Source organism: Ochotona princeps, chromosome 2 (genome assembly GCF_030435755.1).
Source record: "Ochotona princeps isolate mOchPri1 chromosome 2, mOchPri1.hap1, whole genome shotgun sequence".
Classification (NCBI taxonomy): Eukaryota; Metazoa; Chordata; class Mammalia; order Lagomorpha; family Ochotonidae; genus Ochotona; species Ochotona princeps.
The window spans coordinates 99,809,493-99,869,375 of NC_080833.1; the positions used below are offsets into that span (position 1 = coordinate 99,809,493).

General features: G+C 45.1%; 1 protein-coding gene across 3 annotated transcripts; it reads left to right on the forward strand.

Annotated features, from left to right (window-relative positions):
- The first annotated feature begins 12,235 nt into the window (after window positions 1-12,235).
- Window positions 12,236-59,187, forward strand: TTF2 (transcription termination factor 2). 3 transcript variants are annotated; one of them, XR_009244904.1, is made up of 23 exons: window positions 12,236-12,313; window positions 12,396-12,498; window positions 14,963-15,049; window positions 24,221-24,287; window positions 25,467-26,432; window positions 27,740-27,854; window positions 28,205-28,387; window positions 30,743-30,870; window positions 32,116-32,197; window positions 34,048-34,167; window positions 35,270-35,420; window positions 44,472-44,577; window positions 46,591-46,772; window positions 47,473-47,626; window positions 47,936-48,027; window positions 48,677-48,759; window positions 49,053-49,186; window positions 49,910-50,080; window positions 52,183-52,241; window positions 52,966-53,116; window positions 54,120-54,380; window positions 55,434-55,512; window positions 58,064-59,187. XR_009244904.1 is itself a non-coding variant. In XM_058660109.1 (23 exons), exons 1-23 carry the CDS (start codon window positions 12,286-12,288, stop codon window positions 58,073-58,075), a joined length of 3,336 nt encoding a protein of 1,111 aa, XP_058516092.1. In that variant the 5' UTR covers window positions 12,236-12,285; the 3' UTR covers window positions 58,076-59,187. The 3 variants fall into 3 exon arrangements, 2 of the variants coding, with proteins under 2 accessions (XP_058516092.1, XP_058516093.1); XM_058660109.1 differs by having other exon boundaries at window positions 54,120-54,202; XM_058660110.1 differs by having other exon boundaries at window positions 54,120-54,202; window positions 55,434-55,508.
- The last annotated feature ends 696 nt before the right edge of the window (window positions 59,188-59,883 follow it).

Consider the following 59,883-nt stretch of genomic DNA (forward strand, 5'->3'; position numbering starts at 1 on the left):
GTGGCTGAAACCGCAGCTGGGACAGCTGGAAGTCCCAGATCAACAGCCAGACGATGCGGTTTCCGGGAAGGGCACCTTCCGGTTGTGTCCTCTCACAGCAGAGGGGCCACTCTCTGATGTATCCTCCCGTGAGGGCGCAAACAGTGCTGTGAAGGCACTCACCTAAATGCAGCCATCTCCCACAGGCCCTGCCTCTACGTAACATCTCATGGCAGGCTATGACTCCCACATACAAATCGTGGCGGACACATTTCAAACCACAGTACCACTGACCTATTTGAGGGATTGGACTTGAATTTGTCCTGTACCAACATGAGCTGTTCATGTCCATTAACATGGATCAGATGGACCAGGCCATTTGAATGCTACATGTTGGGCATATTGTATTGTACGTGTGCAACGTTAGGGAGTATGTACAACTTAAAAGCAAAACCAGTCAAGTGAACTGAGCAAAACTCGCCGCCCCCTCCAAGCCACCCCCTGCCCCTTAGTCATGCTCCAGCTCTCCCATCAGAAAAGCAAGTGATTACTGAAGTGGCAAGACGGGTGTCATTACGAAAAAGTTTAAGGGTGAAATGGGATTGCTTACACGTGCATGCAGAGCGCTGGCTGGGAATAAGAAGAACCCAGGAAATTCCCTCTCCGCAGCTCATCTTTCATGCTGTTTGTATCCACCATGCACCGCAGGAAAAATATTGAAGGTGAGAGGGAGGAGGTGGCGGGGACGGCAAGAGAAAAAGAGGTATGGGAGAGAAGAAGCAGAGACCTTGAGCCCATACATGTGAGAAAGCAGAAATAAAGGCTGACAACTCAGAGAAAGCAGAACTGCCTGTCCCCTGCCCCACTCAGCCGCCGCTCTGGGCCATGGGGGCTGTGTCTGAACCCACCTGGCAGTGCCTGCAAGAAGGAAGCGAAGAATGTGCTGGCAGAAAGTCTTGAGATGCGGGAGAGGCGGCAAACCCCTTCCTTGCTGGCTGTCTGGCACAGCAGACAGAAGAGTCTGTTCTGTCGACTCTGTCGAAATAGGTCTGCAGCTTGTGCGTAGAGTAACAGGGAAGTTCCAGGAAGGTGAGAAAGTACTGAGAGGGAACAGACGAGCAGGCAGAACATCTCTGTCTTTTGAAAGGCAAGTCCTGGGCTCCTGGCCCCATCTCCCCAGGCAGCTGCCTTGGATCTCTATCCAGCAAGCTGACTCTGTCTCTGCTCATTGTGTGCTCACAGCAAATCCCGTCCTTGGCCTGCATCCAAAGGCATGTAAGTAAACCTTGAGAGAGGACCCAGACCGAGATGAAGGAGGTGGTAGGACTGATCAAAAGTGAAAAGTGACAGATGTGAAGCAAATGTGTAACATGAAAGTTGGTGTGACTCAATGAATTGCTAACCTAGTTGAGGCATGAGCCTTGGTCCCCACAAGCCACATCCCCCTGTGACCACAAGGCTGCTGCCAGTACTACTTACCAAGACAAAACCCCTACCAGGCTAAGCTCATTTCTTTCCCTGCTGTGCTTTTCAGACTAGCAAATCAAGGGATGACCGTAGGTCTACACATGAGCTGCAGCAAGGACTTTGAAAAAGAGAACTGGTATGGGATGATGTGACTCCATGCCTGACCAAGCAACCACACAAAGCACGGTGGCCAAAGTGCCACACAGCCCAGGGAGACAGCTCTCCTGGGAACAGTCAGGCGTTCTGCTTGCCCAGCATTTTTCCTGGAAACTTGGGTGAAGCTAAAGAGAGCAGCCTTGCCAAGTGCTCACTTGACACTGAGTCAGTAGACGGCACTAATAAGTCAGCTGACAGGAACAAGATTCAAAGAGAGCTAGACAGGCTAGAGTGACGGATCAAAACCAGCAAGATGAAATACAAGAATTCATGGTTAGATTCAAGCAATTAGATGCTGCAGGTAGGGGAGACAAGTTCATGTGCAAAAGATGAAAGCCACAGTTTTGGATGATTGCACACTGCATTTACATTATTAGCATGCAGATTTGTTAAAAATACAGAAAAGCTTTTTTTTTTTTCTGCAGCTTTACATTGCTTTTGCAAAGTGGTCACCCGTGAGATGGCGATTACTGTCCTGTCGTCTTCCCCATACGTAATTCCTTTCATTGAGATGCTTCGATTAAGTAAATGCTCATTAAACAAAGTTGGTAAGGGGATTTGGAGGGAAGTGATGTAATTGCAGCCACTGCAACAGTTTTTGGTGAAGTTTGGAAAAAGATGAACTAGTTCTATTCAAATAAAGAAATTGAGAGGCAGAGAGAGAACTCTGATTCTCTAATTCACCCCCCGAATGCCTACAACGGCTGCCATGCAACGTGCAGCTGGGAACTCAAGCCAGGTCTCCCACACAGACTGATGACAGGGCCCCAAACACCTGAGTCATCACCACTGCCTCCCAGGAGCCAAGTTAACAAGAAGCTAGAGTCAGAAGGTGGAGCCAGGCCTTGAACCCAGGTACTCCCATGTGGGACACAGGCTTTGTAACTGGCCTCTTGATGACTAGGCTAGCTGCCCAGCTCCCTAGAAAAATATTTTAAAGTGAAGCTAAAAAGGATTGAGTGTATTATGTGTGACTCCAGACAAGAAAATGGGAATTTCAAACAGGACGATTCCTACTCAATATGCAATAGGTTGGCCTGACATTTTGAGACATTAAAAGAGATCTTGCTGTGACCAGAAGTTTCTAGGCTGAATCCATTAGGGATGCTGTGGAAGAGATAGGGAGAGCGCACTGGGTGGCTTCCGGGCTTCTTCCACACCATCATTCCATTCATTCCAAATGAAGATATGCATTGAATTTCCCTAGGCTGGGTATATAGTGAGTGACAAGCAAAAACAGAAAAAGTTCTTGCTCTTTGGCCCTTACACATATAGTCCGCGAAGGAGACAGACAACAAACACAGAGCTAGACAAAGTGCAAGATAAGTGGTATGTAGAAAGCAAGCGGGGTTGAGAGAGCGAGAATGACAAGAAAGAACCCTGTATAGAGCAGGCGGGGCAAGTCCAACACGGCCTGTAGGATGAGGGGTCAGGTTTCTAAAGAACTAAGTGGAAGAGCATCACAGGTGGAAAGCACAACCCAAACAAAGTCCTTAGGTTAGAACTAAGCCTGGCAGTCGCAGAGTGGAGGTCAGGTGGGGGTGGTTGGACAGCGGCACGGTGAGTGAGGCGGTAACAACTGAGAGGCAGGCAGGCAGGCAAGGTCAGCTCCTCCAGGGTCCCAGGGGCCAGAGGGAAGCTGCCGGCCTTTGCTCCAAGCTGAAGAGAAAGCCACTGAAGGGTTTTCAGCAGAGGAGTAACAGTGTGACTCAGGTTTTTCAGAGTGTGATCAGTGGTTGATCAGTTCTTTAAGGCCATTTTTGAACTGAAAAGTAGCAGCATAAAACAGGTTGCTCTATTCCAGGGCCCAGATTAACTGAGAAAGAAAACAGAGGGAGAAGCAGCCACAGTTCTGCCAGAGTTGTCTTAGTCCTCACATCCATCCCAGCGTCTAAGGATGCTCCCAAACCTCACACACAAGTCTCCATGCTGCTGGATGGCAAAGGCATTCTCTACTGTACAACCTGCAGTCTACCTTGGTGTTATTTGCTGCCTTCCAAAAGAACAGCCTGGGCTGACTGCTGGGAAGCCAGCCCATAGCACACAGTCATGGGGAAATTCAGGCTGCAGGTGGCGAAGGCTTTAGGGAACACACCAGCAGTGCCCTCGCCCACTAATCACACCTGGACATGAGGGTCAGGCTTGAATTAAGCAGAGGAACTCTTGTGGGGTCAAGGGAAAAGGATAGTAAAAAGTTTGGGATAACATCTGAGGTTAGAGATTCTCTGGGTATTCCTCTGTTCTCACATCAGAACATCCAGCACAGATCCTGTCTGTAACCTTGTCATCAACAGGGATGTGTCTCCAGCAGCCAGCAAGCCCTCATTTCTCCAGCTGTGGCCAGCTGTTGCATGCCCTCTAACTGCTGTCCCCACTCTGCAGCTCCCACAGCCTAAGGGTTCAGTTCCCAAGATGTACCCCCGCCACACCTAGGAGATGCCAAGCACATGTGAATGGGTATTAGAGCAACTCATAGCACTCTGGGAAACTCATCCTTCTGTATCTGCTTATTCTGAAAGGTACAGACCAAGAAATGCCCAGGGTGAGGAAGGAGGGTGCAGCGTCTGCGTCTTTCCCAACTGCACCATCCTCCAGGATCCTGCAGGTGCTCAACGATCCCCAACTTCCTGGAACTTTATCCACTGGGGATTTTATAGAGGTTTCCTGGGAGACAGGAGATGATGATAGAATACAAACTGCACAGTATCACAGATACCAACACAGAGGTGGGAGTGGAAGGACATTTAGAATCTTTGCTATTGTGGGAGACAGAGCCACTTGAATCTCCTCTGGAAGGCCCAGGAGCAGCTGATATGGAGATGAATGGACAGGAAACTTCCTGATCCATGGGTTTAGATTAAGGACCTGCTAGAGGAACAAGTTGTGTGTGTGTGTGGCGGGGAGACTGTCTCTTGCTGTTGAAACGTAAATGGTTGAAGCCCCACTCCCTGGAAGCCTACATGACAACCCTGTTTTAAAACTCTGATGCTGCTGATAAGCTTTGGCTATTGTCAGTAGTCAATGCGTGTTATTGTAGGCTCCATGCACTGAGTCTGTCACTGCAGGACAGCGAACAGGTGTGAGGCAGTGAACCAAATATGGGAAAGAAAGGATTAATCTTTCCAGTAATATTATGTGCCATGCTTTTAAAAAATGAGAGGGGAAGCTGGCCAACAATCCTTCTATTTAAACAGGCACTTTTTTTGGTACATTCCCTTTGTTATTATTTTTTTCAATGTGCTTGCTTTTAAATATCTTTATTGAATTTTCTAAATCATACGGAAGTTACATGTTAATTGTAGAAAAATTTTTTAAAAGCTGTACCAATTTCCCTTCCATTAATAGTTTGCAGGCTGTGGTGACTAAAAAGAGTTTAACATGGGGCCCGGCATAATAGCTTAGTGGCTAAAGTCCTTGCTTTGCACGCACCAGGATCCTATATGGTCACCGGTTGTAATCATGGCAGACCCCATCTTCCATCCAGCTCCCTGCTTGTGGCATGGGAAGGCAGTTGAGGATGACCCAAAGCCTTGGGACCCTGTACCCACGTGGGAGACCCGGAAGAGCTCCTGGCTCCTAGCTTCGGATCGACTCGGCTCCAGCCATTGCGCTCACTTGGGGAGTGAACCATAGGACAGAAGATCTGCTTCTCTCTCTCTCCTCCTCTCTGTATATCTGCCTTTCCAATAAAAATAAATAGATCTTTTTCTTAAAAAAAAAAAAAAAAGAGTTTAACATGACCACAGCCAGAATACACAAACAAATTTACCCAAACCATTGCTATTTCTTTTATCTCCTTGGATTAATAGTGATCTCATTTTCATCTTAGTTCCAAGCAAACTGAAAGGAAAAAGACCTTTACAGCCATCTAAAAAGAGGAGCAGAATGGTGAAAAAGCCCGTGAAAAGGAGCATTTGGCAGTTAGTCACTGACCAAATGCCAACGGAAACAAAAATGAGATTCCAGTTCACATCTATGCTAGAATGACTAATGATAACAGTAAAAGACAACAGCAACATTGGTGAGCAGGAGGAAAGCCAGGAGGCCTCACTAGTGGCACGTGAGGACAAAATATGGTACAACAACTTTGGATGAAGGTTTGGAATTTTCTTAAAAGTCTGAACATGATCCAAAAATTCCCCTCCATTTCCAAGAAGAATGAAAATGTATGCCCACAAAAGGACGACCTGTTGCTAACAACATAATCGCTAGTAACCGCAACAGGCAAAATATTCAAACACGCATCAATGGTGGCTGATTACAATGAAATACTATTCAGCAACAAATAGCACTGGGCTACTGACACGTGCTGCACGGTGGAAGAATCTCTGAGGTGTTACGCTGAGTGAAGGAAGGCAGAGGCAGCAGACCACATATTCTTTTACATATTCATTCACTTTGCATAAGCAACATCTGCTACAGGAGAGTTCATGAAGTCAGACAGCAGACCAGTGGTTGCCTTGGCATTGGGGGTGGCAGTGGGATGGACCCCACACAGGTTGGGGTGACAGGAATGTTCTGAAAATGTACTTTGGTGGCAGTGGAGCAGTTCTAGAAATTTGCTTTAAAAATCCGTTGAAGAGGGCCCGGCGGCATGGCCTAGCAGCTAAAGTCCTCACCTGGAACGCGCCGGGATCCCATATGGGCGCCGGTTCTAATCCCGGCAGCTCCACTTCCCATCCAGCTCCCTGCTGTGGCCTGGGAAAGCAGTCGAGGACGGCCCAAAGCTTTGGGACCCTGCACCCGCGTGGGACACCTGGAAGGGGTTCCTGGTTCCCGGATTTGGATCAGCGCAGCACCGGCCATTGCGGCTCACTTGGGGAGTGAAATATCGGACGGAAGATCTTCCTCTCTATCTCTCCTCCTCTCTGTATATCTGACTTTGTAATAAAAATAAATAAATCTTTAAAAAAAAATCCATTGAAGGGGCCCGGCGGCGTGGTCTAGTGGCTAAAGTCCTCGCCTTGAACGCCCCAGGATCCCATATGGGCGCCAGTTCTAATCCCGGCAGCTCCACTTCCCATCCAGCTCCCTGCTTGTGGCCTGGGAAAGCAGTTGAGGACGGCCCAAAGCTTCGGGATTCTGCACCCGTGTGGGAGACCCGGAATAAGTTCCTGGTTCCCAGCTTCAGATCGGCACAGCACCGGCCATTGCGCTCACTTGGGGAGTGAATCATCAGACAGAAGATCTTCCTCTCTGTCTCTCCTCCTCTCTGTATATCTGACTTTGTAATAAAAATAATAAATAAAATCTTTTTAAAAAATCCATTGAAGGCAATGCATTGTGACACAGCAGGTTAACATTGTTAACCTGCAATGCCAATATGGCGCATAGAGGCAGGTGTGAGTCCCAGATTTCCCACTTCCAATCCTGCTCCCTGCTAATGCGCCTGGGAAAGCAGCAGAAGATGCCCCAAGTGCTTGCTTGGGTCACCACACAGAAGGTACAGATTAAATGCTGACTCCTGGTGTTGCCCTGGTCTTGCTCTGGCTGGTGTGGCTATTTGAGGAGTGAGTTAGCAAATGCAAGAACTCTGTTTTTCTCTCTCTTGCTCTAATTCTGCCTTTCAAAATAAATAAATAAAAATCTTCTTTAAAAAAACTCAGTGAAGCGTACACTTAGAGTAAAGCAGATGAGAAAGGGTTTGCTTCTGAGCCATTTTTGGTTTAACAATGAATCTAGTACAGCAAAAATATCAATACAACAAAAGAATTTGTAAAGCCTCTTTTTAAATGATCACGATTCATCGCTCTACCATATCATCCTGACTGTGCCTGTCAAAGGGCATGCTAAAAATGTTGTGTGTTTGAAAGAAGGAACAAATTTTTAATTGCCATTATCTAGCTTCAAGATGATTTTGATGTGAATCTGCTGCCACCTAGTGATTTATTTTAAAATTGCAAGTGTATGTGTTTACACATATTTCCATATTTTGAACCCTGTCTGTAGATTACTGCAAACACTCAAACGTTTCGTAAAATGTAGGTTAAATGGCCTGGCTCAATGGCTCAATTGGTTAGCCCTCCCACTCCAAGTGCTGGGATCCCATATGGACACCAGTTTGTGTCTCAGCAGCTCCACTTCCCATCCAGCTCCCTGCATGTGACCTGGGAAAGCAGTAGAGGATGGCCTGAAGTCTAGGGACCCTGCACCCAAATGGGAGAGCAAGAAGAAGCTGCTAGCCCCTGTCTTCGGATCAGCTCAGCTCTGGCTGTTGTTGCCATTTGAGTAGCAAATCAGCGGACGGAACATCTTTCTGTCTCCTCTCTGTAAATCTGCCTTTCCAATAATAAATAAATAAACCTTTCTTTAAAAAGTAGGTTAAGCATCCAAATAATTTATGCTTAAAAAACAGCTATAGTCACAAGAACTGGATTGTGAATCTCCCCAAATGGCTTTCAGTTCCTGGTCTGCTATGTCAGTTTCATGGTTTTTTTTTTAATTTATTTTTATTACAAAGTCAGATATACAGAGAGGAGCAGAGGCAGAGAGGAAGATCTTCCATCCGATGCCTCACTCCCCAAGTGAGCCGCAACGGGCCAGTGCGCGCCGATCCGATGCCGGGAACCAGGAACCTCTTCCAGGTCTCCCACGCGGGTGCAGTGTCCCAATGCATTGGGCCGTCCTCGACTGCTTTCCCAGGCCACAAGCAGGGAGCTGGATGGGAAGTGGAGCTGCCGGGATTAGAACTGGCGCCCATATGGGATCCCGGGGCTTTCAAGGCGAGGACTTTAGCCGCTAGGCCACGCCGCCGGGCCCAGTTTCATGGTCTTTTAATCACAAAAATTAATCTATGAACCTTTCTGATTCCAAAGTAGTAGGAGTGGTTCCGTGAAGGAGCTGCTAGGACATGACTGTAGGGAAGCTCCTTCACTCTTCTGAACTTCTGTATCCTAGTCACTAAAGTGAGGAAAAGAGTGTTGTTGGAGCGGGCATGGCATCCGTAGAAAGGCGCGAAGCTCAGAACAGACCTTGGAGAAAGCTGCAACAGAGAACTTTCACTCTCACGACTCACATCTTGGACCAAAATGATTTATTTACCAGTTAAAATTACTTACCCCCTGATTCCTCCAACAAAACATGTTTCTTGAGATTATTAGCTAAGCAAAACAACATATTTGAATAATCTAATTTTTAAAATACGAAAACCAAAAAAACCTTTTATTTTTAATAAACTATGGAAACAAAAAAATAACAATAATGAACAAAGACAAAGTTTCCATAAGCTGGAATTTTACAAGTCACTTGAGTCTTGGAACTGCTTATGCTTTTAAAACTATTTTTTATTTATTTGAAAGGCAGAGAAAGCAAGCGCGCGCGAGAGAGGTCTTTCAGCTTCTGGTTCACTCCCCAGATGCATACAACAGCTGGGGCTGGAGCAGGCCAGGAGCCTAGAACACAATCTGGTTTTCTCCTGTGGTGACAGGGATCCAAGGACTTGAAGCATCAGCGGCAGCCTCTCAGGGTACACATGAGCAGGAGATTGGAACTGAAAGAGGAACCTGGGTTTGAACCCAGACACTCCAAAATGAGATATGGATTGCTTAGTAACTGTGCCAAACACCTACCCCTACTTTGTTGTAGAACACTAGCTGCTGACAGGGGTGACTGCTCTACCTGGTCCACTCACCTCCGGTAGCCCATGGATATCTGATATGCTTCATTATGTCAGCTAGCATGATACCAACCAGAGAAAATACCATGCTTTCATTTTCCCAAGAATTAAAATGCAAGCTGGCACCAGCTTGGGTTTGATTGCACAGATCAGAGAGCAAGCATGCTTGGCCACTGTGCCAGGTCAACACCGTCTGAAACTAGAGGGCTTTGACCACTGCTTTACCTCTTCACCTGTGAGGATGTTTGCTTAGGATGCTGGTGCATCTCGGTGAATTGTTTTCGTTTTTTCTTTCCACACACACATTTGGGTAGTGCTTACACATATTTTAAAAAGTTTTACTGAGGTATAATTTGGAGTCAGAATACAGCTATTTAAAGTGTACAGCTCTATGAGTCTTAGTAAATTCACACAATTGCACAGCCATTTTCACAAACCAGTTTTTAGAATAATTCTCATATATACTTTGTATTTGGTTCCACTGCCCCCTTACTGAAAGAATTGGATCTTTGACTTGCTGCATTTAAACTATGTAGATCTGGACCAACGTGTTCACTTTCAATAAAACAAGCTTTTAGCAAAAAGCACACTTAAATGCTCAATATTATTCAAAACAGAGACGCAAAGCTCAACTCCAAAGAACTTCTGGGTTCTTTAACTAATGAATAATATCAATTTAAAATGAAAATATAACCCAAAAATGAAAATATAGGCACTTGTATACACGTATGTGGTTATTTTAAAATCATAATGTTGCATAGTTCATTAGAGTTCAAATCAAAGGGCCGATGAACTGATTTAAAACATGTTTCCAGTGAGGATCTTTGATTCAATGTAACACTGTCATTTTTCCACTTTGGTAAATATAATTCCACAGGAACAGCCGCCCAGGGACCACACATTCTGATCTGGCAGATTCCAGGTTTGCAGGAGCATTTCTGTCTTTGTAATTTAGCCAGGCACATTCGTGTGGAGTTGGCTCTGGCTTGGAGGAGGACTTGGAGAGGCAGGGCTTTTTCCTTAATATATTTCAGGGCCCTAATTTCTTCTTATAAAAGTCATATTATTCAAGAAAGAATTGTCATGCCCACATGTTTGTCAGACCAGTATTTAGGACTCATTCTCACTTTAGTACCTATTAAACATAAGCAACATAAACCCTTTCCGTTTAGGGCCACTGCTGTGGCTAAGTGAGTAAAGCAATCATCTGCCGTGCCAGTATCATAACAGTGCCGTATTGAGTCCTGGCTGCTCCAGTTCTGATCCAGCTTCCTGCTAATGCACCCGGTAAAGCAGCAGAACACGGCCCAAGGGCTTGGGCCCCTGCACCCAAATGGAGACCCAGAAGCTCCTAGCTCCTGGTTTTGGACTGGCCCAGGACTCACTATTGCAGCCATTTGGGGAGTGAACCAGTGGATGGAAGAGCCCTCTGTCTCTCCGCTTCTGCCCCTCCCTCTCTGTAACTCTGCCTTGCAATTCTAAGAATTACAACCTTGGAAGAATGAAAATGTCCACCTGTTTGTTTCTTTGCATATGCCTTATCTAAGAGTTCATCCATGGGTGTTTCAATGGGACAATTTTCAGCATAAATTAACACCACTTTGGAACGTTTAGACCTATCTTTTTATTCCCCTTCCTTCCTTTTATTATTTTTAAAGATATTTATTTGAAAAGCAGAGTTATATATAGAGAGATTTTCCATCCACTGTTTCACTCCCCAAACCTCCACAAAAGCCAAAAAACTAGGAGCCAAGAGTTTCATCCTGGTCTCCTACAATGGATGTGGGAGTCCAAGCACTTGGGTCAGGTTCCACTGCTTTCCCAGGAGGGGAGCAACCCAACCACAGGTGGCAGCTTACCCCACTTCGTAGCAGCACCGGGCAGCCAGATAATATCTTTTTCCACCTCTCCGAGATTTTAGCAGTAACTATTCCCTTCTGACATCTAAACACTATTTGATATTATTTAAGTGGTCAGTATATGTTGGTTCAGTCTCCCCCAAGTACCGGGTCAAGTGTTTCTGCAATTAAAATAGTTGTGTTGAGCTTCATGCAACCACGAACAGATTTTATTATTTTCCAAGCACAAGCTCCGCACGGGCATGCAGAAAGCTACCGGCTAAGTCCTGTTTCACTCCTACACGTTGCAGCAGGTTTGTCGTCCACCTACCCATACAATGATCATGTCGCCCACATTCCCTATGCCGCTAGTCTCTTCCACGAGTCATTCTATACATGCGCAAACATCTGTCACGTGAAGCCACGTCGGTGGCAGTAAGTTTCTCTGGTATCCACTTCTTTCTGTGAAGGGAGATTTGATTACAATCTTAAGTTGCCCTCTCTGACGTTCATTCTTGACTTTTAAAATGACAAAAGCAACTCACAGTCAATATGACAAGACAATGGCATCGATCTTGTACGCCTGTCCAAAGAGCACCCACTTCTTAACCCTCTGACCTTGAGGGGCTGAGGGATCTCCCACGCCAGGCTGTCCCAGCACCGCCCGCTGGCTGAGGGGAGAGAGAAGCGCACACCTCAGCAGTCTGCTCGGTGACAGACTGAGCAACCGGCTCCGCGAATTCCGCGAATTCCGTGGTTCCGCCTGCCCCAGCTGCTGCCCCAGGCCTCCCGCTCCAGAGACTACCCGGCAGCGCCAGGCCGGGTGCGGACCCGACTGCAGGGTCCCAGCAACTCTGGACCACGATGCCTGCAGCTTCTGGGTCCTCCAGGTGGATGGCCGTCGCCGCCCCGGAAACGTCCGGCTCCCCGGAGGCCCCGCCCCGGCCGGCAGCTTAGCTCACCAACCCGGTCCGCCACACCCCTCGCTTTATATTTGATTTCTGCGCGGGCCAAGCTAGACGGAGTCTGTGATTGGTTGGAGCTGGGGAAATCCCCTATGTGATTGGCTGATCAAAGAAAGGGCGGGGACTAAGGCCAAGGGCCGTGAGTCAAGGAGACTGAGTTCGCAGGAGCTGAATGATGACTGGTTCCTGAGTGGGGAGGGGCGGGGCAAAAGGCGGAAGTAGGTCGTGGGGGTGCGGTGTGGTGGAAGGGGAGACGAGGGGCGTGATGGAAGGAGTGAGGTGCCCGGAGCACGGTAAGGCCCCGGGGTCTGGTGTGCGTCGGGGCTTGTCGACCTGGTTTGGCTGAAATCGTTATTGACCTTCTCGTCTCCTCAGGGACTCTGTGCTTTCTGAAGACCGGCGTCCGCGACGGCCCTAATAAAGGAAGGAGCTTCTACGTGTGCCGGACGGACACGTGCGGTTTCGTGCAGCCCACAGAGTAGGTGTCGAGCTGGACACCGCAGCCCGTGACCCCCGGAGGCTCCCCCGGGGCCCCTGAAGCAGGCCGGAGGTGCTGGACATCCCGGCCCCGGGACCGAGCTGCCTCCCCTTCCTGCCCGGGTCGCGGGGTCCCCACCTGTGAGACGGGGTCCCCGCTCTGGCTGGATTCCTTGCTCCCTGCACACCGGGCAGGCCTTCGCCACTCCCACTTGCTGCGGGACGACCCCCTACATCCTCCTCCTGTCCAAGGGAGCACCCGCAGCGGGCATGGTGGGCCAGCAGGTGCCCTGTTTTCCGATGCTTTAGATCCGGCTGTTTTGTTTTGATTGTTTAATGTTTCAGGTTATAGCGCTGCAATTTAGATAGTTAGACATTTGGGGTTTTTTTTGTTTGTTTGTTTTAAGATTTATTTATTTTTATTGCCAAGTCAGATATACAGAGAGGAGGAGAGACGGACAGGAAGATCTACTGTCCGATGATTCACTCCCCAAGTGGCTACAACTGCCGGAGCTACACTGATCTGAAGCCAGGAGGCCGGAGCCTCTCCAGGGTCTCCCACTAGGGTACAGGGTCCCAAAGCTTTGGACTGTCCTAGGCTGCTCTCCCAGGCCACAAGCAGGGAGCTGGATGGGAAGCAGGGCTGCTGGGATTAGAACCGACACCCATATGGGATCCTGGCAAATGCTAGGTGAGGACTTTAGCCACCAGGCTACCGTGCTGGACCCAGTCTTTATTTTTAAATAAAAGTTCTCTACATCTAAATGGAATGAGATGAATAGTACAAGGAAACTGATGTGAGCAGTTCACCTTGAAGGAAGCCTCTGAGATCTGATCCAGCGCTTGGGCTTTGCAGGCTTGAAAACTGAGACCTGGAAATGTTCGCTGACCTCCCTACAGTGAGAAAGTGGCCTGGTCTTAGCAGGTGTTCGTGTTTTACAGTATCAGTGTCTACATTCTCTGTATGAAGCTAAAACTTTCCCGGTATTTTCCATGTAGTGTGCAGAGCACATTTGAACATTAGTACTAGAAAGTCTTTTTTCAGTTAATTTTTCAAATATCTATCTTCCGTCCTCTGGTTCACTCCATAGTGGCCCAAGTGGCTGGTGCTGGCCAGGGAGAACCCAGGAGCTTCGTTGGAGTCTCCTAGGTGGGTACAGAGGCCCAAGTGCTTGGGCCATCATCCAGTACTTTCCCAGGTGCATTAACAGGTGGCCAGAACCAACGTGGAGTGCCTGGGACTTGAACTTGCATCCACATGGCATGCCAGCGCTGCAGGTGGCTGCTTAACTCACTAGGCTGCAGCATCAACCCCAACAAGGTTTAACTTCTGATGTTTTCTTAACATGAGTTACACAGTTTGGACATTTGCGTTTTGTTTTGAACAGGAGTGAAAATTTTTGCATTTTTCAGATGTAGAAAATAAATTTTTAGAGAAAATGTTTTCTTAAAATTGGAATTTTAAAAAGTATTATTATTTGAAAGAAATAGCCAGGATCCAACTTAATTAAATTCAAGATGATCTTCAGTGAAGCCATGTCACATCTTAAGAGACACTGATCAGAGGCTACTCAAGCTGTCTACAGTGATAATACATCCTTGTATGAGCACTTGCTTTGTATTTGTAACTGTGCAGAGCCTGCTCACGTCTGGGGAGTTAAGCATGTTTAGGTTCACAGGCATTAAGCATTCCTGGTGGCCTCAGCTTTAGCTTTGCATTAAGAAAAAAACATGTCCTGAGGGACTGTCAGCTGCCTGAAGTTCCGCATCCTGTCTCAGGTAAAGCATGCAATACGTTTCGTTTTCTCAATGATTCAAAATGTGCAGCTGTGCTGTGCCATGCGACCTCTCCGCAGAGACGTTTATGTGCGTGTCTGGCTGTACACGTGTGCACTCAGGCTTCGCTGGGAGGCAGTCGTTCGAGAAACTTGACCTCTTTGGACTGTATCTGACAACCGGCATCTAGGCCCACGAGGCCATCCCAGGTCCCAGGCTAGTGTTCTAGACTACACTCAGACTTACTCTCCCATGCTCGACTTATGTACAGTTTCTCATGATGAGCTGGGAGGAAATAGTCGGCTGAGTAGCCTGTCCTTGGAGGTAGGCGCGGGACTAGCACTGCGCGACAGCTGAGGGCTTGTGAAGGAATGGGCGGTGGAAGGGCCGACAGAGAGCTCGTGAGCCAGCCCCCGGGTGCCGCCGCACTGGGCTCCCATCTCACAGTATAGCTTCACAGTTTTGAGTCATTAAGAAAAAGGCCATGCCCTGTTCCACTTGAGGCAGTGGGAAAAGCTGACAGCGATGAGCCCAGACCTCAGCAGAGCGCTCGCAGGCCTCGCTGTCCAGCCGGTGGGCCTTGGACGGAGGCTCGGGGTCAGAGCCAGCGTTTGGGTTTGACTTGAGGATGCCATCTCTGTTCTCTGCCTCCTAAAACCGAATGTTTTGCCTTTCCACCCCTACTCTAGCATCCAGGTCTCCCACTGCCTGTTGCATGAGGACTTCGTGGTGGAGCTGCAGGGTTTGTTGTCATCACAAGACAAGAAAGGCTACAGGTAAGTGTCTTTGGAATACGCATGTGATTGATTCATATATGTACCCATTTATATGATAGATATCAATAATCTATTGTCTATATATATATATCTCAATGCATGTGCTTTTTTTCAGTTCCCTGAAAGAGTTGTAGGTGCATATGTTTCAGGATTTTTTGTTTGTTTGTTTAAGTTAACACCTTTTCAACTCCCTCATTGCTGGGCAACTAGTTCATCTGAGAAATGAGTCGCTGGTTAATTTCTGAGAAAGTAGCTTCAGTGTGTCCACTTCAAGTAGTCAATAGTAGCGACCCGCCAAGAACAACTAACTCTCCAGCTTTCAGATTCTGGCAGAAGAGGCCAGGCAGTGTGGAGAAAGGGCCAGCAGCCGTGAAGGACTGGGTGGGCCCTGGGCACCCTTGCTTCAGCGACAGCTTGGGTTGGACACGTTCCCAGGTGGGAGTCCCGGCTGCTCCGTGTCCGATCCAGCTTCCTGCTGACGCAGGCCTAGGAGCCAGCAGGCCAAGGCTTACCTCGCTGGGGCCCTCCCACCCTCTGTGGGAACACTGGGCGAGTTCGGGGCTCCTGGCTTTGACCTGTGGCAGGCCTGGCTGTCAGGGGTGTTTGGGAGATCTCTGTCTCTCTGCCTTCAGAGATTTATTTAAAATAAAATAAATACAAAATTGTAAGAAAACTGGAGAAGATGAGTGTCCCTTCCTTTCACAGGGGACTTGGAGAGGGCAGGGAATTCCACATGAATAAAAGATGTTATTCATCATGGGTATTGAAAGACGGGTGGGAATCCCCTCAAGTTACAAAAGCATCATCTTGTACTAAGTTGTGTGTCTGCATGTACATGTTCTACACAGTTTCCCCATGTTTTTTTCATGTTTCTACCAGGACAATTACTCAGTTCCACAGCCCTGGCTCATTTCCCCCCCTCACTCCTGGCAACCATGTGTCTGATTGCATTTCTGAAGTTTTGTCATTTCAAAATTGTTACATAAATGGACTTATACAGTCTAACTTTTTGGCGCTTTTTTTTGCTAATTAAAAAAGTCCCTGTTTGTCTTTTTAATTATTGAATTAGAAGAGTTCTTTGCATATCTCTGTGCAATTCTTTGGCCGATGTTTGTATTGTGAATATTTTGTATTCATTTATCTTTCTTTCTTTTTCTTTTTTTTTGGTTTAAAGATGTACCTGAAGGCTGCTACAGTGGCATAGTATGCTAAGCCTCTGCCTGTAGCACTGGTATCCCATAACGACACCAGTTCAAGTCCTGGCTGCTTCACTTCCAACCTAACTCCCTGCTGATGTGTCTGGGAAAGCAGCAGAGACTGGCTCAGTTCTCTGGGTTCCTGAGCTCACATGGGAGATTCAAAGGAGGCTCCTGGCTTCAGATTGCCTCAGCTCTGGCCATTGTGGCCATGTGGGAAGTGAACCAGTGGATGAAAATCTCTGTCTCCCCCACCCCCACCTCTGTCTTTCAAATAAATCTTTTTTTTTTTTTTTTAATTTGAAAGTCAGAGCTTACTCCCTAAATGGCTAAAGCGATTGGGGCTAGGCCAAGGAAAAGCCAGGGGCCAAGCAATTTGTCCAGATCTCCCACATGGGTGCAGGGGCCCAAGTACTGGGGTCATCGTCTGCCTCTCTCCCAGGTATTTAAGCGGGGAGCTGAACCAGAGTTGGAGCAGCCAGGACTTGAACCCCTTCCCCTTTGGGATGTTGGTGTCTCAGGTGGCAGCTTTTCCCAAACACCACAGGGCTGGTCCCGATTTTCACTTTATTAGTTTTGAAGGAGTTTCTAAGTTTCCTTTCTGAGAAATCTTTGGTTACCCCAAGATCACAGATGCTTCCAGTAGATCTCCTAGAAGTTTTACAGATTTTTGTGTTTTTGCATTCAGATTTATGTGCCTTAGGTTAACTTTGTGTACTGAGTGAGGGGGGGTTTCATTTATTTCCCATGTTATTTAGGTCTTGCTGTTCTATGTTTTGAAGATTTTTCTTTTTCTATTGAAATATCTGACATCTTTGTAAAAAGGCAATTGATCCTGTATGTGTGTCTGTTTGGGGGATTGGTAATCTATTCCTTTTATCCATTTGCGTGTTCTTAATATAAGTAATCAGATAAAATAGCGTGAGTCTTCCATTATTCTTTTTTATGATTGTGTTGGCTGTTCTATGATTTTTTTTTAAGATTTATGTATGTATTTGAGAAACAGAGTGACAGAAAGGGGGAGACAGAGAAAGAGATGTTCCATTTGCTAGTTTAACCCTGCAACAGCCAGAGCAGAGCCAAGCTGAAACCAAGAGTGTGGAACTCCATCCAGGCCTCCCACGTGGGTGGCAGAGGCCCCAGTTCTTAGGCCATGTTTTGTTGCCTCCCCAGGCACATAACAGGGAACCAGATTGGAGGGAGAGCAGCCAGGATCCACCTGGTGTCCACATGGGATGCTGGCGTCAACAGCTGGTGGCTTAATCTTCCATACCATAATTCTGACCCACAAATAAAGAGATAATTAAAAATATATATTTGTACTAAGTAGATAAGCCAAGGGGTGATCTGTATTTTAAAATAGGAAAAAAAGAAAAAGGATTTCCTAAATATATTTTTTTCAGCCCAAATCTAAAACACTGTTAATAATAGATACCTACTGGAGATTTGAAAAGATTATTTTAGGACAAATAAAATTCAGTTCCTACCATACAAAAAATTTAAAAAACAAACATATACCTTGGTCGGAGGCACATGTTGTGACTTAAACAGAAAGGAACAAACTTGGGAGCAACCGTCCTCAGCCAACAGTAAGGGTGTGTAGCCTTATACTCTGCAGCATGACCTCTGGAGCGAGGGTGAATTTGTATGCTTTTATGGGTTTTAGTGTATTTTGGCGTCCTGCAGTTAATACCATGTGTTTAGTTTACAGCCACGAGACCGGTGAAGCAAAGTAATACACGTAACATGGTGTAATCCGAAGCAAAGAGGCCGGTTGTTTGTTCCCTGTTGTAGTTCTCAGGCTTGGACACCAGGTGGTAGCACTCACCAGCATTTGAGCAGCTCTCGGCGTGGCCGTCTGCCCAGGCAATGGCGAAAACTGGGATAGTCTGTAGAACCAGAAGGAAGAGACTGAAATGAAAGCTGTGGTACACTCTGGGGTCACGTGCTAACGGATTCTCATCCAGGTCCTCAATTCATATTGTCTCTTTCTCTCATATTTAAGATATGAGGCCCATGAATAATTAAGACATGTTTTAGTATTGTTATTTTTTGTCTCGATACATTTTTAAATTTTTTTTTTCTGGGAAGCAGAGAGACATATCCTCTGGCCTACTTCTCAAATGTCTGCCACAGTCGGAGCTGGGTTAAGCTGTGGCCACAAACCTGGGTCTTAGTTCAAGTCTCCTATAAGGTGGCAGGGACCCAATGATGTGAGTCATCACTGTTCCCTCCAAGGACGTTCATCAGCAGAAAGCTGCAGTTAGGTGCGGAGCCAGTCCTCACACCCAGGGGCGCCAGTGTGGGGTGCAAGCCTCCACGGCCACAGCCCTGCTGCCACAACCAGATAGTGGAATACTCGGGGTGTGTATTTTTAAATTATTACATTTTAAGAGATCTCTTTGGAAATATGAGTGTTACAGAGAGGGGAAAGCAAGCAGAGAGACATCTTCCATCTGCTAGTTTACTCCTCAGATGGTCACAGTGGCCACGACTGAGCCAGGCCAAAGCTGGGAGCTTCCTTTAGGTCTCCCACATGGGTGATGGGCGAGCCGTGGCTGCTTTTCCCAGGCCATTAGCAGGGAGCTGGATTGGAAATGGAGCAGCTTAAACTTTACCTACTATACTGCAATGCAGGTGCCTTAATTGTTTATTTTTTGAGAGGCAGTGAGAGGGAGATTGAATGAAAGTTCCACTGATTTATTCCCAAAAGGTCCACTCATCCAAAGCCAGAAAACTCCTTTCATGTCTCCCACATAGATGGTAAAAATGCAATTGCTTGAATCAACATTACTGCCTGCTAGGGTCTGCATTAGCACAACATTTGAATTAGAAGTCGAAGCAAGAAATTAAGCTGATTCTCCAGTATGGGACACAGGCCTCCCAGCTGACATCTTAACATCAAATAGTTTAATAACCCCTAAATAGTTTAATAACACAGCAAGTTTTGCATGTCTAGAAAACTTGTGTTGTTGGTTAACTGGGTGAAATTGACATACAGATTTTGTAGCCCCAGTATAACAGGTTGATGATAGAAGAGCGTTCGGGGATGGGCCAGACCTGTACAGAAGGACCTCAGGCCCCACCAATATGTGAAGAACGCTGCTCAATGAAGCCAGGACTTGGTGGTGTGCAGTGTCACAAGTGGTGCTGTGCAGCCAGTGTGATCCCTGCACATAATGGATTGGTTTGTGTAACAAACATTTTTCCCAGTTGCCTTTTGTCTCTTAGTTTTGCATATAGTATTTTTGCCATTTCTTAGTCAAACTGTCCAAATTTGTATTTTCACTTCAGAATTGTATGTCATACTGTGAGAAGCCTTCACTTTAGATTTATAAAACGATTCATCTCCTCTGTTCTGTTTTTTTTTTTTCCCCTAGAGCATTAGTTTTTTATTTGAAAGGGAGAGGGAAAGAGAGGGAGGGAGATCTTCCAACTAATTGATCACTCCTGAAATGACCACGACAGCTCTGGCTGGTCCAGGCCAAAGCTAAGATCCAGGAACACAGTCCTAGACCCCCTGTGGATGATGGGGGCCCACGTACTTCATCCATCACCGTGCCCCTCAGGTGTGCAAGAGCATGAAGCTGGAATTGGAAGCAGACCCAGGCCTGGAACTCCGGCCGTGCTGGATGTGGGCCTCCCAAGCGGTCTTAACCACTGCGCTAAACATTTTCATCCCCCTGATACACACATTACGTAGAATCTGCTCTTCACATTTATTTTTTTATTTCATCTTGAATTTGAACATGAAGGACTGAGGTAGAGAGCTAGCCTTTTTGTTTTTCCGATGCTGGAGTGTGTAAGGCATGGACTTGTAACTGTAAGGGCCCTTGGACACAAATGGGCTAAGAGTTAGCCTTACCGATGGTAGGGAACAGGTTGATCTCACCTTACACTCTCTAAACTGAATATGTCATTCGTTGGTTTGGGAGACAGTGATCTCTCATCTGCTTGTTCTTTCCCCAAACATCTACCACAGCCAGCACTGGGTCAGGCTGAAGCTTAGGACCTGGGAAGTCTATCTAGGTCTCTGTCACCGGTGGCTGCAACTCTAACTACTTGAGCCATGCCCTGCTGCTTGCCTGGGTGCACACTAGCAGGAAGCTGAAATCAGAACCGAAACCCAGGCGCTCCAAGGTGAGATGCAGGCATTCCAACGAGGGCTAGGCCAACGGCTGCGTGTGTTTACTGTTTACTCATTACAATGACCATATGAAAGGCAGCTGTTAGTCTTTTATCCTTTTACAGAAAAGGGGATTGCCACAGGGATTTTGAGTAAAGTGATATTTCAGAGCTGATTTTGCAGTGGGGCTGGGATTTGAACCAAGGGAGAACAGTGCCGGAGCCTGGGAGGTTCCCCGCCTGCAGTTGTGGGGATGGTGCTGGTATCCCTTGGTCACCGACAGTGAGAAAGGAGGGGTTTTATTCTGGTAAAGGAGACAGGATTGAGCTGGTTTACCCATCATTGTTATTTATAATCTGTGTTCTGGGAAATAATTAACATCCTGGGCACATTATGCAGGTCTTCATAGTAGAATCAATATTTACTTTCACGGTGAGAATATATTTCCACTGCCATCTTTGTTGATTTATAATTTAATAAACATAATGGAAGCATATAATGCTAAAAACAAAGAAGCCTGACCAGATTGATTTCAATTAAAAATATCAGTAAAGAGATTTTTTAGCTCCGTTCCTAGTACATAGCAGATGCTCAGAATGAAGCATTTTCTTCTTTCTTCCAGTCTCCGTGGCCTGGGCTTTAAAATAGGCACTGCTCGTAAAATGGTCTCTCAGAACAGATCTGAGTACCCAGTGTGCATCAAACAACCACAGCATTTGATCTTGATTTAGTTTTATAAGTAGCAGTATTCTCTAATGGTAGCCAGGACTTTGAATTTTATGTATTTAAAGAATTTCAGAAATTTTTATTACATGTGCTCAACTTAATATCCTACTGCAGTAAGAAAAATGACAGAGATTAGTACTTTTTCTTTTTAAATCATGAACTTGAAAGGGGGAATTGTACACAAGGGAGAGGATGGATACTTTCTTTTCAGCTTAGCTTCATGGAGTACTGGAACATTTGGGGCAAGGTGATGTTTGCTTACCTGCCTTGGTGCAATGAAGACTGCAGAGTGGGGACCGGAGACCCACGCAGGATCCGTTTAGCCCTAGGATGCAGATTCTGGTGATTCATATTGTGCGTCACGGAACATTTAAGAAGTTAGAAAATGAAGCTCTAAGGAACGCAGAAGGAAGGAATTCATGTAGCTAAAAGTTGAAGGAGTTAGAGAATCACACAAAGACAACCAATAAAATCCAAACGCTGACCTGGTTGTGATAAAAGCAGAAAGCACACATTCACAATATGAAAAATTAGAAAGTCTTCTGCAGCTGTGTTGAAACATGTGAAATGACATGTACACAATGTTGTTTTTTGTGACTTTGCTTTCAATAGTAAAATATTGGAAACAGTACAACTTTGGGATCTGGTTAAAAATAATGCAACATCCGTAAGTAGAAAATTCTGCATCTGTGAGAAGTATATGTATGAGGAAGCTTTTTTTTTTTTTTTGGTAAATGTACTTACAGAACAATATCCAAGGCATATTCATAAATTAAATGGAATGGAAAAAAAAAGAGAGACATGGTGTTGTTGCATAGCAGGATCAGTCACTGCTTTTGACTCTGGCATCTGTATCGGAGTGTCTATGAGTCTCAGCTGCTCTGTTTCTGATCCAGCCTCTGCTGGTGCTCCTGGCGCAAGGACGTGGGCTCTGACAGCCCTGTGCACAGCTGGCTGGAGCTCCGTGCTCCTGGCGCAAGGACGTGGGCTCTGCCAGCCCTGTGCACAGCTGGCTGGAGCTGGTGCTCCTGGCCCAAGGACGTGGGGTCTGCCAGCCCTGTGCACAGCTGGCTGGAGCTCCGTGCTCCTGGCTTTGGCCTGGCACAGTCCTGGGCATTGTGGCTGTTTGGTAGTGAACTAGCAGATGGTTATCTCTTTTATTCTCTGTCTGTCATCCGCCTCTCAAATAGATAAACTTTTAAAATAAGAGGCAAGATATTTGATATGGTTTGATCATTTACAATCCAGAATCTCTGGGATCGAAAGTGCTTTTTGGATTTCAGATTTTGAAATGGTTTTGCATGTGACTACATAGTGAGATATCCTGGCTTGGGGATGATGTCTAAATCTGAACATTAAAGTCATTGTTTCACGTATGTTTTATACACATGGTCGAAAGGAACCGTGTTTAATATCTGTAATAATTTTGTGTAGGAAACAAACTTTGTGGTACAGAACTCTTCCTTTGTGGGTCATGTGAATGTGTAGAAGATTTCAGGTTTTGGAGCATTTTGGATTTTGGAATTGCAGAATAGGTCTGCTCAGCTTGTAATACATTTGTTATCCATTTGCATGGAGGAGGAAGAAATCATGAATATGTGTTTATATTGGCTTGAATATGCACTTAGAAATCTCTGGTAAGGCAAGCAAAAAGCTGGTAAGAGTGGCTGCATGTTGAGAGGAAGGTTGAGGGCCCGGCACAGTAGCCTAGTGACTAAAGTCCTCACCTTGTACATGCTGGGATCCCATATGGGCACCAGTTCTAATCCCAGCAGCCCTGCTTCCCATCCAGCTCCCTGCTTGTGTCCTGGGAAAGCAGTCGAGGATGACCCAAAGCCTTGGGACCCTGCATCCACGTGGGAGAACTGGAGGAAGTTCCTGGCTCCTGGCTTCAGATCGGCGCAGCACTGGCTGTAGTGGTCACTTGGGGAGTGAATCATCGGACGGAAGCTCTTCCTCTCTGTCTCTCCTCCCTGTATATCTGAGTTTCCAATAAAAATAAATAAATCTTTAAAAAAAGAGGGAGATTGATCAGGAAGATAGCCTTTTACTATTTATTGTATACCTTTTAATTAACTACATTATTTAATTGTATTTTTTTTAAAGATTTATTTTTATTGGACAGGCAGATTTACAGAGAGAGACAGGGAGTGAGTTCTGGCCACCCACATGGGAGACCTGGCTGGGGGGGTTGTAGGCGTTTGAGAGTAAGCCAGCAGATGGGCGCTCTCTTTGCCTCTCAACTGACTCAGTCAGTTTGTGCAGAGTAACTGATGTAGAGACAGTGATGAGCAGTGGCTGCCAACGCCAGCAAGGCACGCATAATCAGCACTGTTTTGTCCTTCGGGGAAGGCTGCACACTACCTACAAATTGATGTTGCCAAAAGGTTCCAGCCAAACTAAGCCAAACCAAAAAACTAAGCTGAAATCTGGTTAAACCTCTAGATCCAATTACTAGTTTATGGGAAATACTAACAGAAGAACACATAGAATTAAACACTGGAAATACAATCTGAGAAATGTTGTCGAGGGTGGGGAGACAGAATAGTACAAAACAACCTGCCTCCTTCAGCAAAAAGTTACTGCGGAGAACAAAGGAGGGGAAATGTAACAGACCTAGAAGTGTTATTAATCAGCTGCAATTTGTGAATCTTATTGAGATGTTGATTAAAGCAAAAAAAAAGGGTGATGACGTTTATTATCTACTCATAATTGGTACACCAACCGGTGCTTGCCAGTGTCTGTAGTAGCAGGAAGCTGGAGTCAGGAGCCGGACCCTTTGAGCTAATCTAGCCACTCGATGGGCTGTAAGCATCCTACCTGACATCTCAGCCGCTCAGTTTAAACACCCGTCCCTTGGTCATTCTTCACAGACTGAGCAGAAAAGGCCTGTACCCACTCTCTGATTTTTGTACCATCTTTATCCTTTGCCATCTTAGCCTTTACATATGTCCTATGTAGTAAGACTTATCTTATGTACATAAAAGAGTAATTGGTTTCAAACGACATTCTAAAGACAGAATCAGATAGTTGGCAGATGTTTTCACGGGTTGATGGCAAGCCTATCTTATTTTTGTGGTTTTTTTTCACACCGTTGATTACTTGTGTTTTTGTCTTTGCTAGGTTGTTCTTCCGCTGCACCAGGAGTAAAGCTGAGGGGAAGCACTGGTGTGGAAGTGTTCCGTGGCAGGTAGGAAGTACTCCTCGATTTTCAAATCTGCTGGGATTGTTTAAAATGTGGCATTCCTGAAAAGTCCTTCAAGTCTGTGTAAACAGCTGGGGCTCTATTAGACAGTCCCTGGAAGTTTTCTTTAAGCAAGTTAGACCCCTTTGGGACAATTATTTCATAGAACCAAGATTTAATTTTTTTGCCTCCTATTTTCAGTTAATAATTTTTCAAGGATTTAAACACAGTCGTATTTAGGACAAGAATAGATTTCTCGACCAACTCCAGCATCTTTTTTTAACCCTGTATCTACTTGATATTGGTATGAATTAAGTATAATTCATAAGCTGCTAGAATGTTGGAACTAGGAGAAACTGTAGGTACCCAGTACATGAAGAAGTATAAGCCTAGTCGGTGGCAAGGCCTTCTTGGTCAGAGGTATGGCTTAAACTTGTGATTCTAGATCCCCTCAGTGAAATCTTCCTCCAACCAAAACCAAAGCTAGCGTAATACGACAGTAGTTAGGGTTGGGGCAAAGTTTGTTCTGAAAGAACAGTTTTCCTGGAAGATGTAAATTGTGACTGTTGGGTTAGTTAGTTAAAGCACTTTGTTTTGGTCTCTGCTTTTCCTTGAGATCTGGGAAAACATGATTATGAGCCAAACAGGAACCAAGAATAGAAAACACTGTTAAGCAACTAACACTTTGGGGCCCGGTGTGGTAGCCTAGCAGCTAAAGTTCTCATCTTGCACACACTGGGATCCCATATGGGTGCCAGTTCTAATCCCAGCAGCTCCGTTTCCCATCCAGCTCCCTGCTTATGGCATGAGAAAGCAGTCAAGAATGTTCCAAAGCCTGGGGACCCTGCACCCTTGTGGGAGGCCCAGAAGAGGCTCCTGGCTGCTGGCTTCAGAGCAGTACAGCTCTGGCCATTGTGGCTACCTGGGGAGTGAATCAACAGACAGAAAATCTTTCTCTCCTTCTCTCCTCTTCTCTGTATATCTGACTTTCCAATTAATTAATAATAAAACCCCAGTATTAAAAAAAAACCTAACAGTTTGTAAATTGGGTATCTAGTAACTTCTAGATGCAGAAATAATGGACTACTTTTAATGTGTTTCCATCTGCTCTTAATGTATTCTACTTCATATTAATTTCATTGTCTTTAAGACCCTAATTATTGTATTTATTTCCATTGTCTTTAGGATCCTAATTACAAAGAACATTCTGTAACCAGTAAGCCTCAGCATGTCCTGGAGCCATGCCGTCATCCTCTCCAACAGCCAAGGAATCCATTCAAGGTGCTGGACAAGAATCAAGAGCCCGTGCTCTGGAAACAGTTCCTCAAAGGGGACGCTGAGGACAAGGCCGCGGAGAAGCCAGAGGAGAGGAGTGAGGAACTCTTCAGTCACGAGAAGGAACAGAAGCCCGGGTCTAACTGCCAGGCCAAAACAGCTCTGTCTTCTGGCCTGGTGCTGAAGAGACCGCAGCCTGCAGCTGCGGGGCAGAAGCAAGCCGAGAGAATGGAGTTGCCGCGTGTAGCCAAGGAGACTGAAAGCACACACAAAAGAAACTTGCCTCAAGTGAAACCCAAACAGCATCAGAGGAGTGAGTTAAGCAGATCCTCTGCCTCTCAGGAAAGACCAAACTGGGAGAGTCAGAAAGGGTCAGAAGCTCCAAGAGTGCAGGAGACCGAGCCTTTACCTCGGAACGTACCCCGACCGGACGCAGGTGAGCCCCGGATAGGGCGTTCCCTCGGCAAGGAGCAGCCCGCAAAGCCGGCGGCTGCAGGAGCGAAGGATGTGGGAGACACTGCAGTGCAGCCTCACCAGAAAGGGCTGTCCTTGGGGCCTTTGCAGCCACAGCCCGTGTGTCCAGGGGCGGCTTCCAAAGGGCAGGCAGCCCCGGGGCCGTCCCCAGAAGAGGGGTGTGCAGCTGCTGCAAGCAGCGAGGACAGTGAGGAGGAGGATGATCCTGTTATCAGCTCTCATCCAGGCAGCCCTCTGCTCCTCGGTTCGTCCCTGAACTCTGAGAAGGAGCAGAGTCTTCGACTGCCTGCTCCAAGGGTGCACAGCAAGCCCCCTCCTGCCTCGGCTGTCTCCAAGAAGGTGGAACCCTCCAACCCTGCAGCCCAGCGCGTGCACCTGACGACACAACTGAAACAAAAGAAGGTGAGATTGCGCATGTGTTTTGTGTCTGAGGTCAGAGCACTGCTTGCTGTGCGCAGGCAGGAGCCCCTCTGGGAGGGTTCACTGTATGCATGTGTAGCTCACAGGTGGACAGCAGCCGTCAGCTTCTGCCTTTTTCCTGTTTGTGTTCTCATGTTGGTGAGCCAGCTGAGTAAAAGACAAAAAAAAGTCCTGGTTTCGCATACTTACACGTGGAGCATGTCTAATGTAAAAGTCTGCACTTGTTCTTAGAAGGATACGGAGCAGTTCCAAACATCTGGAATCCCACATTTCCTCCAAACTTTTGAAGACAGACATCATGCCAACAAGAGGGAAATTTCACACCTGACTTGAATGATGGTTTCAGTCAAAATGTAGGTACTTAAACACTGTGTATAAAATTCCTAGGTTCGATACCCAGCACCGGCTCCTGATTCCAGCTTTCTGCTCTTGTTTGCCTGGGGGGCAGTAGTTATGGCTCAAACAATATGGCTGTAGGTTCCTCACTTGAGTCCTGGGCTTGTGGCTCTTGGGAAGCAAACCACCAGTTGGGAGCTCCCCCACCTTCCTTTATCTATGTTGTAGCTTCTCAAATAAATACAAACATTTTAAAAAGTAAGGCTATATGTAGAAGGTATATATGAAACATAAATGAATTTAGTGTTTAGACTGGAGTTCCATTTCAAAGATGTCTTATATGAGGCAACCTTAAGAAGTTCATGGCAAGGGCCTGGCACGGTAGCCTAGCGGCTAAATTCCTTGCCGTGTATGCACCGGGATCCCACATGGGCACTGGTTTTAATCCTGGAAGCCCCACTTCCTATCTGATTCCTTGCCTGTGGCCTAGGAAAGCAGTGGTGGACAGCCCAAAGCCTGGGGACCCCTGCACCCACATGAGAGATCAGGAAGACCTTCCTGGCTCCTGGCTTCAGATCAGCGCAGCTCCGGCCTTTGCAGTCACTTGGGGAGTAAATTGGGGGATGGAGAATCTTCCTTTCTGTCTCTCCTCTTCTCTGTATATCTGACTTTCCAATAAAAATAAAATAAATAAATAAAAAAGGTTCATGGCAAATATGTATCATTTTAAATTTTTTTCTATGAATATTTGAAGTTCCTTCATATATGCAGATGTTCCAAAATCTGAAAAAAAAAAAAAAAAAACTTGACATTCTAAGCACTTTTATTCCATCACTGGGATCGTCTGTTAAATGACCATCTTTCACAGTTTGGCATTGGAGGTTATTTTGATCCCCTGGTCTCCCTCTAACAGAATGAGAGGAGAGGTGCATTTTACTGGGTCTGTTTTTCAGAGCACACTGGCATCGGTGAATATCCAGGTCCTTCCAGACAAGGGTCAGAAGCTGCTGAAGCAAATCCAGGAGCTGGAGGAAGCACTCAGTGCCCTTGCCCTCTCTCCAGAACCAGGTAAAGTGAGCTGTGTTCCGGAACTCAGGCTTGCGTCAGCTCTCTAGGACACTTTGGGAAGCCATGCTGATAAACAGCGTGTTGTTTATTCACCTTTCCATTATATTATCTGCTTCTGAGCCTTTTTAAGCTATCCTGTGATCTATAAAGTTTTTCTCCTATCTCCTGAGCATCAAATTTTCTTTGCCATTGGTTGGTTAAGCACCTGTTCAAAACTGTGTTCTCCAGGAAGCCTTGCCCAGCTCATCGGAGTGGCGATGGTCCCACCCTCTCTTGTCCGCACTTTCATGCCTGTAGTCCCTTTTCTGCTTTTCTGAACTGTAAGCTGTTCTTCCTTGCTTCCTAAACAGAAGCTGAGGAGAAGAACAACACTCAAGTGCCACAAAAGAGCAACTTCACCAAAAGTACCACTGACCCTCCCCATTTGGTGCCTCCTCAACCACTTCCGTGTCGTGATCTCCAGCCCGTGGGTTCTCTAGGACTCACCACTGCGGGCCAGGTAACCGCTGCTGGCCCTGGACAGTCCTGTGGAGGTAAGGGCAAGGACGCGGTCCTGCTGTGGGGAGTTACACGTGTGAGTTCACTGCTGTCTGTTGGCATCTCTGTTCCTCTGGAGGGAGAGGTCCCATGTTTGTGGGGTTTTGTTAAAGAGGAGAGGCAAAGGGACAGATCTTGCATCCACTGTTTCACTCCCCAAATGGCTGCAACATCCAGGTCTGAGGCAGTTTAAAGCCTATAGCTAAGAGCTGATTCCAAGGGAGCAGGGGCCCAAGCACTTGGGCCAGTCTCTGCTGCTTTCCCAGGTGCATTAGTAGGGAGCTAGACTGGAAGTGGAGCAGTTAGGACTCAAACTGGTGCCCATGGGATGCTGGCATGGCAGGTAGCTGCTTAACCCACTGGGCCACAGTGCCAGGTCTGAGGAGCTGTTCTTGAGTTGTACCTTGCTCATGTAGGTAGAGCTTTGCACAGTGTTACTTAGATTCCTGTGAATGTAGGGACTGCCTGTTCACTTCTGTGTGCCATCAATATTCGTGAATGAAAACTCTAGTTCCTGGTGTTAATGAGGTAGGTAGACCAGTAGTTACATTTTTATTGGGGTGTGTATGTGTGTGTGTGTTTTAGGGGAAAGTAGAGGAGTGACATCAGTGAAGAATAATGGCTAATAGATTCACAGAGATCAGTAACATCCAATTTAGCTATATGTTTCCATCTTGAATTTTACATACAACCTTAAATTCAGAGGGAATGCAGTGGTGGCCAGCGGTGTGGTGCAATAGGTTAAGTGACTGATTCTGATGCTGGCATCCCATGTTCAAGAACTGGTTCGAGTCCCCACTCCCCTGCCTCTGAGCCAGCTGCCTGCTGTATTATCTGGGAAGGCAGCAGTTGGTGCCCCAAGTACTTGGGTCCCTACCACCATGTGGGAGACCAGGATGGCGTTCCTGTCTCCTGCCTTTGGCTTAGTACAGATTTGGCTGCTTTGGCCATTTGTGTAATAAATCAGCAGATGGATGATCTCTGTCTGTCTCTTCTTCTTTCTGTTGCTCTGCCTTTCAAATAAATAAATAAATCTTTAAAAAAAAAGTGACGGCAGAATGAAGATCCCTGATGGAGCCTAAACACGAGTGCGTGCCGTGATTGGTCGCTTTGCTGATCAGGAATCAGGAGCACAGTTTGGCTGGCAGTGACTGGAGCAGCATGAGCCAGTTCCCTTCCAGCTGAGAACTAGTAGAGACATAGAAAGGTAAAGGGCATTGGATGGCAAGGGGGCACAGATAGTATGCCCAGTGCCATTTGAAGTTAAGGGAGGAAACATCCTTCCTCAAGTGGCATAATACCCTGGGCTGCTCAGGAGGCTTTGGAGGGCATTGCCAAGTTACACCATTATTCAATAAACAGTGTTGTGCTCAGTCACCCAGGGAGAATTAGGTTAGATTATTAAGGCAAGAATGTGTGGTTTTGTTAAGAAAAAAATTCCGTACAGGTAGTTTTTCATTTTAAAACGCTTAATTTAACATTTAAATAGTTTTCATCTGTTTAGAAACCTTTTTTTTTTTAAACCTTTTAAGGTTTATATATTTGAAAGAGTACAGAAAGAGGGAGGGAGAGAGGGGGAGATCTTCCATCCGCTGATTGACTGTGTATGGCCTCAACAGCTGAAGCTGAGGCAGGCCAAAGCCAGGAGTTTCTTCTGGGTCTCCCACGTGGCTGCAGAAGGCTCAAGCACTTGAGTTATCCTCTGCCACTTTCCCAGGCACATTATTAGGGAACTAGATTGGCAGTGGAGCAGCTGGGATTTCAACCAGCACCCATATGGGCTGCTGGCACCACAACTGTATCAGATTACCTGCCCCTGGAAACCTCTTATCTGGAATGCGTCCTCCTTAAAACTGTGCACAGCTGAGGGCCCACGGTTGCTCATTTCTGTGGATGTTCTGTGCATGGAAGGAGTGGACGAGCAGCACTGAAGTGTTTCCCAGTACAATCGCAGTGAGCTGCTGACCCTGCGGTGCTTGTCTGCCTGAGTCCTTCACCTCTGCGGACTCCTGGTGGCCTTTTCTCGCACTGACTTCCCTTTGCGTCCACCTCGAGGGCATTACCTTTTCACCATAACTTCTGCGCTACTCCTTGCTTAAATAGTTCTTTAGTATTAAAAATACCACAGATGATCTTATTTTGTCCTTAAACTTTCTCTTATTCTGTCCTATAATGAAACAAGAGCTGATGTGATCTTAAAAACAGGGGGGTGGGGATGGAAGAGCCTGTGAGACTAGCTGTCTCTAGGCAAGCAGTTTTAAACAACCCTATCCATCATTGGACCGTGAACTCGTTGCCTCTTTGCAGCTCTGGCCCTGAGATGTCTTTGGCTAACACCTATTTGTATGCAGGCCATAAGAAGCAAGATTACCTTCACACAGTGTGGAAAATCACCAGTGAAGCCATTGATGAGCTGCATCGATCCCTTGAGTCCCGACCTGGTGAGGCAGCTGAGGCAGAAGATCCAGCTGGGCTGAAGGTGAGCCGGGGCAGGCTTGGACAGAGAGTCCTACCAGTGCCCAGAGCTCCACAGAGAGGCCATTGTGAAATGTCCCATCAGAGTGCCAGCCGGATGCAGCTTTTCTGCAGCTAGAGAGCTGCTTTCCTTGCTGCGTTTTCTCCTTACACATGGAGCAGTGGAAGCAATAGCACAAAACAATTTTTTAAACAATCCATAGCATCACACGTTTCTGTAGCAGTAAAGGATACGTTTGTTGAGTTTTGGTTGATGCCACAGGTATGCAAAAAGGATCGCTGTTTATAGGCACTAAATGGGGTGAACATGCCTACCCAACATATATGAAGCAGGGAATGACTAGCATAAAATGAAGTGTGCATTGCCGTGTACTATAGACAAAATACAGAAAGGATTCAGAATCAAAGGAAAGTCACTTTCAAGGCCATTCGTCGTTTGTGGCCTGCTCTCTTTGTGCCCGAAAGGAACGACAAGCCTACAGACAGCAGCGGGGGAGTAACGAAAGGTTTTAAGCGGAGGGGAGGGTGGTCAGAGGAAGATACAGAGGTGAGTTAGTAGTTGATGATCAGGTGTCATCGGTGCCCGTGCTGGGAGGAGCAGGGGAGGACTCCCTCACTGTGGAGCCTGGCACTGGCAGAGAAACTCAGATGTGAATAGCTCGATGGCATCATGCGTTCACTATACCGTTTCAAGCACGGGTGTTTTGTGAAGAATTGTTTTCTCGAGTGTCCACAGGCAACTTGATTACAAAGCGGCTAGAAGGGAGAGCACAGTTAAAGTACTATTGAGATGTATGACGAACAGTACAGTCGGGGATGACTGCTGAGAGGCGAGTCCGAGTTAAGAGATGATCAGGAAACATCCACAGAACGGTTGGTGATAGTGGGGTGACCAGTCGAGGTCTTAGTTACAAGTAGTAGAAAGTGACTTTGATGATGCAGGCAAACCAGGATTCTCCTGGGCCTGGGGCGAGAGCCTCTTAATAGTAAGGCTGCCATTAGACATAAGCCACTGCATAAACGCCCACAGAGCCACCCTGGCTCCAAGCATGTCCCACATGAGAAGGACCCCACATGAGAGGGTGGCACCAAGGACTGTCTGGGAAGGCAAGCGGCTCATATGCTAACAACTAGAATATTGAGGGCATCTCGGATAGAAGATGAGGGCATGAAGGGATCATGTTGCCTGGGTCAGGCCTGGCCCCTCAGTAAGGATGTTCCCCTCACATCTGGTGATTGCCTCCCTCAGGTCCCTTTGCTGCTACACCAGAAGCAGGCACTGGCCTGGTTACTCTGGCGGGAAAGTCAGAAGCCACAAGGAGGAATTCTGGGTAAGTGTACCACTGAGAGAAGTGCCATCATTCCTGGAATGCCTGAGTGCTGAACATTTCTTCATTGTTTCATTCAATCCCCCCACACCTCTTTGGGGCAGGTGCAGAAATCTCCCATTTACAGATGAGGAAACTGAGGTAAAGAAATCCTTAGTTGGCTCAGACTTCCACAGCTGTGGGAGGTGTTGGTTGTTAAGCAGTAGCAAGTAGATCTGGCTGATTAGGCAGGGGAGGCTTCTATTCTGTGGTGACCCCCAAATCTTTAGGAGGTGTGGAATGCCAGGTTGGCACCCTCATTTTGAGGAGCAGTGGCCATAGCCACGTCACAAACTGTTTGTCCTAGGAAAACAGCCTGGCTCTTTTGCTCTAAACAGCAAAGGAGACAGTTGCCACCAGAGTCAGACTCTCCATCCCCACCCCTTCCTGCAGAGAGGGTTTTGCGCAGAGCCAGTTTTGCATCACTGCTTCCATCAGAGTCCTGGAGCCATGTGAATACACCTGTTATGAAGAGCCAGGCCATGTGGCCACTGCCTCAGTTGCCACAGAAACTAGAAGATAATTCCATCCTGCCTGGGGACTTGTCAGGCTAAAACTTCCCAAGGTGCAATAGTTACAGACAGCACAACAAATATCCTCTGCGGCTAGAAAGTGACTGTTCGGGGTCCCCAAGACCACCCTCTGGCTTGCTGATTTGCTAGAACAACTCAGAGCTGTCATTCTGGTGAAAGGATTGAGACCAAGTCAGCAAGACTGAGACCAAGTCAGCACCAAGGAAAGGCACCAGGACCAGATCCAGGATGTTCCAGGGCAAACCATGCACCAGCTTCCAGAGTCGTCTCGGAGTAGTGACCAAGTCAGGTTTCCTTCTTGTAGTGGTGGACTGTGACAACAGATGTGAAGTGGTCCTCACTGGAGAGAGAAGCTTGTCAGAGGTTCAGTGCCCACGGTTTTTACAGGGAGCTTCTCACAGAGGCAGATTTATTTAGCCTGGCATATACCAAAATCTGAGAAGGACAACAGGTGGTTAGCATAAGTTCTGTTCTTGATACAATTTCGGCAGAGTTCTAAAATGATGAGAATTTTCCTGAACTGGCAGCTGAGTCCAAGCTAGTGAGCAGGTTTTCCAGAGGACAATAGAGAGGCTTGCGGTGGTGGCTGTTTTGTCCAGTGGCAGAGCCACAATTAGAACGGAGCCCAGGCTTTGACATTGTACTTGTCTTACTCCACAATGTTTATTTTGGATAAACTTGATATCTTTATGACCTAGTCTCAGTGTCATCTGTTAAAGTGAGCGTTACAGTTCCCTATAGGATGTAAATATTAAATTAGATAAGCTCAGTGGCAGGCACAATGACACTACCCAAGAAATGTTCCTTTATGTCCTTTTCTGATGATTAAGGTAAGGGTTTTGAGTTATCTCTTTAACTCCAGGTATGTGGTAGCACCAGTAGAGTAGGTGGTGGGGTAAATCTACTGGACTTTGGCTTATTTTTTCAGTTAACAGATGAAAAGAGTGGGCAGCATCATCAAATTGAATTGATACTGATCTCCATGCTAGGTAGGTAACAATATAACATAGAAGCTAGGAGTAAGACCCAAATTAATAGTTTTAAATTTTATAGGAGAAGTAGTGAATGCTTTTGACCTAGATCTCAAAGTAAATTGCACAGAGGTAGAGTTCGTTTCAGTAAGGAAGAGAGGATCCACTAGGATAGGCAAAGAGCAGTGGCTTGGATGGGGCGGATACCAATGAGGGGAACCAGGGGGACTTGCCTGTTGGTGGTTTCTGCTCCCATGCTGGTTCTTTGCTGTTAGTAATTAACTCCTTTAATTTTGTGCTTGTTTTCCAGCGGACGATATGGGCCTGGGAAAAACCCTGACAATGATTGCACTCATCCTGACCCAAAACAATCAAGAGGCCAACAAAGAAAAGGACAAAAACTTGTCTTTGACGTGGCTTTCCAAAGACGGTAGACAACAAGTGCCTTATGTCACTTCCTTTATCATTTGAGCCCCCAGAGAAAAGGAGCTGTTAAATTACACGAGGATACCTTGATCATATTTAATTAATGCTGGAAAGCCAGTATTAGATTACTTTCCTATGATATTATTTCTGATACTGAGTATGCTAATTATAAGTGGTCATTTTTTTCCCTTTTAAAATAAGCTTAGCTTGGTGTGTGATTAAAATAATTTATAAAGAAAGTTAAGGCTCCAGAAGACTTAGTTTAAGCATAATAGTTATTATTTTTGTTCATATTAATGTAAAACTATAGGGTAGATCTGAATTAATGTATTATTTTTTAAGGATCCACTGCAAATTCTTTTAGGCACTGTAGTAGAGACTGTTTTCCATTCTTCTGAAATTTCAGACATTTCTAGATTATAGATTGTTTCTTAACCTGTGTTTTGAAAGTGTAATAGCGTTAGAAGTACCTTAAAGACCTGTTTATTATATATAGTTAGCGGCACTGGCAGGTCCTCATGTACACAGGGACTGTTCTCAGGTGGTTAGACAGAGGGGAGCTCCAGGGCTGTGTGCACTGCAGATGTGGGGGTGCTGGCAGAGGGCACAGGCACACGCAGATGGGAGTCGGGGTGGGGGTGATAGCCCTACCATTCACTGCTTCTAAAGTCAGCTTTATGTATCTTAGAAAAGGGGTTTGTACTTACACTTTAATGTACAAGTGTAATAAGTTACTCTTTTCAGAAAAAAAGAAACAATACTCCAAGATCTGATCCAGCATTCTTGCTGTGGCCACCGTGTGAAAGCACATTGCCGTCTGGCACACTGCCTGCTTGATCACTACCTCCTTTAGCTTTTTCTTCCACTTTCTTCTTTAGCTTTTTCTCTCTTGTTGACACTTCTACAAAATAAATACTGAATTGTTTTGGTTTAAAAGACCATCTTCTGCGTTTCCTATTCTGTAAAGACTGTGTGTAGATATAAGTACAACAGTTAAAAATATTGATTGTGGGAATAAAGCCAGTAAGGAGAAGAGGTAATGCTTTTAAGAAGTTAAAGGCTATTTAATGAGGATAACTAGGTATTGATTTTCTCTGCCTCTCAAGACTCGGCTGACTTTATCTCCCATGGAACACTGATCATCTGCCCTGCTTCTCTGATCCATCACTGGAAGAATGAGGTGGAGAAACATGTGAACAGCAGCAAACTCAGAGTCTGTCTCTACCACGGGCCGCTCCGGACCCAACACGCCAAAGTGTAAGTGCATGAGCGTCACGTGCAAACTTGTTGACGTTCCAGCTCACTCTCTTTATTTTTATTTATTTATTTTTTTGCTTAGTCAATATGAGTGTTATTTTGTGAAACTGAATGGCCTTCAGCCTGGGCTAGGAGAGCAAATCGTATTCTTTTCCTCTGTCATTTGTCACTGTCCGCAGCAGAAGCTGCTGTCATGTGAGCTGGGCTGCAGTCCCTTAGTTGTCAGCCAGAAGGCAGTAGTATGTCCTGATAGACGATGTTCTGCGGGCCTAGTGGCCCAAGCTCTGAATCCAGATTCACATTTGTTTTCTGTTAGTGAGACTAGAACCAACCCAATCTAACAGAGCATTGTGATATCATGCTCGTGGTCAGTTGATATTGACTGGTTGTGTATTTTTTTGGGGGGGGGGGGTTTCTTTTTTTTTTTTTTTTTTTTTAATTATTTATTATTTAACTTCATTAATTACATTGTATTATGTGACACAGTTACATAGATACTTGGGTTCTCCCACCCCTCCCCAAACCCTCCCACCATGGTGGATTCCTCCACCTTGTTGCATAACCACAGCTCAAGTTCAGTTGAGATTCCCCCATTGCAAGCATATACCAAACATAGAGTCCAGCATCTTATTGTCCAGTCAAGTTCAACGGCTTCTTAGGTATACCCTCTCTGGTCTGAAGACAGAGCCAGCAGAGTATCATCCCAGTCAATTGAAAGCTCCAACATACCATCAGCAAAAATTTACATCATTATGGAATTAATTGACATAGTAATGAGTAATCAGTATGTTAAAAGTAAATGCGAGTTCCCAGCCACCTTCTGTGACCACCTCACCTATACTTCAATTTTAGTTTATACACAACATATAACATTCAAAACATAACATGTTAAACATAACATCATATCATCTTAAATTAAGGCAAACATGTGGTATTTAACCTTTTGTGATTGGCTCATTTCCCTTAGCATTATGGTTTCCAGTTTGGCCCATTTGGCCACAAAGAACTGCATTTTGTTTTTTTTAATAGCTGAGTAGTATTCCATGGAGTAGATGAACCATAGCTTTCTTATCCAATCCTCTGCTGATGGGCATTTTGGTTGCTTCCATGTTTTTGCAATTACTGATTGTGCTGCTATGAGCATAGGAGTGCATGTTGGTTTCTCATAAAACAAGTGTTCTGGATATATCCCTAGGAGTGCTATTGCTGGATCATATGGTATGTTGAATTTGAGTTGTTTGAATATTCTCCATACTGATTTCCATAGAGGCTGTACCATCCTGCAGCCCCACCAGCAGTGGAGTAGGGATCCCTTTTCCCTGCAACCTCGCCAACAAGTGTTGTTGGTGCTTTTATTCATGTGGGCCAGTCTTACTGGCGTTAGGTGGTACCTCATTGATGTTTTAATTTGGATTTCCCTTATTGCCAGGGAACTTGAGCATTTTTTCATATGTTTATTTGCCATTTGGGCTTGTTCCTTTGTGAAGTGTCTGCCCATTTCCCGTGCCCATTTCTTGAGTGGCTTGTTTGTTTTGACATTTTGGTTGTTTTGTAGCTCTTTGTATATTCTGGAGATCAGCCCTCTATCACCTATGTCGTGTGCGAAGATCTTCTCCCATTCTGTGGGTTGCTTTTTTACTTTGTTGATTGTTTCTCTAGCTGTACAGAAGCTTCTTAGTTTGATGAGGTCCCAATTGTTTATTTTGGTCTCAATTTCTACTGCATTTGGAGTCTTTTTTAGGAAGTGGGGGCCTACCCCTAAGTGTTCCAGTGTGTTTCCAACATTTTCTTCCAAAAGTTTGAAGGTTTCTGGATGTAGGTTTAGATCTGTTATCCATTTAGATCTGATCTTAGTGTATGGTGAGAGATGTGGATCTATTTTTTTGTTTCTGCAGGCTATTAACCAGTTGTCCCAACAGCATTTATTGAACAGACCTTCCCATTTGCCTGGATTGTCGTTTGTCTTTTTGTCAAAGATTATTTGGCTGTATCTGTGTGGGTTTCCTTCTGGTGTTTCTATTCTGCTCCATTGATCTTCCTCTCTATCTTTGTGCCAGTACCACGCTGTTTTGATAACCACTGCCCTATAGTATGTCCAGAGGTCCAGAACTGTGATTCCCCCTGCTAACTTCCTGTTCTTCAGGATGGTTCTAGCTATCCGTGGTTTTTTGTGCTTCCAGATGAACCTTTGGATCATTGTTTCCAGTTCCATGAAGAATGTTTTGGGCAATTTGATTGGGATTGCGTTGAATGTATATATTGCTTTTGGCAGTATAGACATTTTAATGATATTGATTTTACCTATCCAGGAGCATGGGATGTTACTCCATCTTTTGAGGTCTTGTTCAATTTCTTTTTTAAGTAGTTTGTAGTTTTCTTCAAATAAGTCTCCTACATTTTTGGTTAGATTTATTCCCAGATATTTCATACTTTTGTCTGTTATTTTGAATGGTATCTTGCTGGTTAAGTCTTTTTCCATCTTGGGGCTGTTCGCATACACTATGGCTGTTGATTTTTGTTCATTAATTTTGTACCCTGCCACTCTACCAAACTCTCGCACAAGTTCTAGCAGTCTCTGTATTGAGTCTCTTGGCTCTTCTACATAAAGAATCATATCATCTGCATATAGTGAGAGTTTGACTTCTTCGTTTCCCATTTGGATTCCTCTGATTTCTTTTTCTTGTCTTATGGCCTCAGCGAGTACCTCTAGGGCTATGTTGAATAGTAGTGGAGAAAGTGGACATCCCTGTCTTGTTCCAGATCTCAGTGGGAAGGGTTCCAGCTTTTCTCCATTCAGTATGATGCTGGCGTTGGGTTTTTCATATATGGCTTTAATTATGTTGTGGATTTTTCCATCTATGCCTACCTTGGTTAGGGTTTTTAGTAGGAAGTGGTGTTGGATTTTGTCGAAAGCTTTTTCTGCATCTATTGATACTATCATGTGATTCTTGTTTTTCAGTTTTTGGATGTAGTGTATCACATTTATGGATTTGCGAATGTTGAACCATCCCTGCATTCCAGGGATGAATCCTACTTGATCTGGATGAACGATCTGTCTGATGTGTTTTTGAATTCTGTTGGCTAGGATTTTGTTGAGAATCTTAGCATCAATGTTCATCAAAGAGATAGGTCTGTAGTTTTCCTTCTCTGTTAGTTCTCTGTCTGGTTTTGGGATTAAGGTAATGTTGGCTTCATAGAATGAGTTTGGAAGGGTTGCCTCTTTTTCTATTGTTTTGAAGAGTTTGTAGAGGATTGGGGTCAGCTCTGTTCGGAATGTTTTGTAGAATTCTGGAGTGAAGCCGTCTGGGCCTGGGCTTTTCTTTGTTGGGAGGTCTTTAATCACTGATTCAATCTCTACTTCAGTTATGGGTTTGTTCAGGTTGTTTGTTGCCTCTGGGCTAAGTTTTGGCAGGTTGTGTGAGTCTAAGAACTTTTCCATTTCTTGGTGATCTTCTGATTTGTTGGAGTACAGTGCTTTGTAGTAATTTATAATTATGGCCTTAATGGATGCGGTGTCTGTTGTTATGTTGCCTTTTTCATCTTTGATGCTGTTAATTCTTGCCTTCTCTTGTTTTTTCTTTGTCAGTCGGGCCAGTGGGGTGTCTATCTTGTTTATCTTCTCAAAAAACCAGCTTTTTGATTCATTGATTTTGTGTATGGTTTTTTTTATTTCTATCTGGTTGATTTCCTCCCTTGTTTTGATGATTTCTTGTTTCCTATTGTGTGTGGGGCACTTCTGCTGTTGTTTTTCCAATTCCTGGAGGTGTGTGTAGTTCTGGTATTTGGCGCCTCTCTTGGGCCTTGACATGAGCTCCAATTGCAATGAGTTTACCCCGTAGCACTGCTTTGGCAGTGTCCCACAAATTTTGGAATGTTGTGTCAGAGTTTTCATTGGTTTCCATAAATTTTTTGATCTCATCTTTAATTTCTTCTCTGATCCATTGTTCGTTTAATAGCATATTGTTCAGCCTCCAAGAGTTTCTGTATTTCCTGGGGCATTTTGAATTGCTGATTTCCAGCTTCATTCCGTGGTGGTCTGAGCGGGTACATGGTATGATTCCTATCTTTTTGAAGTTATTTAGGTTTGCTTTGTGTCCTATCATGTGGTCGATCCTGGAGAAGGTGCCATGCACTGCTGAAAAAAATGTATAATCTGTGGCCTTAGGGTAAAAAATTCTATAAATGTCAACCAAGTCCAGTTGTTCTATTGTTTGTATGAGCTCTGTTGTTTCTTTGTTGAGTTTTTGTTTTGTTGATCTGTCTATTGTTGTTAGTGGGGTGTTAAGATCACCCACTATTATTGTGTGCATATCTATGTCTCCCCTTAAGTCCGTGAGTAATTGCTTCACGTAGCTAGGTGCGTTTGAATTTGGTGCATATATGTTCACAATGGTAATTACTTCCTGATGGGTCAGTCCCTTCACCAATATATAATGTCCTTCCCTGTCCTTTTTGATGTGTGTCAGATTGAAGTCCACATCATCTGAAATTAAGACAGCTACCCCAGCCTTTTTTTCTCGTCCATTGGCATGAAATATCTGTTTCCAACCTTTCACTTTCAGCTTCTTCGAATCTCTTCTGGTTAGATGTGTCTCTTGTAGGCAACAGATAGTTGGGTGCTGTTTGATAATCCATTCTGTTAATCTATGCCTTTTTATTGGTGAGTTCAGGCCATTTGTGTTAAGAGTTAAAATTGAGAGGTTGTGATTATGCCCTGCCATACTTGTTTTTGTGGGTGTTGATATCTGTGTAATTGCCCTTCCTTGTGTGGACTTTAGTGGGGAGACCTTCCTGTTTGCCATCTTTGCTTATGATTCACCTCCTTTTTTTCTGGATTTAGTGCATTTCTAAGGAGATTTTGTAGAGCTGGTTTTGTGCTGGCATATTCTTCTAATTTCTCTTTGCTGTGAAAGTATTTGATTTCGTTCTCAAATACGAATGAGATCTTTGCTGGGTACAATATTCTTGGTTGACAGTTGTTCTGATTCAGGATTTGGAAGATCCTTGTCCATTCTCTTCTTGCTTGTAAAGTCTCTTCAGAGAAGTCAGCAGTGATCCTGATTGGTTTTCCCCTGTATGTGATCTTTTCTCTGCTTCGTACTTGTCTCAGGATTCTTTCTTTGTCTTCATTGGAGTGGAACTTGAGCACCATATGTCTGGGTGAAGATCGCTTTGGTCATATCTGCTGGGAGTCCTCTGACCGTCCTGGATTTGGGCTGGGTTCATGTTCCAAGTGTTTTGGAAGTTTTCCTGTATAATTTCGTCGAGCACCATTTGCATTCCTGACTCTTTTTCCGCTCCTTCAGGAAGGCCAATAATCCTAATATTTGATTTTCTGAGGTTGTCTTTCATTTCTTGTATGGTCTTATTGGCTTTGTTCAGACTTGTCTCCAGCTGTTTAATGAACTGGGTATGTTCGTTTTGTGTGTCTTCCATTTCAGAGATCCTCTCTTCTGCTGTATTTGTTCTGTTGGTTAGGCTCTCAATTTTGTGCTCTAAGTCAAGGATTTTACTTTTCATTTGTTGTATTTCTGAGGCTATGTGGTTCTTGAATTCCTTGAAGTCCTCCCAATTCTTCTCATTGTCTCTGACATATTTTAACATTATTTTTTTGAATTCCTTGTCTGGTAGATCTTCTATGTCTTCATCTCGCATCTCCGAAATAGACATTGGCTTTTGATCCTTTATTGGTAGGGTGTTGGCACTCTCATCTGGATCATTACCTTTTCTGGTATTTCTTCCCATTGTGTTAGTGTTTCTTTTTTGAGAGACCTAGGCACCAGTGTGCTGAGGGGTCTCCAAGCACTATCCTGTAGAGATCGGAGTCTGCAGGCGTGGAGTAGCAGGGTGTGGGAATTTTCAAGGCACTTTTGGTGCGTCTCCAGAACACTGGACCTCAGGGCGCCACTTCCAGGGCCCAGCGGATTCAAAGCGCACTCTCAGCTCGTCCCCTACAGGTATGCTACCACAGGGTGTGGGGGAGTGAAGGCACTCTCTGTGCGCGCCCCCTGTGCGCGCGATCACAGGGCTCAGAGGATTCTAGGTGCTTTCTCAGTGTGTCCCCAGTGCCAGGGACTGCAGGGCATGGAGGTTCCAGGTGCTCTCTGGGAACGCCTCCTGCACACGGGTCTGCAGTGTTCTCCTGGTTCGTCTCCCAAGCACGGGACTATAGGGCGTGGGGTGTTCCAAGTGCTCTCTGGAAGTGCCTCCTGCGCAGGCCCGCCCACCCCAGTGCTTGCAGGGGACCGACTGCCCCAGCGCTAGCACGGGACTGCCCAGCCCAGAGGCGTGCTTGGGTTCCTGTGGGATAGCACCGCCCAGCTGAGTGCCAGACCGCAAAGGCACAGGGGAGTATCCAGTGTGCCTTTTGCCTTTCTCCCAGACACAGCTTTGGCAGTTTCAAGGCACTCGCCCTGTGTCTCTAGACGCTGGAGTCTCGGGGGGGGGAGGGGCGGGGAGACGAGCACCAATTGTGTTCAGGCTCTGTGCATGCCCCTGGGGGGCCAACTCCCGAAGCCTCCAACCCACCACTGTCCCCACCCAACTCACTCAAACCTCAGGTTCTTGCAGTCTGCCTCTTCCTCTGGTGGGAACCCTCGCCGCGGATGCGTCTCCCTGCTATTGTGTCCGTTGCTGGTCCCGGCTGGTGTAGGCGGGTGGAACCTGGAGGCTGCGGTGGTCCCGGCGGGGCTTGGCGACCAGGGTGGGTGAATGCCGGCGGGTCCCAGTGACTCAGGGTCCTGGTGTCCGCAGCGGGCGGAGGTCCTGGCAGGTCCTGGTGACCAGGGTGAGCAGATGCCAGCAGGTCCCGATCACCGCCGGTCCTCACGGCCAGAGCGTCTGCAGGTCGGTCGGCGGCTTTCAGCGTCTGCGGGTCGGTTGGCGGCTTTCAGCGTCCGCATTCAAAGGTGATTCAGCAGGTCAGGAGCGGAAAGTCGTCTTCCCTGCCCTTCGTTTTGTTTTTCCCTGGTTGCTCTTCCGAGTTGTGTGGATTTTTTTGGTTCCACACTGTCCAGGGAACTTCACGTTCTTCTCCCTGTAGTTCTATGCTGCTCCACTTACGCTTTTGTCGCGTTCTAGCCCTCTCTGTCTGTGAGCTCTCTCACAGTCTTCCTCCTATGTCGGCCATCTTGCGAGTCTCCGGTTGTGTATATTTTTGTGGCATTATTTTTCACACATCTAAGAGCCTTTAGGCTTGCATTTATGGTATTTAAAGTTAACTGTAAATTTCTGAAGGGGGATACTCACAAGAGAAGAAAGGAAATGTTGCCTCAGATTGGAGTCTGAGTGGTAGCCTCCATCTTGGGCTTTCAAGGAGTCCTTTGCTGTTGTAATTGTGCTGTGAGAATCAGGGGTGAATACCTGCTGCTCGAATCAAGGAGGAGAACAGGGTTGTTTCTGAGTAATCTCTGCTCCCAGCCTCTGGTGATGGCTGTTTTATCTCCTAAAAAAACAGGGCAGCAGTCCTTTGGAAGTAAGCTTCCCCACTGGTGATTCTCATTCCTGTAACACTGGCACTCTCCTACTGGTGGTCTCTGCAGCAAACAGAAGGTCTCAGGGCGGCATCTGGGGGGGTGCACCTCTTCCCTGGTGTAGGGTACTATATGGTGCTGGCCTTTGTTCTAAATTGTTTAGGGTGAAATAGAGCAGCACTCACTTAATTTGTGCTTTGAGCACAACTGGTTTGCCATCCAGAATACACTGCAGGTCAGGAATCCCTTATCTGATGCTCAGGCCCTGAAGAGCTGTTTTTGGGATTTCAGAATATTTACGTGGGTCATATTTGCAGTGTTAACACTCAGAAAGTCAGTGTTCAGAGCATTCTTGGTTAATATGAACCGAAGGCAGGTTGCAGACATTGCTGTCTCTCTGAATTACACATGCCATGTTCATCGAAACTATCAAAGATCTCTGAGATACACAGTATTAAGCTTCATTAGGAAAATATCTGCTTTTCATTAAGACCCTTTACATGTAAAGGATGTAGGGAAGGTAAGCTGGTAGCTTACGGTAAGCCTGCATTTTTAGATGAGCTGGTTTTCACAAACCCACTGTAGAGTGAGGCGAGGGTAGGGAAGGAAGCACTGCTAATAGAAGATGCTTGGAGGGTTTCCTTCTTCCTTGAGACTGCAGTGTCATCCATCTCAAATTAGTATTAAATGTTAATTGCCAACCCTATCCCACGTACCGTCCTGGCCAGAGTATATCATTATTATTATATATTATTATATATATATTATTATTAGTATTATTAGTATTATTATATCATCATTATTATATATTATATATTAAATATTATTATTTATATCATTATTATTATATATTATTATATATATCATTATTATTATATATATATATATTATTATGACCCTAGCAAGAGATTTTCCTTTCTGATTCATTGGCTGGGAAGAAGGAGGCCATACTAGCCAAATAGTGAGGTGAGCTGCCTGTAAAAATAATCAGGGGTTGGGCCCGGCGGCGTGGCCTAGCGGCTAAAGTCCTCGCCTTGAAAGCCCCGGGATCCCATATGGGCGCCGGTTCTGGTCCCGGCAGCTCCACTTCCCATCCAGCTCCCTGCTTGTGGCCTGGGAAAGCAGTTGAGGACGGCCCAATGCATTGGGACCCTGCACCCGCGTGGGGGACCCGGAAGAGGTTCCAGGTTCCCGGCTTCGGATCAGCGCGCATTGGCCCGTTGCGGCTCACTTGGGGAGTGAAACATCGGACAGAAGATCTTCCTCTCTGTCTCTCCTCCTCTGTGTATATCTGGCTGTAATAAAAATGAATAAAATCTTTAAAAAAAAAAAAAATCAGGGGTTGAGCGATAGGGAAGCCAGCTGGATTAAATTTAATGATTCCAAATTCGTGTTTGTGTGTGTGTGTGTGTGTGTGTGTGTGAGAGAGAGAGAGAGAGAGATAGACACACAGAAGTTAATGAATGCTGCTGTCTGTCCTTCCAGCCATAGGCTTTTATGTGGAGAGGTCAACTCCATCTCCAGGTGTCTCAGTCTGTAGAGGAATTGTTTACTGTAGCTTTGTGTTATATCTATGCAGGCTGTCAACATACGACATCGTGATCACTACCTATAGCCTTGTGGCTAAGGAGATTCCCACAAAGAAGCAAGAGGGAGAAGTTTCAGGTGCAGAGCTGAGTGTGGAGGTGAGGCGTGGGGAAGGCAAGGGAGGTAGAGCTGGAGCCACACGTCCTTTGATGGAAGGCTTTTCATAGCCTTGCAGTCGTTCTACCTGTGGAAATGTACAGTTCCTCCCTATGTCCAGATAACCACATCAGTGATAAGAGTTGTAGCTCTCTGGATATGATAAGGCTCAGTATTCAGTTGTGTTTTAGAACAAAAGAAAACAAACTGCATTGCAGTGATGGTAAGACATAAATATACAAAAACCTTTCATTGCTGTTTTTATTTTAGAGTATTTGGATTGTAGTCGCATGACATTCTTTAGTGTGGTATTAAAGTTTCATTTCCTGTCTCTCTTCTGCTTCCCAGAAAGTCATTGAAAACACTTGGGGCTACAAATGGACCAAACAACTGGGGCTACACCTGGGCCAAATGATAAATGATATGGCTAAATGATGGGCAAAGAACGTTGAAAGTTTATCAATGGGTCCCAGGCTCTCAACTGTGCAATGGAAATATTGTGAACCCAGAACTGATCTTCTGTATAAGCTTTTATTTTCAGTACAATAAGGTATTCATAGATTTCTCAGGATGCTTCTCTGGCTTACGACCAGTTTGACTCCTTCCAGATTAAGAGTCTTCCAGATTTCTCAGTGACTCTTTGTTGTTTTGTGACGTTTTAGGCTCCTGTGCTCGATCCTCCACCTTCTCCCTCCTGTGGCTCTCTCATGCTCAGCCACTCCTTGCTGTTCCTACTCTCCCTCTGAATGAGAGCATGCTTGCATTCTTTCCTGTCAGATATTTATTTTACCCTGCTTCAAGGATCCTTTCTGGATTACTCTCCCGACTCTCCCACGGTTTGCTAGAATGCCTCATCTCTTGCCTCCTGTTTACACAGGTCACACATGCTGTTTGGTCAGTAAATGTTGAGCAGTGTGTGAGATGTCCTGTCAGGAGTCAGGGATGCAGTGTGGACAAACACAGCCAGGTCCTCAGGATTAGAGAGACAGCAGGGGTCCTATATAATTAAATTGTTGGTGGCCCTGATCTTGTCGGAACCTGTTGGACGTTAGGTCTGGGTGCCACACGGACCTATTTTGACCGGTAGGCTGCCACAGTCAGTATTATTTTCCTGTGGGACCAGTGCAATCCAGTGAACTCAGCAAGTTCTCCCGAGCTCAGCACATGTGCAGTTCGCTATTGTCCCCTGCAGTCCCAAAGCTATTGCCACAGTGCCGAAAATGGCGCCTGACATACCACCACTACAGTTCTTGATCTGCTGGCCGTCAGATCCGAGGGCTATCCAGACCTGCCCTGGGTGGAACCCGTAGAATGCCACATCGTTGCAGTTCACTGAGTCAGAAATGAGCTCACTCCCAGCTCAATGCATGCTCAGTCCTTTCCTTTGCCCTTTCCTCTTTACGCAAAATGGCGCCCAATTCAGCTCTATGGGGCTGACTGGGCTATGGAATCCACTCTGTTCTTGCACTGCCTGTCTGAGATCTGCTGCTCTGTGTCTGCTCCTGATCAAATCAAACGTACCAGTAGAACGGACAGTTCTTTGTCTGGGTTCACCACCCAAGCTCTCAGTGAAAGTCCCTTCCCACCTGGTTGCTGGTGGAGTTCCAGCTGCTGGTGGAGCTCAGATGGCCGTGCTGGAGTATCAGTCACTGCAACACCACACTGTTGTGTCCTCTGCTTTCCTGTGTCTGTCAGTCTCCAGGTACCCCTCTGCTGTTGTTCTGTCCCTTCCTTTTTCCTGAAATATGTCCTCTCTGCTTCATCCTGATTAAATGTTTTTCTGTCCGCATAAATGTGTCCTTACCCTATTCCGCCATCTTGATTCTGTGTCGGGACATGAGTGTCTTAACAGCTAGACTAAGCATCTATCTGTTCCCGTGATTGGCTTCTTACCTCTTATTAAGTGTACCTTGAAGGTAAGAGTGGGTCCTCAATATGTGTTTGTTATTTCTCCATCACCTTGAATACCTGTACATTTTCCCTATTGTTCTTTGGTTTCACCTGTGTTTTTCCAGGGCACCTCAACACCTTTGCTTCGAATAGTCTGGGCTCGGATCATATTAGATGAGGCTCACAATGTGAAGAATCCCCGAGTGCAAACATCTATAGCTGTGTGTAAGCTACGAGCCCGTGCCCGTTGGGCTGTTACTGGAACCCCTATTCAAAACAACTTGTTGGATATGTATTCCCTGCTGAAGTGAGTAGCTTCTTTGGAATTATGTGAGTGTGAACCTTGTCCATACCCTGCATTGCTGCTTCCTATCTCATGATAACTCCTGTGTGTGCCAGATGAGTGCATGGAGCAGATGGCACGCCTATCAACCTTGAAACAGCAAGAGAATTAATATTTATGCAAAGAGATCTGCTATCTGACTGCCTGATATACGACTTTGATTACATCCAGCGCCTGAATATGCAAAAACCTAGGGACAGATTGAATTAAAAAAAACAAAAGTCACTGTTCTATAGTCCAGTGAATGTTTTAGGCCTCTCTGCTCCAAAACACATGGTATAGGGTCAGTATGACAGTTTATTTGAAGCTGATTTTCAAATGCTTTCTGTTATTCAAGTTAGCCTATGCAGAATATTGAATATCTTTGCTAGCCTTTGAAGCTACAGGAATAAATTCTGGCTGTTATATCTCCTGTTTTGAAGATAGAGGTATTGTTAAAGGGAAAACGTGGTGTTTTTATAATGTGGTTTTCATTATTGAGTTGAATCCTTTTGATCTGGTTAACAGAGAGCTTTGCTATGAAATGCAGTCTTAGCAATGGTTAGATGACAGATGTAACAGAAAATCTGATTTGTTTTTCATCTTGTATCTCACTTTGAACCTTTACTCTTTCCTCCGGTACCTATCCTTCTCTACTCTGCGTCTTTCATCCACAACAAAAAAGATTTCTTCGTTGTTCTCCATTTGATGATTTCAATCTGTGGAGAAGTCAGGTTGACAATGGTTCAAAGAAAGGAGGAGAGCGATTAAGTATTTTAACCCAGAGCCTTTTACTAAGGAGAACAAAAAACCAACTGGATTCCACAGGCAAACCTCTGGTAATCAAATGTGGACCTGCCCGTGCAAGGGGGAGACTGTTGGGGAGGAGGGTGACACTGTTCTTGTCCTGACTGGGGCAGCAGCCAGTTGCCATGCTTCAGGAACCCAGAGCCTCCCATTTCTCAAGGAGACCCCAGGCTGCAGTTGTGCCTTGATACCAGGGAGCTCTTGTGCTCTGTGTCAAAGTGGCCATGATTGTGGGCAGCGGTGGAAGCTGCTTGGCAGGGCTTAGCTGGGTTTCTGGTGTCAAGTCTGGGGAATTTGCTATGTGAAATTCGGTGAATTTATGTAAAATCACCTTCCTCCAGGTGATGCTGCCGCAGCGTAAATTTCAGTTACACCAGTTAAAGCTTTCTGAAGATGAAGAGACTGTATACAGTGTCCTGTATGCAAGATCAAGGTGTGTACAGTGACAAAAGCCCCTCTCTCTGTGTTGTTTCATTCCTATTATCTGTTAGAAGTGAATCAAGGCTGAAATTAAGATAAACCATATTTCTGGTATTATTAGTAGGTTGAATATCTGTATTCCACCTGTTTTTAGTTCCCCTTTCTCCTTCCTTCCCTTCCTTGTGTGTCATACGCACCCTGAAGGCAGTTTGGAACCTATTCTTCATGACTTCCTTGCATGGATGTCATAGGCAAGACACTGTGCAGTCAAACTGTGGAGCTGCATTGGAGAAGCTGACCTTGGACCGGACATGCAGCATCTCACTGACACTTAAAAAGCTGCCTCGCTCTCCTTCATATTGTCTGTTCCCACCATTTTCTCTGGAGCTCTTGTCCTGTTTTGAATTCCAGCATTATTCTCTGCTACCTTTCATTTCAAGTATAAATATGTTTTTTCTGTTTCCTACTTTTTACTTGCTATCTCATTTTAAAAAACAGTTTTTGTTGTTTTTTTTAAGCAGTTTCTTGTGCCTTACCTGTGTAATGGCCATCATTCAAAAAGTCTGTGGCTATCAACCAAGATCCTGCCACAAGCGCAGTTGAATAGTACTCACTGTAAACCTGTTTGATCTGTGTTTTTTCTCTCTTCTGATGTGAGGCAGGTCAGCTCTGCAGTCCTACCTCAAAAGGCAAGAGAGTGGAAGCAACCGATCAGGAGGAAGTCCTGATAATCCCTTCAGCAGAGGTAAGCTGTAGAGTAGTCATCATACATATGGCCGGTCAGAGAAAGCAGGAATCCTTCGTGTCAGAGAGATTGGAGCTTAGTGCAGAACCCTAAACCAGAGTGAAATATACTCATCTGCCAACTTCATACCGGGTCACCAAAACTTGTCTTACTATAGTACAACTAGGTTTATATGGATAATCAGTATTTCCTTTGGTTTTCTTGGTCTAGAAGTGAGTTAGAACCTGCCTTCTCTGTGTTTCTCTGTGTTGAATCCTGTACCATTTCCTGTGACATGTTTCCCCTCTTGAAAGTGGCCCGGGAGTTCGGGTCCAGTGGGCCAGGGTCCTCCGTGGCTGCAGACTCGCCAAGGTCCAGCACCGTGCACATATTGTCCCAGTTGCTGAGACTCCGCCAGTGTTGCTGTCATCTTTCTTTACTGAAGTCGGTAAGAGAAATGCCTAACTCACAGAGGCTACTGCACAAGTCTGTTTGCCTCTTGCACCCAGCATCTGGTCTGCTGGGTCAGAGGAAGCAGTGTTCTGGGTTTCATGGTGGGGCATAGAGGAGGGACGTTTATTTACTCCATCACTCTTTATTAATCTTGATCATTCCCATGGCATGAGAACGGTGTTTTTAATGGTTTCTCTTGTTTTAGACAAACTTTATCTTAGGTTGAAAAATGGCATTTTGTTCAAAAGGAAGCGATTTCTGAAAGCTTTTTGGCATATCAGAATGTCATCAAGTTAATTTAGTTATAGGTGTTTTCTGCCTCGTTGGTACTGGGGCTTTTATGTGTAAAACTCAAGTAATTAGAAAAAATAAAGTTACCTTCATGGAAGGAGAAGTATGTTATTTCAGGAGCCATGATAATGTATTTTGACTATCACCAGCTTAATTAATAATATTGTTCTAACTGGGAAGTAACAGAATCATGTAATTTGGCAAGTTTTTAAAAAGTTTCATCATTTGTTTATCTTTAATCTGGTTAAAAAAAAAAAAAAACCTGCAACAACAGACCCTCCATGATCAGGGTTTCTCGGGATTTTCTCGAGAGGAATTGCAGGACATCTTGGTCTATGCCATGTTGTACAGTGGGAACCTCTGCAACAAGCAGGAAGTCTTGCTGCCTCCTCCACTGCCCAGCTGTCACTGTCTCCGTCCTGCTCAGGCCCTGGATCCCACAGAACTGAAGAGCGAAGGCCTCGTCCTCTCCCTAGAAGACCAGCTCAACGCTCTGACCTTGTCCGAACTCCATGACCCAGACCCATCACCTACTGTTTCCCTTAACGGCACCTGCTTCAAAGTGGAGCTCTTTGAAGACAAACGAGAGAGCACCAAGGTACTTGTGTCACCTTGTTCTGGTAGGGACTAGGATTGCTCCTGCATTGTCCTGTGTGAGAGCACTTCAAGGAGCTCCTGTTGTGCTTATAGAGCTGCAACTCTTAAACTCTGGGTGATGAGATCCTCATTTCATTTCATAAATGACCCAGAAGCTTTATGGCTTGGTGGGCATTCAGAGAGAGAAATTCAGGACAGTACCAGCTGGTATCAAGGCAAGTTTTCTGTCCTGGGTCACTGGAGGAGCCTGCCACATTTATGCTAGGGATAGGTTAAAGAGAGTGAACAATTTGTAGAGAGAAATCTTGAAAGGAGAGCAACAAAGGCTTGACCCTAGGGATCATGTGATACATGTGCGAGCCAATGGCTGTGGCTCGCTGGAAGGCCTGCATCCACAAACGCTGTGTCCCGCATGACCTCCTGTCTTCATTAGTCATCCTGTTCTGTTTCCCGCGGCACTTTGTAAGGCTGCAGAATTAGGCAGCCTGAGCTCTGCTGAAGCCGAAGTCCTGCCCTGCGTCAGTTGGGAATGTACTCCGTTATCCTGCCTGACCTCCAAGTGGGGCTTTTCTCTCTGCAGATCTTAAGCTGCCAGTCCTAGTCTCAACCTCTCTCTTGAAAGGCTTTTTGAAAAAAAAATGTAACTGGAAAAGAGGTCACTGCCAGGGGAATGGTATTGTATAAGAAATACCTTTTAATTAAAAATTTACGGCATTTACCTGGGTCTTTACTGTGACTAACAGAGAGAAACCTGACAAGCACAAGATGTGATCAGAGTCTACGTTCCGGTGCTTTTATAGCCAGCTGTTGAGTTAAAACGTACATTCCTAATAATGCTGTGTTTTCTGTTTAATACTTGGGAAATAATATTCACAAGGCTTCTTCATGTCAGCCCCTTAATGATAGCAAATCACTTATGACTATTTGAAATACAGAAGGTATCTTCTTGCCAAAATTTGACTCTAGCTCATGAACCATGAATCTACCCCAGGGATGTGACTTTTCAGAAGCAGAATCTGGTGTGGTTAAAGTGTTGTCCAAGGAGGGCATGGGGAGGAATGAGCAGTGCCTAGAACGGCGAGGATCTAGTTTGTTTTTCGCTTTTGTCTTTTTTTTTTTTTTCAAAGTTAACAACTAGACTTTATATGATGTTTTAAATGTCTGTTTATTTTCATCTGTTTGCAAGGCAGAGTAACAGAGACAGAGGCTGCAATATGTCATCCATCCAAATGCCCACAACAGCCATGGCTGAGCCAGACCAAAGCCGGGAGCCCAGAACTTCATCTGGGTCTTCTACATAGGCGGCAGAGACCCAAGCACTTAAGCCATCATCTGCTACTTCGCGGGATGCATTTGCAAGAAGCTAACTCAAAAGTGGAGGAGCCGGGCTTGGCAGCGTGGCCTAGTGGCTAAGGTCCTCGCCTTGATCCCATATGGCTGCTGGTTCTAATCCCGGCAGCTCCACTTCCTCTCTATCTCTCCTCCTCTCAGTATATCTGACTTTGTAATAAAAATAAAATAAATCTTAAAAAAAAAAAAAAAAAAGTGGAGGAGCCATGATTCAAAGTGGCATTCTGATGTGGGATATGGATATCCTGAGCAGCAGCTTAAGCCGCTGCATCAGCATCTGCCCGTTTTTAAGGAGCATCAAGCCATGGAAGGCGCTTCAGCCAGGGAAGCAAATTAACAAACTTGCAGTTCAAAAACAGCCTTCTGGATGCAGAGAATGAAATAGATAAGACCAGAAACATAGGAACTGCATTTAGCCTAGCAGTCAAAGCCCCTGGCTTGTTGCTAGCTTTCTGCTTAGTAACTACAGACCCTGAAGACAATGATGCTTAAGTGATGGGATTCCTGCCGCCATGTGGGAGTCTTTGAATTCCTGGCTCCTAGGTTTGCTCAAGTCCAGCCTTGGTGGTTTCAGGTGTTTGGTGAGTGAACCCATGAATGGAAACTTTCTGTCTCTCAAACAAATAAATAACAAGGAAATTTAAAAATAAAGAGCAGAGCATAGATACAATCCAGGAAACTGAGTGACTTAAGTGAGAAAGCGTGGAGAATGATGAATTATTTAAAACTGCTGTTAATCTAACCTTTTCCCAGATAACATCTCTGTTGGCAGAACTGGAGGCAATCCGAAGCAATTCAAAGTCCCAAAAGAGGTAAATGTATTACTGCATTATCCAAATATTAGTAGTAATGAATTAGGAACAATTGGTATTGCCGATAGTCACAAATCCTGTCTTTATTCATCAAGGACCCAAGTTGTGCTCAACAAAAAAATCACTGAGCTCACAGGCCAGCTCCCCTGTGATTTCTAATTAAGATATCTGTGGCACAGACTGGAAAGGCCCTCCTTGGATGGTCAGGTGGGCTTAGCATTTGGAGAAGCTCTTAAAGGAGAGAAGTGCAGGGTGCAGTCAGAGCAAGGGAGTGGACGGGCAAGTCCCTGAGAAGTGCCGGTAGTGCTGGTCATGTCTTGAGTAGGCTGCTTGGATACAAGGGGGTCTGCTTCATCAGTTGTAGACTTCACATATATATGCCACATCTGCATGTGCAGATATGTGAAACACTTCTGTCTAAAAATGTAACATTTGAATGATAACATTGCCTTGGGGGCTGGGGAAACTCTAGCCGCTTGCTCTGGCTGGCACAGGGAGGGGCTGGTGCACCTTTCCTGTGGGACCTCAGGTCTCTGCATGAGTACTGGGAAGCAGAGCTGGAGCTGTCACTTTAGCCACCATTGTGATCTTATACTGGGGCCGAAGCACGAGCATTTCCCCATGGGCAGCAGGGTGACAAGGACCGTAAGGCCCTGTAAGGAGTTTGATCTATTTCGGAAGCATGTTTTTTTTTTTTTTTTTTTTTTATTGCCCTTCTTTCCAGTGTTATTGTCTCTCAGTGGACCAGCATGCTCCGAGTTGTAGCATTGCACCTCAAGAGGCGTGGACTGACTTATGCCACCATCGATGGTTCCGTCAACCCCAAACAGAGAATGGATTTGGTGGAAGCATTTAACCGCTCCGGCAGCCCTCAGGTATCAACTGGCCACATTCGAGCCGTATAATAAGAAACAAATTGTTCTCAGAGAACCACGTAGTGACTCAAAGATATTCACAGTATAGGAACTGGAATGTGGTACATGAGATTAGTACCCCCTGAGGTGCCAGCATCCTGTATTAGAGTGTCAGTTTGAATCCTGCTTGCCCTGATCCAGCTCTGACCCTGACTGATGCACCTGGGAAAGCAGTGGAGGCTGGCCTAAGCACTTGGACCTTTGACATCCATGTGAGAGACTAGTTTGGAATTCCTGGTTCCTGGCTTCAGCCTATCCCAGCCTGGCCATTGTGACTGTGAGGGTCTTGAACCAGCAGATGGAAGACTCACTCTGTGACTCTTTAAAATAAAATAAAACAAAAGAAAAAGATGTTCACATCACAGCCCTGGACCACAGTGTTTCCAATTTATTAGACAGCTATTGCAGTACTTACTAAAATGTACAACTATTGTAAAGAGAATAAATATGAAGAATAAAAGGTGAAGAGGAGCAGAATTGAGGAGGATCAGGAGAAGCATTGAGGAAGAGGCGAACACTGATTTCGATATGAGGAAATAATAAAGGAGAGGGAAGGCAAATCCATTCGACAATAGATAATAAGGATTAAGAAAGCATAAATAGGCAAGAGAAGTATTCTCACAATGGAGGGGTAGGGACTAATGGAACAAACATATCTGGTTAATGGAAAGTTAATTGGCCTGACCATTCCCAGGGCTCTAAGTTACAGTATTTGTATATTTTGGCAGACACAAAATATATTTGGGAATTCACAAAAAAAAAAAAAGCACATGTGATGTGAGAATGTTTTCAACAGTGAGGCTTGTGAGATGACTTCTTAATGTTTCAAAACATGCGTGTTTATAAAAGCTGAAGGAAATTTGATAGGAGCACGTTGATCTTGGATTTGAACTTGAGACAGAAGAGGGATGTATTAGGAGAATGAGTCCTTAAAGAGTTAATGATGTTTTGTTTTGTTTCGAAGGTTATGCTAATTTCCCTCTTGGCTGGAGGTGTTGGTCTAAATCTGACTGGAGGAAACCATCTTTTTCTTCTGGACATGCACTGGTAACAATGCTGGCTTTTTCTTGAGTTGTCAGAGCACAGCGGGAAGGCCAGTGGTCTAGAGGGATGATGAGCACTGCTGACCTGTCACAGTGAAAGTGCTCTGTGTCACGGAGATGCCTCTGTGCAAACAGGTTTAACAGAGAAAAGGCCTAGTTGGCCTCCCTGAATTCCTGAGCTGGTAAGCCTTCAAATGGCTACTGAAAACAGCTTGTCCACTGTATTATTGATATAACATGTTTCCATGGAAACTGAGAGCACAGCTTTCCTTGTGGCTAAGAACTATCATCACCAAGTTTTACCTCTTCTATGATACATCATATTCCAGCCTCATGTATTGAGCTCCAAGGGCACTCAACTTTAAAGAAGAGGGAAAACCAGTACTGCCCAGGGAAAAGGAATTTTCTAATTCTATTAAGATACACTAAACACATATTCCATGGATTTGTTGTGTGTGTGTCCGTATCAGGAGCATATCTGTTCTGTATAGAGCATGCCTGAGTTCATGGATTGCAAGGGGAGAGTCATCTTAGCCCATGCTTCTAGGTTTTAATTCTGCCTCCCAGGGATTGCAGACGCTTGGGTGTCGTTGGTTCAAGTCTCCAGGAAGCCCAAATTGGTACAAACAGGCCAGCCTGGTGTTACTGTCCAGAAGAATGTCTTTTGTCTGACTAGAACTCCCTCATACCTGAGAGAGAGAGAGGAGAGGCCTGCTGAAGAAGGAAGCAAGTTAAATCTCTTTAGTTGAATCATAGGATATGAAAGTTTGAGAAATGTTGAGTATCCAAGATTATTTGCCTTCACATTTGTAAGGAGGCATCCAGAACCTTCAGGTTATATCACTTCCCCAAGGTCATCCAGGTAGCTGGAACACAGTAGTACCAGAATTGAATACTGATTCCCCTCTCCTTATTGATTATTATCAACCAATGGTAGGGTGCTGAAAGCTATTCATAGTAGGATCCCAATTTCTCATTGGAGAGCAGGATGATTTCACACTAGTCTGAGGCCAGTTTAGCCCATGGCAAAGATCAACAAACATTCTCTAAATATTTCAGCCTTTGGAAGCTACATGGCTTTCTATCATATATTCTTTGTGTTCTACTTCATTTCCTTAAGTCATTTTAAAAATGTAACAAGCACTCTTAGCTCAATAGCCATGCAAAAACTGTGTGTGTGTTGCCATCCCTAGTCTAGGTTGTCAGCACATTTAAGCTTTGCCTTTCTCTGACAGGAACCCATCACTTGAAGATCAAGCATGTGACCGAATTTACCGAGTGGGGCAGCAGAAAGACGTTGTCGTCCACAGGCAAGTGAAGGGCCCCATGACGCTTCCCAACTCTGCTGTTGTAAGGGTCTTCCTTGGGAAGTGCTGCCATGGGTAGAGTACGTGATGATCGCTTACTGGGGACGCTCCTGAAGCTCCACCCCCAGGCTTGCAGCAGTCAGAAGGGAGACAAGCAGTTGGGCTAACCTTGGAGCTGATCACTGCAGAAGAACACATTAGTGTGTGATGGTGAGCTGTAACTCAGTCAGGGTGGCCCATGAAAGGACCTACCTATCTTTTAACGTTTCGTTTCAGACATACAGAAAAGTTGCAAGAATAGTTACAAGAAATTTGCATATACTGCCTGTATGTGCATAAACTTTTTCTGGGCTATTTGAGAGTAAGTTGCATCCAGAATTCCTCCTTATTAAGTACCTTAATGTGTATTTACCAACAGTATGGATGTCTTTTTACATAACCACAAAAAAAGATGATCAAAGTGAAGACATTGGCATTAATGTACTACAGTTCTTTTGTTTAGAGATGTCCTTCTCAGCAGAAGAAAGCCCAAATTCTGAGTAGGGTACAGTTGCCAAGCCTGTCGTCTTGGGTTTGAAATCCTACCACGGCTTGTGTGTGTGTGTGTGTGTGTGTGTGTGTGTGTGTGTGTGTGTGTGTGTGTTGATACTGGCAGTTTTGAAGAGCTGGTTCCAATGCTAGCTATTTTGTAGACCATTCCTCTTAGACCCTCTTGTCTTTAAAAACAACAAAACCTGCCTTAGTGCTACAGTCTACTCTCAGTGGCTCTCTCTTTCTTCATCCTTTCCACTGATGAAGAAAGTTTTCTGAGGAAGTCACTGTGTGTCTCTGCTAGTGTCTCTGCTAGTGTATCTCCCATTCACTGCTTTGCCCTTGCAAACCACCCTTCATTGCTGCTCCACTGAAACTGCCCTTATTGAAGGAGAACAAAGAAACCCAACTTTTGCAAAACGATGACTGGTATTTTTCCTATCTTCTACTCACTCCGTATGCCTTCCTTTAAAAATTCTGACCACTCCAGTAAGTCTAAAATCTGCATCTCCAGTTCCAAGGTCTCCTAAACATTATCTGCCTGGATATCAGCTCCCTGCCAAACATCTGACTCCAAGTGCCCACATTCTTATCGATTACTCATGAAGTCATCATGTATGCAGCTCAGAAGGCCTACTGAGCACTGCTGTTGAGCACACAATTACATGTTTCAGGGACTCAGGCTGAAATTGTTCCTTTTTTCCTACCACCTTGAGTGGTACTTTTATACTTTTTGTTGTTAGGAATAATATTCCTGCTTCTCTAATCATGTAGCCAGAAACTAGATCCTACCTCCTCAGCTTTCACATCCCAGGTCTTTCTGATAGTCCCCTCTTCCCCAGACCTGCCATCTTCATTTTCCCAGCTCTGGTGACTCCTGTTGTCGTCAGATTGTGTCATTCCAGTCTTCACATTCTTCAGTAGCTCTCACTTTTGGATAAAATAACTGTCTTTGATGACATGCACAGAACTCATAATAGCCCTCCCCAGTCTGCTATCTGGAAAACCTGTGTTTATCCTACAAGTCATACATTAAGAGTAAACCCACACCTCTGTAATGGAGCCTTCCTGAAATGCTTTGGGAAAATTTCCTTTGCTTTCCTTTGCACATTGGACATACTTCTACTGTAATATTAACCATGTCATATTATTATTGTTTAATTTTCATGTCTGTCTTCAGAGGAAAACATTCATCTCTCTATTCCCAAACCCAGCATGGTATGTGGTTCATACCAAGTGCCTAATCAGTACTTGTTGAATGATTGAAAGAATGGTAACAGTGGCATTTCCTTGGTTTGAAAAGCCTGTTTTCAATGTGAAACAGCCAAAAAATTAAACACTACTTATTAAACTATTAGCATAGATATTTAGCAGGAGTTTAAGAACTTTTGAGGCATCTGGCCTGTCAAATAGAATTTTTTATGTGGAAATTGACTCTTTGCTTTTACATACTTGGGCTTTCTTAATTACCTTTATTATAGAAAGAAATTAAGGGGCTGGCATTGTGATGGAGCAAATAAAAGCCGTAGCCTGTGATGCCAGCGTCCCGATGGGTGATGTTCATGTCCCCGCTGCTCTACTTCTGATCTAGCTCCCTGTTAATGTCCTAGAAAAAAAGCAATGGAAGGTGGCTCAAGTGTGTAGGTGGCATCCATGTAGGAGATCTGGATGAATCTTCTTGCTCCTGGCTCCTGGCTTCAGCCTGGCCCAGTCCTGGCTGTTGTTGCCAACTGGGAAGTGAGGCAGTAATTGGAAGATCTCTTTTCACTGTAACTCTGACTTTCAAATAAGTAAATAAATCTAAGAGAGATTGGGAGAGAGAAGTAAAGTCTATTTCAGTCCATTATATGGCATGTATTTAGTCCAGGTTATTTGGAACCCATAAATGTGGAATTCTCAACTAAACCAAAGAAAACCTGAAGAAACCTCATTAAAATCTTAAAGCAAAAATTGAAGTTTGGATATGTTACTGGATATGCTGCTTTGGATTTTTGATAGTTATAAAACAAAACCGTTGTTTGTTTCAGATTTGTGTGTAAGGGGACAGTGGAAGAGAAGATCTTGCAGCTCCAAGAGAAAAAGAAAGATTTGGCCAAGCAGGTTCTATCAGGTTCTGGAGAATCTGTCACCAAGCTCACCCTGGCTGACCTCAAAGTCCTTTTTGGCATCTAACCTTGCTTACTGAGCACATAACACTGCCATTGCTGGCTTGCATTAGGACCTGGGAATGACCACTTAACCATGGTCCTTGGGTTTTGCTCTTGGCATTCTGTTTCACCTTCAAGCCTTACCCCCTCCTCAAAATGAAGCATAATCTTACCACCCTAGAGCTGAGAGTACATGTTGGCTAGCCAATCAACATATTTAATGCGTGGCACAACAGCCAGTTGGTTATTAACATAAAGGAAAATATTTTGGAAAACAACTCTGGCAGAACTGTACATAAATCCCAGTGAAAATCAGAACACCCCTGGTTGGTTTTTTCTTCTTACCTTTTGGGAGAGCCGGTGTTGTTACCGTCTCTACTACGGCCTGCACCCCATCTCTTGTCTCAGCTTGCTCAGCACGCTCCCCCATAGCCATCTTTTGGTGACGGGCAGAGTAGATCGCTGTGGCCAGCCAGCCATTTCAATGCAGCTGTCTCAGTCCAAGAAGTTAGTTGCTCCTCCTGGGCTGAAGACCAACGGAATGCTTTGTATGAAGGCACTTCAAAAATTTTGTGGAAAATGGAAGTAGAATATTGTTTATTTTGGTGCAAAAATGTTTGAAATCTGTGCACATTTTTTCACACTAGACATTTCCTCTGAGTTTTCTGAAGTCCCTTCATGTATAAACTGAGTTGAATATCATGGTATCATCTACTGTCAGTGTTATCATTTAGTGGTGTATCATTTTGATATTAGTGTATGTCACTAGTAGTATTGGTTACCATCATGTTACTTAACGTCATTGCACTATTTAGTATTTTCATCATGTAACATATGTATCATAATTTAATATTTTTATAATCTAACAGTATTTTAGTTACAAGTTTATAGTGTTTGTAGAATTTAGTATCATTTCATTTTGTGTCACTTGGTGGTGACATCATTGTATCTGTAGTATTTGTATTATCATTGACATGATGTAATAAACATGTCTGACCATGTAAGCAGGGGCAAGTGCTGTATGTTCACTCCATTTCCTCTTCTTCTGGGTTACTCAAGAGATTCTCCCAGTTGTCACTGCAGCCAGCCATGTTACCATCCTAGTGAGACTCGGCCGCCTTCTACAACTTTCCAAATATGCTTCATGCTGTTTCTTCCTTAGCCTGCTGGGTACAAAGGAAGTAATGGAAGACTAGGACCCTCAGGGTGGTGAATTTATTGGCTCAGGGGTTCTTAACTAGCTCTTAGCTGTGGACGCTCAAGTGGTATGCATAATAAAGTTTTCCCCACATGCACCCCCTCCACCTCACCTCACCTGCATTATCATGACACAATTGAGAAGTAATATTTTTAAGCCACTAAAGTGAGGTATTTGAGTCGTTACATAGCAATTAGCAACCTGACACAAACATTTGAGACTTTTATATTTCAGAATGTTTTAGATTTTCTTATTTTCATTAGAAATCCTTTCCTCCCAAAATTCTTAATTCCAGGTAGGTCCAGCATTGTGGCACAGTAGGCTAAGCTATCACCTATAATGCCAGCATTCCATATGAGCACCAATTCAAGATCCAGCTGTCCCACTTCCATTGCAGCTCCCTGCAATGTGCCTGGAAAAGCAGAAGATGGCCCAAGTCATTGGGCTTCTGCCACCCATGAGGGTGACCCAGATGAAGTGCCTAGCTCCTGAGTTAAGCCTT

What these genes read in the sequence shown, in the direction of transcription:
- TTF2 (XM_058660110.1), top strand. Translation starts at nt 12,286, where the DNA reads ATGGAAGGAGTGAGGTGCCCGGAGCACG. An exon ending in AGTGAGGTGCCCGGAGCACG is followed by an intron (nt 12,314 to 12,395) that starts GTAAGGCCCCGG and finishes TCGTCTCCTCAG; the next exon opens with GGACTCTGTGCTTTCTGAAG. An exon ending in ATTCCACAGGCAAACCTCTG is followed by an intron (nt 47,627 to 47,935) that starts GTAATCAAATGT and finishes ACCTTCCTCCAG; the next exon opens with GTGATGCTGCCGCAGCGTAA.